The sequence below is a fragment of the Leguminivora glycinivorella genome, chromosome 9, assembly GCF_023078275.1.
Source record: "Leguminivora glycinivorella isolate SPB_JAAS2020 chromosome 9, LegGlyc_1.1, whole genome shotgun sequence".
NCBI classification, from domain to species: Eukaryota; Metazoa; Arthropoda; class Insecta; order Lepidoptera; family Tortricidae; genus Leguminivora; species Leguminivora glycinivorella.
Window position 1 is genome coordinate 16,456,545 of NC_062979.1, and position 61,026 is coordinate 16,517,570.

The 61,026-nt window shown below is 36.6% G+C and overlaps 1 protein-coding gene across 1 annotated transcript; it reads left to right on the forward strand.

Annotated features, from left to right (window-relative positions):
* The first annotated feature begins 13,948 nt into the window (after nucleotides 1–13,948).
* On the forward strand, nucleotides 13,949–43,415 carry LOC125229818. Its single transcript, XM_048134759.1, has 6 exons — nucleotides 13,949–14,166; nucleotides 20,604–20,721; nucleotides 32,575–32,710; nucleotides 39,095–39,158; nucleotides 39,969–40,123; nucleotides 43,230–43,415. The coding sequence occupies exons 1-6, from the start codon at nucleotides 14,083–14,085 to the stop codon at nucleotides 43,330–43,332; spliced, it is 660 nt and encodes a 219-aa protein (XP_047990716.1). The 5' UTR covers nucleotides 13,949–14,082; the 3' UTR covers nucleotides 43,333–43,415.
* Nucleotides 43,416–61,026: the final 17,611 nt, after the last annotated feature.

Sequence of the window (61,026 nt, forward strand, 5' to 3'; positions counted from 1 at the left end):
TTTTTTCTCCTCTGACCCTCCGTGTAGCTTTCAGACGAGCCATATGTCACCTTTACCTCCCCTTTTAAACTCGTTTAGGGTATCACACCTAAGGAAGCACTCAAATCGCATCCCCACTTTTTTATTTGTAACTACCGTAGATTGGCGATTATTGATTTTAAGAAAATGGTAGACATTGTTTCTTAAAGGACTTTAATTGTACTTTCAAATGATACCAATATTCATAGCTTACGATGAATAAGATTAGAGGTATATCTGCTTGAAACGAATTTTGCGCGAGGTGTAATTTGTTTGACGCCGAATGTATGGGGACGCGTGTCAAGCGGTACGCTCCGCCTACGGGTTGTTTGTTGTAGTTTGCTTATTTATTATCCGATCGAAGAAATTTAAAAAGTAACGGATAGCTTAATAATGTGGCTAAATGATTTATTTAACATATTTTTTATCTAAGAGGCCTTTTTATTGCCTTTTTTGGGTGACAAAAGTAAAAAAAGACAGTCAAAAAATAATATTTTTACATTATTATTAATAAAAAAATAACTACAAAACTATACTTTTAACGTAATACCAAATCTTAAAGGGCACTGTATAAGCTTTCAAATGACACCTCATTTGACAAAATCGGATCAGGGGTTTTAGTCAAATTGAAACCCGGGACCGCGATCTTTGTGACGTCATAGTTAACCCCCCCACAGTCTGAGAATGCGACAAGTCATTTTTTCGTACTCAATAAAGTCTACCGATCACAACGATACCACTTGTCAGCAGTATACTCTCCAGTCACATCAACTTTTTCCGAGACCCTCCGGCCGCTCTACTACTACGCAGAAAAGCTAGTGGTAAATATCAAATAATGAGCCAGGATTTGAAACCGTGACCTCCGCATTGAAAGTCCACAGTGGCAAATTGGCAATGACAGAGACACGCGCTTCTTGATATTTTTAACCGTCGCCTCATATCTCTCAAGAAGGACGGTTATCAAGTCGTCTGTATGTTTTTTTTTTTATGTTTGTTCCACGATATCTCCGTCGTTACTGGACCGATTTTGAAAAATTTTTTTTGATTGAATGTATATGCATACAGGTTGGTCCCATTTTTCTCAGAACCCAGTTCTGATGATGGGATCCTGGAGAAATCGAGGGAACTCCTCGAATCTGAAAGGCATACATATGGTGATTTTTGTGTTTTTAAAGGAACAGCATGCATTTAGGTACGGAACAGTGACATTTGGTGCAGTGGAACTGCTGATGATGGCCAGAACGGAACTCTTCAAATCTGAACGGCACGCTTATAGTGACTTTGGTATTTTTATAAGAACAGCATGCACTTTCGTCCAGAACAGTGACATTTGGTGCAGTGAAATTGCTGATGATGGTCAGAACCGAACTCCTCAAATCTGAACGGCACGCTTATAGTGACTTTGGTATTTTTATAAGAACAGCATACACTTTCGTCCAGAACAGTGACATTTGGTGCAGTGGAACTGCTGATGATGGCCAGAACCAAACTCCTCAAATCTGAACGGCACGCTTATAGTGACTTTGCCATTTTTATAAGAACAGCATGCGCTTACGTCTAGAACAGTGACATTTGGTACAGTGGAACTGCTGATGATGGTCAGAACCGAACTCCTCAAATCTGAACGGCACGCTTATAGTGACTTTGGTATTTTTATAAGAACAGCATGCACTTACGTCCAGAACAGTGACATTTGGTGCAGTGGAATTGCTGATGATGGTCAGAACCGAACTCCTCAAATCTGAACGGCACGCTTATAGTGACTTTGGTATTTTTATAAGAACAGCATGCACTTTCGTCCAGAACAGTGACATTTGGTACAGTGGAACTGCTGATGATAGTCAGAACCGAACTCCTCAAATCTGAACGGCACACTCATAGTGACTTTGGTATTTTTGTAAGAAAAGCATGCATTTAAGTTCAGAACAGTGACATTTATTTAGTTATGTTTGTTAAGCATATTGAGTTTTCAAGTCAAAGTTTGTCAAGCTTCGATTTCTTATAATATAATCGGATTCATGAGGAATTGAGGAAACTCCTCAAACCTTAACGTTTTACGTATATTCATTTGTGTTGCCATCTAATAATTAAAGCATTAAAAGCAGTTTTAAAAAATACTTACACATTTCTACATAATCCAACATTCGCAAGTAGCTTTCACCAGAACCCGAAAGGCGACGTTTTTTTTTCTTAAAAATTATGTTTTTAACTTCTTACTTATCTTGAAACATTAAATAGTATTTTATTGACTGTGTCTGTACCCCGCAAAAGGTTTATATCTTTTTGAAATTATTTATAAGACAAAGCCTATTTTTATATGAAGTATATTTATTATCTTTAGTTGTGATATCAAGAGTCTTTTACAACTCTATAAAGTTTTAGTTGTTCTTATTTTTTGCATCAGTTTGTATTTTTTTTCACCATGTTTAATTTTTAATTTAAAGTAGCTTTTAAATTTTGTTGAATCCGTATTATTTATTGTAATGTTGACATGTAAAAGTGCCCCTGTGGCCTTATAACTGAATTCCTCCGATTTGAGTAATTCCTTTTTTATATGAAATGAGATAACTTTAAGGTGTTCCTTTAATTTTTATGGTTTCTGCCTTGCTGATGGAATCCATAGTAATTGAGGGAACTCCTCAATTCTGAATGGCATAGAGAGATGTAGTGATCAAGAGTAATGTGCTGTGAGTAGATATACAACAATGTATTAAACTAAAAAGTGTAAAAAAAAAAACTTTTTACAAAAAAAATACAACCGACTTCAAAACGGAAGAAATAAAATATTATCAGTATTTTAAGACCGAGGGATATTTTTGAAGTCGGTCATGTACTAGGTACATGTATCAACATGGCTCCAGTAATTCAATTAACATACTCAGTGCAGATAATTTATATTTACCGTAATAGTTTCCCTAGGTAACCCGATATAAACGATTCTCTACAAACAATCCACACCAAAAAACAAGCCTATTCAGTCAATTCAGTTTGGAACTGAATAAGCTTGTTTTTTGGTGTCGGTGCGGATTATCTCACTGTGTAATGTTAACTTCGTTTTCATTCATTTAGAGCGAACGTATTGCTCCGTATCTGAGACTGTATGATATTTTCTGATATGTAATGTTTTTATCTGCGTATAGCGTGTGAGAGTGTTAATCTTTTCGAATAGGTATGTCGTTAATATCGTTATTTTTACTCTGTATTTCATGCTATAAATCCGCTTTGCACCGGTTTAATAGAAGCGTTGGAGATAGATACATACATTAATGGGTGCCCGATTGCTATTCCGAAATAAAATACGCCGATTTTCGGTACGCCGACAACGATTCGCTGACGTCTTTTTTGGCCGAATAAAAAAATAAAATAAAAAATAAAATAAATATTGGGGACACCTTACACAGATCAACTTAGCCCCAAACTAAGCATAGCTTGTACTATGGGTGCTAAGCGACGATATACATACTTAAATAGATAAATACATACTTATATGCAGAGAAAACATCCATAGCTCAGGAACAAATATCTGTGCTCATCACACAAATAAATGCCCTTACCGGGATTCGAACCTAGGACCTCGGCTCAGCAGGCAGGGTCACTACACTCACTACCGACTGAGCCAGACCGGTCGTTAACAAGTGGAAGATTCTCATTTCACACAATATTCTTAGTAAAGTTTGTAATGCTAATGGATAGCTTAGCGAAGAAAACAATGTTAATAATAATAAGCATTGTTATAGTGAATGTGATAAGTTTTTTTTTAATATAAAGTTATAACGAGTAAGCAAACTTGGGCCGTCAGCGCGCAGCGTGCCAGAATCCCGCAATTTGGCCGTAGTTCGTAACTAGTGTGGCTTGTTATTTACTACATAACAGCCTTAACACAGAATATATACCGTAGTAACATGTACAAGGCTTGTTAGTCATAAGTTTTTAGTTAGGATGATTTAGGGTGCATTAGGGTAATTCCGAATGACAGAAATGCTCTGGAAATTCCGAAAGGGGAATCTTGATATGATGGAAATAATGGTGATTTTTATGCAATTTTCGTAATTAGACGACTTTCGGAATTACCCCAATGCACTTTATATAGTATTGACAATCTTCATACTAAGGCCTGATTTAGACGGCGTGCGAATTCGCAAGCGATTTTAGTTACATTGCGGGCTGTTGAGGTTACTTACAATTTTGCACCGCCATGAAATACCGCAATCTAATAAAACTCGTAGGTATACGAGTTCTCGTACCGTCTAAATGGGCCCTACGAATCGTACCTACGTCAATTTTTAGTGCCACTTATTAAATACTATCATAACTACTCTGATGATGCCTACAATTTTTTTTTTTTCAAAATGTGTATTGACGTGATATCATGATATTAAAATAAAGAAATATGTCATTAGTTCTTATAAAAAATAAAAACACATAAAAACATTAGTGGAACATATGATTTTTGTTACTTCCAAGCTGCGAAACAGCGCCATCTAGTTTTATCCCTAAAAGGCCCATACATTTCAGGGGTACATTTTCTTTGTATGGGGTGGTATGGGCTTTGTCAGTACCGGTATATTATATTGTCCTTGGTTAGGGGTCATTTACGTATTAAGTGAATTACGTCACAGCTTAAGGGAGAGTCATAGGTACTAAATGTGACCATCCATGAAATAATGATGCCGATAAAATCTACGACTTTTGGTATACCTACCTAAAGTAAAAAATTGAATCAAAGCCTGACCAGGCAGACAAGCATGGTCGCGCCACATCTCGGTCACTGGCGATCAAATATATGAAAGAGGCGCGTTCCTAGCACACAGTCTAAGCTCGTGTAGGTGAACGCGTACCATGCTTGTATGAGTGAGATATTGACAGGTCGACTGTTCGCGTTTTTGACAGGCGGTAACTGTGAGGTAACCGAGCGGGGGTGGGCGCCCCTTTCAGCGGGGAGCGGGAGTGGCCATACTGTACGATAGTACTCTTTAGTATACTGTGGTCGCGCGATAAAATGATAAGTAAAAGTACATGAATAATATAATTACAATGTCAAAATGACATTCCGCTATCTTTGATCGTTTTTCTGAATTTGTTAATGGTTAGTTAGTTATAAAAGATAAAAGCCACAAAAAGTTACCAATCTCAATTTTCTTTTCATAAGAGACTAAGAGTCGGACAACTTTAGACATTTTTGATGACAGACAAATTGAACCAATCGTACTCAGATGGGGTTAGATTAATGTTCTCTCAGAGTTGGGTAAATAAGGCGTAAGATTTGGCACAGTACAATGGAAGGGATCAACTTTATACTTATATGATTTATGGAGTAGCACAATGAAAAGTTTAGTAGCATCTTGTTGTCATTATTTGAGACCGTTCAGTCCTGATGAACCAGTATAAGTTGATATTGATATCACTGACCATTCTAATAGAGTTCCAAAATAAGAGACTTGCCTCAGATGCAGTACCTAACTACATAATAATATAGTCATTCCATTGACTTAATTACATGGTGGAAAGTTTCACTGGGTAGGTCATGGACTATGGATAGAGCACTGGAGTATCGATCTAGAGGCCGTGAGTTCAAGTCTCAGCAAAAGCAGTAATTTTCTACTTTTACACTTATTTTAAGGTTCAATGAGTCATCGTCTGTTAATTGACCCATTTTTCTCAAATTGAATGATTGCCTTTATTTTCTATCAGCCACACAATGGCGCTACTCAAATTACTAAGTTAAGTTTTTAAAATTAAATGGCCTCAGTCCATTGGGACTATTTTGCCAGTGTCAAGGTGATATAAGCTAATTGTTATTGATTTTGGTACGGTAAGTACGACAGTGTACGGTGAGTTGGCACATTTTACAAGAGCACGTGGACTACCGGCCGTTGACGACAAAAAAGTGGCTAAACGCTTTTCGAGATTAATTCTTCATCAGCTTCTCACTGTAACATTAGTTTACTGCATAATAAGCTATCGATATTACACTTTAAACAACATTAATGAGCAAAAGAAAAAGAAAATATTCACGACACGATACCGCTAAGATGGCGTTCGAACCGGAAGTCCCTCAAATTACTAAAAGCAAAAGTTTGAACGTAATAAAACTGCGCAAATTATCAACTTGTTCGGTAAGTGACAGGAACGTGTGAGCCTTTCATGTTCTGTTTCCGCGAAGTTTCCTCATTTGTCAACGAGAGCGATGTAAGCAAAGTCGACGTTAAGAGCCCGTCACGATGGGTAAAAATTCAGTATCTGTCAAATTACCCCATTTACACACACTAACGCACGTCACACTCACCAACATACTTTTCGCACACTACCGCAATTTACTGGAAGAGGTCAGTGACCTAAGTGAGAGGAACTTAAGACAGGTCTATAGTTTCACTGAAGATCAGTTGTAACGTTAAAATCCCATCAAAACCAAAAAAGGGAAATATGAGCCAAGTTCAATATTATATATGCCTTGGTTGTTGGCGTCAACGACAAAAGCAGTGAGATCTAAACGGGTGCCAAGTTCAATGGCAGTCCTCAAAATGTTTTATGACAATTGATGACATAAAATATCATTTCTTATAACTTTTACAATAGAATAGAATAGAATATAATTAAGTTATTCGTTAACACACACACAAAATAAACGTTACAAATAATAAGACATAAACAAGAAGGAGATCCAACGAAATGGTCTAATCTTCCGATCAGACCATCCGGTGAAACAATCACGACAGGCACATAATATGTATGTCACAAATATCAATATAAGAGCCAAATTTAAGACGTTTATGCAACGAAGTAAGATAAACATGGAAGCCGCTTTTAAGAACATTACCGTTCAAATTCTTGGCACCGTTTAGCACACATACACAATTACGCCTACATTTACACAAGACAATACGTTTACAGGCCCTGTAATCAAAACTGGTAAACAAAACAATAGTCATCTCTTTTATACTAATGCACACAGATAAGTGTAGCTGAAATGCATATAATGTCACTAACCACCAATCAGCGATTTTATTCGGCTAATAACCTTCTTGCTGTACGTACTGGCAGCTAAGAATTCGCGGTTCATATTTGACTAAAATTTGACACGAAAAGGGATGGGTTTATGTCATACATTAAAAAACCAAACAGAAATAATTTTAATTTTATGCATATTAAAAAATAACTACATAATTAATTTGTTGTTATGAAGTAACAACCTACATATGAAAATAATAATTATGTCTTACACGTATGCCGCTATAATAAGTATTTTTATGGCTAGATAAATTCAATTTATATCTGTATATCAATGTACAGTCACGTTCAGGTTGTTGTCAGTTGCCATCTATTGTTAACAGGTGTTAAACGTAGGCTTTCATTTTATAAATTTTACCTTTTCAGGGCTGGTCAGGTTTTTCAATCGCCAGATAAATAATATCTGTCAGATAAATGTCAGCTGTCACTGTAATTTATACGTGTGATGAAAAGGATAGTGATAACTTTATCTGGTAGATATATTTATCTGGCGACTAAAAAACCGGCCCTTCGCCACCGAAAGATAATAACATAGAACACTACTTTCAAACAAAATGCCAGCCGAAAAGTGGTTCCAAGATCATAATACGCCGTACTGACACTGGACGTCACGTCTATTTCTATTCTACAACTTTCTAAATTAACACGTTTAGGGACGCTTAGTGACGTCATCTGTCATAGACCAAAGGAAACAAATGACTACGCGTATGCTATACCATACGTGTCCACGAATGTGTTCAGATTGGCCATTTAAGCCACTATGCCGGTGACACAAGGTCTGTGATCAAAATAATCGAACTCCTATGCCACTGACACGTACGTGTATTTAAACAAGTTTACTGGCCTATGTCGGCCGCACAGCAGGCAGGCAAACGTGGTCGCGCGATATTAATAAAATTATACAAAAATGAAAGTTTTAAAATATCAATGGCTCTTAAAAATATTGCATAACATCATCCCCATACAAAAGTAGCTCGTACAAAATAAATCGAAATAATTATGATCCTCGCCAAATTACACATGAAACTTAATCCCATATTTTTCTCCGTATTTGTTGGAACGACTAGCACATGATATTACAAAACAGTACGGCATATTCTTTTTGTAAACATATATTCTAAATATGCCGTACTACGACTGTTCCGACTGGCCGCCATTAGCGCACTGACAAGCTCCGTGGCACAATTTTTAGGCCTCGCCCACCGTGGCACAATATTCGTGGGGTCATTTTTGAGAGCTCTTTAGACATCTAGGTATATTAACAATCGCTGCGTTTATGTGAAATAGTTTTTGTTGTGAGGACGCCCATAGAGGCTCCAAATAGTTCGTGTAATATTACACACGATGTTGTCTGCCAGTTCGGTTACTTGAACTTGGCTTGACACGCTGCCGCGTGTTTAGATTGCGGACAGTGTCAATTTAGTGTTACCATCTCACACGAATTGACTCCGATTATTTTTCAAAATAAATTTGTGCAAACACCATATAAAATCAAAACTGGTGTAAAAAACAGTGCTTCGTTTATTATAATTATAAATGGTTAAACCCTTTTCCGAATGAATTAAAATAATTCACTGTTCCTGATCGGTTTAGCCATTATAACATCCGTTATAAATGCACTGAGACAAAGGTTGAGGTTATGTATGAACAGTGGTTGACAGTCAGTTAACATGTAAAATTGTTGCCATATATAGAATTCTTCATTAAAATAATAATTTTCAAAATTTAGTTAAAGTTGTCTGAATCTAAGGTTACGTGCCCCGTGTGCAAACACCATTTAAAAATTATATTGAACGTAAGAAGGTAAGTCATACAGAACAATTTTGTGATAAGATAATATATTATTACAATTAATAATTTCGCCATTTACGTAAATAATCGTTTATAGAATATAATTATAATGATTAGTTCTGTTAGTTTTTTCATACGCCACACTGAATGTCTCTTCGCGAAAAAGAATGTTACACACACCGACACACTAAATAATGTGACCAGTATAATGAAAATAAAGTCCAACGAGTTAAAATTAATTTTAAAACTCTTTCATTTTAATAAAGTTTAGAAGACAAAAGATACCTATATTTCTTATCATTGTATTAAAGTTACATATATTTTTTTATTTCTCAACAATAATACGTAGTAAACAACACAAAAAAAAACCGGCCAAGATCGTGTCGGGCCACGCTCAGTGTAGGGTTCCGTAGTTTTCCGTATTTTTCTCAAAAACTACTGAACCTATCAAGTTCAAAATAATTTTCCTAGAAAGTCTTTATAAAGTTCTACTTTTGTGATTTTTTTCATATTTTTTAAACTTATGGTTCAAAAGTTAGAGGGGGGGGGGGGACGCACTTTTTTTCCTTTAGGAGCGATTATTTCCGAAAATATTAATATTATCAAAAAAAGATCTTAGTAAACCCTTATTAATTTTTAAATACCTATCCAACAATATATCACACGTTGGGGTTGGAATGAAAAAAAATATCAGCCCCCACTTTACATGTAGGGGGGGTACCCTAATAAAACATTTTTTTCCATTTTTTATTTTTGCACTTTGTTGGCGTGATTGATATACATATTGGTATCAAATTTCAGCTTTCTAGTGCTAACGGTTACTGAGATTATCCGCGGACGGACGGACGGACGGACGGACAGACAGACATGGCGAAATTATAAGGGTTCCTAGTTGACTATGGAACCCTAAAAAACGATTTTAAACTGAGACTCTTTTAGACGTGACGATATTTATTTACCTTATTACTTTTGAATACATTCATAGCACTGGCAATCTTTTTGTATCCGTATATGATTTCCAGTGTCAAAAACAAATGTCATTGGAGCAAATTTGGCGACATGTCTGCTTCGAACGAGCCCGATCGGGCGTCTGACTCGATAGAATCTGTTCGCAGTTTTGACGTTTGTATGGAAAATTTACGAAAGTTTATATTCAACATTGATTTTATTCGTTCTCTTTGTAAGGAAAAATATGAAAAGGTAATAATTCTGTAGTCCAGTTATCTAGCTTATAAAATAACATTATTTTAAAACTAAAACACGGTCGTACATATTCAAATTTATGAAGATGCCGACAGGGGCCGACCGCATTTTAGTTACAACTTTAAGTAAGTATGTATCTAAAATTGGAAGTGTTTCCTGATTTGTATTACACACTATTTTGCATACACATACTTAAAGTTTATAATTATCAAGAAAGACTTTTGTTTGCCTAAAAGGTTTTCGAAGTAATTGCCATTTGATTCGAAGTATTTTTAGACAAATATTGATGTCGTTTAACTTCCATTTACTGTATTTTAGTAGCATGATAACACACATGTAAACTACTGAATTTTTAGGTTAGGATATAAGTAATGCGACAGCATCAATTTTAGCAGCCTAAAGTATACAAAATTGAGCTCAGCTCACTCAGACGTGAGCACTATTTGCGGGTTTTCTTAAACTAGCGTCAGGAAAAAAATCATAATTAATTCAGGGAGTAACTTTTCCTTGATGTTAACTACTGATTTTGTAGATAAGAATACGCGCTGTTTAAAACAAGTGCTTTTCTTATCAATAAGTATATACTGAAACTAAAACCGGACGTAGAAAACTACCAATTTTACGATTTTCTACTTTTTGATATTGACGGCCTCTAGAATCGAGGAAATAATACAGAACCCGGTAAAATAAAACAAAGTGGAAACGCTCGCTTGTAGTACGTGCAGATTTTAGGGGAAATTCAAAAGAGATTTGAATATCCCTGTGTTGCTACGGGGTCCAAAATCCGAGTTTGAAATTAGACATCATATCTGACTTCCAAGAAATGTCTATTACTTAATTCCTGTATTTTCGTTTGAATATCTCGTAAACAGTAGTAATTACAAGTATAATTGCAACATTCGGACCTCAGCCAACTGTTCCTCGCAGAGATATTAAACTGTTAGTCACAAAGCTCTAGGCCACTATAAATGTATTTTTCTATTTCTCATATTATTAATAGATCTCAAGCTCAACTTATATTGGTGATTGCTTTAATCTTTTGTGAATGCTGGAGGTAATAAATCTCAATATACGCGGTGTTGTTAACTTCGCAAAACAAGGGTTTGACCGTGGCCAAAATACTGACCTATTACTTAGCAAAAGGGAATCCAACGCTAAGAAAAACTATTGTAATGGTGACCGCAGAGCTCATTTAAAATCATAGCAGCTTGCAGTTTTAGTGAATGCCTAGTCATTCCAGCATTTTTAATATTATAGTACATTACTACCCATTTCCCGCCGAGGTATGTATAGTGCTTTTCTCAAACATGGTATGCAATAAATAAAGTCTACTGAAAATAGTAACTTTGGATGGCTGTATCTCCTAAACGGTGCGTCGTAGCGCAAAAATAATCGAATTTTCGTTCCTCTTTGATACCCCGTATACGCTTATAAAAAAACAAAAAGTTAAAAAAAAAATCAAAAAAAAAGAAAAAATTTTTTTTTGTATGAAAACGCACCCAAAATCAAATATTGTCTAGGGCCCGTACCAGTTGCAGTTGGCAACTTGGCACGTCTATAAAGCCCCTTATAGTTTTTTTTTAAGCTTGGCTAAATACCTGGATGTTATGTCACAATTATCTGTGTTTGGAAATTAAAAAAGAAGACTTTGCCGGCCTTGGCCTGCAAGGTTAAGGCAATAACATAACAATAAGGCACATAACATCAATATTTCATACCATGTTTGAGAAAAGTTCCTTTCCGTCAAGGTGCCTTAAACGTCGCAATGCTCGAAAAATCTGGAAATCTGCAATCGAGTAACGGAGGTCCACGGAGGTCTCGACTTAATAAAGAATCAAGGACTCCTACTTCCTTTAATCTTAACGAAAAAGTCAGTGAATGTACAGAATTTTATAATATAAGTACAGGTACTAAACTTACTGTCGTAGTTTCAATGTTAAGTGTAGGATAGGTATGCTAACTAGTTACTTACCAATAATGTATCTTTTATACAATAATTTGGTTAGTAGGCAGTGTTATGTTAGTACAAGACTGTCACATTTTAAACATGAACAGTGATAATACTGACTTTACCTTACGGTATTAGTGCTAATAGTGATAGAATATCACCCAAAATAAGACAACTCTTATAAACAAATAGTATTGTATCCGCCAGACTTCATAACCTGTCACACAAGAAAATGGCGCGAATATCTAAATGCCTTTTTTATTTATGACAGAAATGTCTTGACCTTGACAGACTATATAATTTATTGGGTACTTTAAAGTTCCGAATCCGATTGACTCTCTTGGGTTCCTCTCAGATATAGGAATAACAGCTCTAATGTAATTACAAGAGGCTTGCTGTAATATCCCAAATATTAGCAGCAAAGGGTCGAATTCGTGAGGTATTACACTGTTATGGGATTAACCTATTGTTTATTGACGGCTACATAACAGTTTTCAGCTTTATCTATTAACTTTGTTATTTATGTTTTGATGATTAAAAGTACCTATGAATAAAATTATTATATGTTAATAGAATTATTACTTTGTAATTGTAAAATAAAAGAAGTTTTTATTAGAGAAGAGTCGTGGAATGTATAGGAGCCCACACATTTCACGACTCTTCTCTTTTCAAACAGACTATACTTAAAGCATTTAAGCCCGCTCCAGACTATGCGCGTGAATCACGCGTCGTGATTATCAATCGTGAATTCAGAATCGGCATCTATAAACAACCTTTTTTATTTTTGAAGAACGTGATTAAAATCACTACTATAAATTACCTTAAGAACATGGTGCGCTGCGATTGGTTGAATGCCAACCAATCAGAGATCGGAAATTTAAAAAGTTTAAATACCATAGACAAAGAACAAAACTCTCAAAAAACTTTTTTATTTGTCTTAGAAAGTTTATGAAAAAATGTGACGGATAACGTTAATTTTTTTATCACAAAAAGCGAAAGCTGTAGGTACCTATTCCAATGTTTGATTCGATCATCCTCTAAATATAATTAAATTTTTCTTTTTTTGAATTCGGCTATTTCTGTATGTAGAGTGGCCTAGGTTCCAATTGGTTGACTATACATACCTACTTATAAGTGAATGTAGGATTTACGATTCTGATATGCGAAGCGCTTTAGAACAACGTGTAAAGAAATATGAGACCATTTCAATTTGGCAGGTAAGTTCACTGCGATTCGGGTGCGGCTTACGGGCAGATGCGGGACATATCGTTAACTCTGGAAATTCGCTGAAGAATGGTTTTAAGAAGTTTTAAGGGTCAGCTGCATGCTCCGCTCTCTATATAAACGTAGATAAGAGTTACTTATTGTACAATTATACTGTATATGTGGTTAGACTAACGCGTTTTTTCTATTGATAAACAAGTTTACCTACATGACTATTATTTTAAAATTTTCCGCGTATTTCTACTGACAGAAACGGCTTGACAGACTATATAATTATGTATACGGCCTGAAAAGTAGAGTAAAAATGAATAGGGGACCACCGTCTTTGTAAACCGTTTTGCATGTGGCAAATATTGAGCCACTTTTGTATGAGGACATCAGTTGCTATTATGATAAACAAAATGAGTTATATTTCTATACTTTTTTGCCAGGCTGTAAGTCTATTTCTACAACTTATCGTATGGAAAAAAATCAAAATTGGCATCAAAGCACTTGCCCACATGTGTATATGATGTTAGTTTTAGATTTCAAGTCATTTGCGGTAGACCCTATTTTATAGTACCTAACGTTTTTTTAAGGTCTCTTGCACATTTCGGTGCTGAAATATTAAGGGTAGAGCGAGATAGAGAGATGAATGATCTTTTTTTAGGGTTTTTCTCGTGTCTATGTTTTAAAATCTGGAGGGTTATGCAGGACAGTGTGAATGGGACTTAAAAGAAAAAAAAGTCGTTGGCGGGAAAAAAAAAACAAATTCATAAACACGGTGCATTTTGTTTATAGAAGCTAAGTGCACCGTCGTGGGCGTCGTGTCTGCTAATTATTTCAGTGTTCGCTATTAATTCAGAGCACAGTAAATTAAACAATTCATTCAGAGCACAGTAATTTTTAAGATGTTGTCACCTGAAGATCAACAAGTACAGATATGTCTATTGAAGTCCAATTTAGAAGAAATAGAAAGTAGCTTGGTTGTTCAGGTATTTCTCATTATGAATATTAATAGCTTTTCATTTGTAAACTATTCAAATTTTTGTGAAGAAAGACTCACTTCACTTATTATTTGACTTTTAACTAAGTTTCACAAGAATATATCAGTAATCTATGTACGTACATAATAGCGTGATAAGAGAGAAGTGTGGAGTGGATGTAGATGCGGTGACAAAGATTGAGATGGGTATGTTAAGGTGGTTCGGGCATGTAGAGAGGATGGATGAGAGGAGAGTAACGAAGAAAGTATATGAAAAAAGAGTGGAAGGGTCAGTTGGAAGTGGAAGGGTACCCAACAGGGTACATAATGCGATCTGTATATATATTTATATCCCACCTGTGTAACCATTATGTGCAATAAATGATTGAGTATTGAGTATTGAAGACCTAGGCGAACTTTTCTTGTTCAAATCGGGAAAATATTGCAAAAAGGCCAGGGTGGCTAGCCGAATGATGCCATTCGAATGGCATTTCTCCGACGCCAAACGAAAGCGATACGCCGCTGGCTCTGTCGCGCCAATACGCAAGCGCGATAGAGATAGATATCTACTAGCGCTTCGTTTCGTGAGCGTTTCGTGAGCGATTGTGCCATTCGGCTAGCCACCCTGGCCCCGTAGCCGAATGGCATTTCTCCGACGCCAAACGAAAGCGATACGCCGCTGGCTCTGTCGCGCCAATACGCAAGCGCGATAGAGATAGATATCTACTAGCGCTTCGTTTCGTGAGCGTTTCGTGAGCGATTGTGCCATTCGGCTAGCCACCCTGGTCAGAAGTACTCGTAACCGACGAGCGTGTATGAGAAACGTTATGAAAGTGTGTGAAGCGAGTGATTTGTCAGGATCGTAGTAAATGAAAATCCGTGATCTCTGCCTACCCCTCTGGGAAACAGGCGTGATTGTATGTATGTATGTATGTATGTATGTATGTACATAATATATTTATGTTTAATTACATACAAAATTTACATTTACGCAATGTATTCGTTGTAAGAGTTTCACGGTGACCATACGTATAGTCTAGAGCCAATTTGGCCACAAGTCGTCTCCTTCACGATTTTCGTCGACATCTCTTCTAAATACCTAAAACAGGTATGGATATGTTCCTCGTCCTCTCCAGATTACGAATTGACCTGTTTTAGTTTAAGGAGGGGGGGACGGGTCGAGAAAAAGGGGGGGAAAGATGGCGACCGACCATCATAGATATTTATTCACATCTCGAGTCCTATGGCACCAATCTGTTCGTGCGAGGTGTCATTTGAAAGCTTATTAAACCTACTTTAATTGTTGTCAAATAACTATGCTCATAAAAGTAACCGTTTAGGAAATATTTGAAAATATTTGTTTTTTTATCGCGCATGAATTGCACAAGTACTAGTAAAAAATGCGTCTAACTCAATAAACAATAACTTTACCGCAATTGATGTTATTATAAAATTTTTGCGTCTATTCATGCTCTTTCTAAAAATATAAGTTTCATTGGTATATGATAATATATAACCATGTAATTAAGAATTTTGTTTGGCAGGGGTTATCCTCCAGGTCGCATAAACGGGCGCTGACCGTAGTAAAGTATTCAATATTTTTGAGGTCTTATTTTACGGATCCATATAGGAGAGGTATCGTTTGAAAGATAATTAAACCTACTATAATTGTTTACACTTAACTATAATATTAAAGGTAGCTGTTTACATAATATTTGAAAATATGTGTTTTTTATCGAGCATGAATCACACAAGTACTGGTAAAAAATGCTTCTAAGTCAATAAACAATAACGTTACCGCAATTGATGTAATTATAAAATTTACGCCACTATTCATGAGCTTTCTAAAAATATAAGTTTTATTGGTAAGTGATAATATAACCATTAAATTACGAATTTTGTTTCGTAGTGGTCACTCCGCCGGTCGCATAAAAATGAGCGCTGACCGTAGTAAAGTATTCAATATTTTTAAGTTCTTATTTTACGGATCCATATGTAAGAGGTATCATTTGAAAGCAAATTAAACCTGCTATAATTATTTTTGAATAACTATAGTTATAAAGGTAGCTGGTTACAAAATATTTGAAAACATGACTTTTTTTTTCGAGCACGAGTTGCACATATACAGATAAAAAATGCTTCTAACTTAATAAACCATAACTTTACCGCAATTAATGTTATTATAAAATTTACGCGAAATTTCATGCGCTTTCTAAAAATATAAGTTTTATTGGTGTATGATAATATATGACCAAGTAATTACGAATTTGGTTTAGCAGGGGTCACTGCGCCCTGTCACGATATTGGGTGCTGACTGACCGTCGCCAAATTTTCTACGTTACTCAGATAATATTTTACTGATAAATTTGTGAGAGGTATCATTTGAAAGCATATTATGCGTACTATCTTTATTTCTAATATTTCAAGTCGAAACTGTAGAAGTTTACAAAATATTTGATTAGTAATATGTGTATTTTACTGTGCATGAATAGCATTGGCATTGATAAGACACGCTTCTAGCTCAATAAATTATAGTTTTCCGCAATTGAAATAATAACAAAATAAACGGAAAATGTATGACTTATACAAAAAATAAGTTTGGTTTGTATTGCATAAACAATTAATTTGAATTTGTTCAGCTCACCTACTGCGCACCATCATATAAATGGATGTCCACCGTCGTTGCCTTTTTCAGATTTTATTTCACTAATCGTATATTCATAATAAATATAATCTATCACGTATCGAATTTACTTATATACTTAATTGATCAGTAAAATAAAATCTGTAAAATGATGAAAAAATTAAGGCAACGGCGGTGGACATCCGTTTATATGACGATTGACCGTGCGCAGTGGGTATGGTGGACAAATTAACATTAATTGTTTAGGCAAAACTAACAAAACTAATTTTTTGTAAAGGCCATACATTTTGCGGTTCATTTCGTTATTATATCAATTGCAGAAAAATATAATTTATTGAGCTAGAAGCATGTTTCACTCGTATCAGTGCGAATGCTATTCATATACAGTAAAAATACACATATTGTCAAATATTTTGTTAACTTCTACAATTACGACTAAAATTATTAAAAGGTAACGATAGTACGCATAATATGCTTTCAAATGATACCTCTCACAAATTGATCGCTAAAATAGGATCTGAGAAAGGATCCGGTCACTTAGGGCCACTTTCATTTTTAGGCCAAGTTTTATGAAAGGCCACTTCCCCGATAGGCCATTTCCTCTAAGGGCCACTTAGTGACAACGTTCCCCGAAGGGCCACATTTATGTAAAGGCCACTTCTTCTTATGGCCAATTCCTATAACGGCCTGTTCCTCTTATGGCCACTTCCTCTCATGGCCTTTTCCTATGATGGCCACTTCCTCAATTGGCCTATTACTCTTATGGCCACTTTCTCTCATGGCCGTTTCCTCTGATGGCCACTTCCTCAAACGGCCTGTTCCTCTTATGCCCACTTTCTCTAATAGGAACTTTTGTATCTGACAACCTTCCTCGTAAACGCATTTTCAACAGGCTTTTTAATGACCACCACCACTAAAAACTCTTTTTTCTACTTCCGTGTTGTTATTCGTCATTTACAGTGTCGTGCATAGATTGTTAAAACCCTACATAAAAGATACCCGCCCCGCCCGGCGCCCCGCGCACCCACGCATACGATTAGGGTATGCAAACCGGTTAACCGAGACTTTTTGGCCTCGGTTAAAAACCGGTTTTCATGGTCTCTAACCGGTTAATAACCGAAATTATATTTATTTCCCAAAATTACCAAATTAGGCATAAAAAAGGGTCAAAAGTACGTAATTATTCAATGCTTTGTAACAATAAAGATTTATTTATTACTTTTCATTCGCTTCGCTCGCATTAGAAAGAGACAAAAAGTAGCCTATGTCACTTTCCATCCCTTCAACTAAATCCACTTAAAAAGTCACGTCAATTCGTCGCTCCGTTTTGCCGTGAAAGACGGACAAACAAACAGACACACACACTTTCCCATTTATAATATTAGTATGGATAAATTCCATGTAAAAAATATTGAAATATAGACCTAATAGCGACTCATTAGTTTTTGTTCCTTGACGGTCTGGTCGTAGGTGACCCGATCCGTCTAACTGGCTAGTTGGATATAATTTTAGCGATGGTCGTTCGGGGAATGGGCCAACAAACAATTTTCACAGTGGCCGTTCGGAGAACTGGACGTAGAAAGAATTCCAACAGTGGTCTATCGGGGAAATGGTCGGATAAGGAAACGGCCGAACTAAGAAATGGCTCATATAGGAATTTGCGTGGTGGTCGTTCGGGGAATGGGGCCAACAAAGAATTTTCAGTGGCCGTTCGGAGAACTGGACGTAGGAAGAATTCCAACAGTGGTCTATCGGGGAAATGGTCGGACGAGGAAACGGCCGAACCAAGAAATGGCCTATATAGGAATTTGCATGGTGGTCGTTTGGGGAAGTGGCCGTAGGTGACCGGATCCCTGAGAAATACGTAAAATTAGGCGACGGTTAGCACTTATTTACGTCACGGGGGTGCAGTGACACCTGCTAAACCAAATTCGTAATTACTTGGTTGTATAATATCATACATCAATAAAACTTATATTTTTAGAAAGCATATGAAATGTCCTGTAAATCTTATCATAACATTATTTGCGGTAAAGTTATTGTTTATTGGTCATGCACCAAGATACAATCTTAAAAATTATGAACACGGCAACGAATTTTCGCAACGATTTTTTGACCATTTGGTCATCCATGTATATGACGGTGCGCAGTGAGTATGATGGATAAATTAACATTAATTGTTTATGCAATACTGACAAAACTTATTATTTGAAAAGGTCATACATTTCGCCGTTTATTTTGTTATTATATCAATTGCGGAAAAAATATAATTCATTGAGCTAGAAGCATGTTTTACTCACATCGGTTCCAATGCATATTTTCAAATATTTTGTTAGCTACTACAGTTACAACTAAAATTATTGAGAACTAATGATAGTACGCATAATATGCTTTCAAAAGATTCCTGTTAAATAAAATAGGATCTGAAAAATATAGAAAATTTGGCGACGGTCAGCATCCATACGTGGCCGGGCGCTGTGGCCCCTACTTAACCATATTTGTAATTACTTGGTTATATAATATCATACACCAATAAAACTTATGTTATTAGAAAGCGCACGAAATTCCGCGTAAATCTTATACTAACATCAATTCCGGAAAAGTTGTTGTTTATTGATTAAGAAGCATTTTTTACCAGTAGGTACTTGTGCGACTCATGGTCTATAAAACACATATTTTCAAATATTTTCTAAACAGCTACTTTTATGATTATAGTTATTTATAAAAAAATATAGTAGGTTTAATTAGCTTTGAAACGATACCTCTCGCATATGGATCCGTAAAATAGGACCTCAAAAATATTGAATACTTTACTACGGTCAGCGCCCATTTCTGCGACCGGGCAGAGTGACTCCTGCTAAACCAAATTCGTAATTACATGGTTATATATTATCATATACCAATGAAACTTATATTTTTAAAAAGAGCATGAATAGACGCGAAAATTTTATAATAACATCAATTGCGGTAAAGTTATTGTTTATTGAGTTAGACGCATTTTTTCTAGTACTTGTGCAACTCATGCGCGATAAAAAAACACATATTTTCAAATATTTCGTAAACGGTTACTGTTATGAGTATAGTTATTTGAAAACAATTAAAGTAGGTTTAATAAGCTTTCAAACGACACCTTGCACGAACAGATTGGTGCCATAGGAGTCGAGATGTGAATAAATATCTATGATGGTCGGCCGCCATCTTTCTCCCCCTTTTTCTCAACCCGTCCCCCTCCTTAAACTAAAACAGGTCAATTCGTAATCTGGAGATAACGAGGAACACATCCATACCTGTTTTAGGTATTTAGAAGAGATGTCGACGACTTTTTGTAAAAGAGGTCGTTTGGTCCCTGACTAGTATTTAATAATTCCAAAAATCATCCAAAAAACATAATTATAGTTTAAAGTAAAAGTAGGGTTATTATACTTAAGTCGTTCGCACACGTCTATTGCTGTAAATATGAGTAAAATGCTACTTGCTAAAAATTATTGTTATGTAGATAGCTATATTGTTTAGATAAAGAAGTTTTTACATTAAAAACATTGTCAAATGGACGCTAGTTAGTACCATGCCGTAGATAGTACTCTTTATTATACTGTGACCATGCCCTATAGAATACATTATAAACTAATATCTTTCAGTTATTTATTATTATTATTATGAGCCTATTGTGTCCCACTGCTGGGCAAAGGCCTCCCCCTTCTTTCTCCATTCTTCTCGATCTTGAGCTAAATCTTTCAGTTGCTTAACTTATTTATATTACCTAACCTACAACGTGAGTTTCTTATCGATCTATAAATCCCCAGCGTTCGGCTCTGCCGGAGCTAGACGAGGAGAATGAGCGGCAGTACCGGGAGACGATGACCGCGCTGAAGGTGTCGCGCGCGCAGAACGAACAAATCGAGCGGCTCAAGCAGGAAAACGGTGAGTAAGACCACAAAATATATAATAGTACAAGTACAGAAGGCCCACTGCTTCGATGTTCACGAAATGCCGCCTTTTTAAATGTCTACAAAATTCTAACAAAGAAACGAGCCGCACGTCCGCGGCGTCGGACGATAGATTAAAACGAATTAATACTCAGATAAAATGTTATACTATTATATTCAAGTCTTGGGTACTATCTAGGTATATATGTGATATTGCTGGTGATCAATGGATGCATAAAGCAAACAATAGAGACGCTTAGAGATCACTAGAGTAGGCCTTCACCTTCGAGTAGCGAGGGGTTCTTACAAACCACAATAGTTAAAAGTATTAGTATGTAAAATATATTAGATTAGATTATGTAGAAATAAGTTTAAATTGTATTTTATCGTTCTATAAGTTGTAAGAAATATAAGGCTTTTTTATTTATTTTATTTATACTGTATTTATATATTTTTGTTTAAGTCCCAACATCACAAGCCTTATTAATTTTTTCCGTGGGACTTAATCAATAGTAGATCTGTGTAAGATTGTCCTATTTCATGACATCGCATATGAATCTTAAAAAAAATCAAGTAACAATAGAAAGTTCGAACGTGCGTTCCGTGAGAACGCGCGTCACCCCTGATTAGGCCGCGAGCCCGCGGCCGCCAGCATGTATTGTAGATTTGTAGCGGGGTGAGCCGCCCCTGGTAAGACCTAGATTTTTCTGACGTCGTGTTTTTAGAACTGTCTTTAAATTAAAGAGCGACTTCTCGGTGTTCAATTTTCATCTTCCACCCAGCGTTTACCCGGCTCACTTCTATTTCATTTTGTTAAGGAATATTATTTCCTAGCGATATTTCTTCGTTGAAATTCTACGCCACACGTGGGGATACGCCCGCGTGAATCGTTTGATAAATACTCTCTCTAGGGCATGTGTTATATAACAGATTGCAAGAAAAATATTTTTGAATATGTTCACGTAATAGAAAAGTTTTCATCTTACCCCTTATTAAAAACTCTTCAATCTTTCCCCCCTTACCATACTCATAAATAAAATAAATAATAAATATTGGGGGACACCTCTCTTGGGTTGATGTGTACATCAACCGAGCCCCAAGCAAAGCAAAGCTTGTACTATGCACCCTAGGCGACGATATAAATAATAATAATTAATAAATATTAATAAGGACATTCTTAAACAGATTGACTGAGTTCCACGGTAAGCTCAAGAAGGCTTGTGTAATGAGTACTCAGACAACGATATATCATCATCCTCCTTGCGTCATCCCGGCATTTGCCTCGGCTTATGGGTGTCAGGGGTCCGCTTTGACAACGAATCCCAAGATTTGGCGTAGACACTAGTTTAGTTGAAGATTAATTGCAGCTTCTTAACTTCACTTAATTATGTTGGTTCCTATGTGCTAACAATTTTGTTGTAAATAGGTATTTATTTTTTCTTTCACTGAAAACAAATTGACAAATTATTCTGATAGCTTATGTACAGTTAAAGTTTACGAGTAAGAATGTTTATGCTTTAGGCCAGCAACAGAGAGTCTTAAAATTCATAATCTGGAAACAACATAATCTTACAAAAATCAGATCGAGGACACGGAGTTCCATACAATTTCGCGACTTGCATTGATTTGCATAAAAGTCTTTTTTTAAGATTATGAATTTTAAGACTCTCTGTGGCGTGCCTAACTCTACCAAGTCATGTAAAAAAGTTATATGACCGGATTATTACTACTATTATTACGTGATTATTACTATTAACCTATCATTTAGTATTATAGAGTGATGTTGTCTTTGACAAGTTTTGTAAGAGCATTTTGTAAAGTAAAATATATTTATAAATTTTCTAATTTTTACAATAAAAAAATGAAAAAGTTGTGTAATCATATTTCCAATAATGTCAATAGGTATCCAGGAAGGAAAATTTATGAAAAACCGTTTCCAGGACGGTCGACCTTTTCGTTTTTCAAGCTTCTACTAAACTCTTTGTTTCCTTCAAGCTTCATTAGCCACAAACGATAGACAGTAAACTTTAAGGCACCTACAAAGCCCCCGGCAATTGAAATGTCAGTCCAGATAACGTTTGGAATGAAATGAATTGAAATATTTGAAATTAAAGTTTGAATCATGGTTAATGGCAATGACAGAACTTCAACTGTAATTATCATTCGGGAAGGTTACAGTTTTTGGCCATAGAGATATATTATAATAAATAATAATCCAGCTGCTAGTAGCATATTTATAATTAATTTTAATTTGACCTCGTAACGTAATGGAAAACATTAGCTATGATTTCATGATAGCATAATGACTGCGTGCTAGTATTGTCTGTGACTTGAAAAAACCCAAGGAAAATATTTGACCCAAAACTTACTTCTGCCTAGAGAGTTCCAAAGTGTTTGCATTCATAAATTATTCAAAGGAAATTGAGCGAAAACGCTTATGGAAAGTTGATATTAAAATTCAACTCAGAAACCCTTTTTCGCAATGAAACATATAAGTACGTAGATAAAAATTCAACCATTAAATTGCTTTGAACCTAAAGTGTAGTCTGAAAATATTTCTTTCGTACCTATCATCTAAAAATTATTGATACGAATTTCCCTTTGTCGGTACCTAGTTTTATTTTTGGTTTTGTTTTAGTTTACTTTACTCCCGTAGTTTTATTTGTAATTTACACATCGTGCACACACATCACAAATCTTTAAAACCATACCTTATAATAGAATAGATGTCAAGACAAGTCTATAGTCCATTCCCCAAAAACGCATTTGTGCTTACACGCAGTATGTTTTTGGCACCTAAAAACGCATTGCGTGCAAAAACACAGTGGTATTTACGCAGTGGGTAAATACCACTTTATAACACAGTAAACACAAGTTAATAACCTAGAAAAAAAAAACGGGACTACCTCTACATTCCTAATGACGTTTGTTCGAAAATCACTTGGCCTAACTCATTTGGCCGAATTATGAAATGCCTAACGCTCTTTTGGCCTAACGATCATTTGGCATAATTTAAATTTTGCCCCAAAAATGACATTACCCAGAACCGATTCGCTGTTAGAAAGGTAGGTTTAAGTTAGGTTAGAACCGTGACCTGACACAAATCCGAATCGCTTCTAAAAAAGTGGGTTTTAACGGCGTTAGGCGAAACAATATTAGGACATTTAAATTAGGCCAAATGATCATTATGCCAAAAAATATTAGGCGATCTAAAAATCGAAGAAAAAACTTTAGGAATCTAGATATACATCCAAAAAAAACATATGATTCTCAAACATATTTTTTCTAAATGTGGAACTTGTGTCAAACTCTATGAAACAGTAGGTATATAAATTCACGTAAAAACTAGTTACTAACACTACTAGGGCCCGCGCACACGGATGCAACAGTTGCACGGCGACATTTTTTGTCTCTGTCGTCACTCCTTGGACGCACGACAGAGACAAAAAATGTCGCCGTGCAACTGTTGCATCCGTGTGCGCGGAGCGTTACGCCTGAATTTGAAAACGTAATGACGTAGGTATTCACATACCAAGGATGATTTATTCATAACTACACTGATGATGCCTACAAATTTCTTTTCTTCAAAATATATACATACTGATGTGACATTATGATATTAAAATAAATATGTCATTTGTTCTTATAAAAAACAAAATAAATTAATAGTTTAAAAAACACTATAAAACACGCTTTTATAAATGCACGTAAAAGCCAAAAATAAGTTATGGATCGTTCAAGTTGTCTCTATTTGTGAGCTGAAGTTTAAAAACTATGTGCTTTTAATTATAATATTTGATTGTAAAAGCGTGGGGCGCTGGAACAGGAAAGACTTTCTGTATAACTTGCTGACAAATCAAATTATGCTATGTTACGGGAAGGAGGTTACACAGATTGACGCGCTAACTGGACTTGCAGCATGACTAGTATCTACATTAAACAGTCAAATCAATTAAAAGTCAGTGTTCAAAGTAGGTACCAGTTTGTCGAACTCAGACAAAATATGCGCTAGTAGCGAGGAGAGTCGACAGTCACCGACACGTAGAACGCCGCTTTTTTCCGGTAATCAAAGTACAAAAGGGGAAAGTGTCTACAGTGACAGGATGCAGAGTTCTTGTTCGTGGACGAGATATCTTTGGTTCTCTTTGGTAACCCTTAGGCGGCATATGTAAACGTTATGTTCTTATGCAACTTCATTCGCCAGGAAGTTCGGATTAGTATTTGTTTACAAGAAAGTCTTTCCTGTTCCAGCGCCCCACGCTTTTACAATCAAATATTATAATTAAAAGCACATAGTTTTTAAACTTCAGCTCACAAATAGAGACAACTTGAACGATCCATAACTTATATTTGGCTTTTACGTGCATTTATAAAAGCGTGTTTTATAGTGTTTTTTAAACTATTAATTTATTTTATACTTTTTAGTCATTAATAATGAAATACTTTTAACATTTATACATAAATTTATTTCAAGTAGGCGGATTTTACATGCCATTTGTGGCTTAACGTGTACTTATTGCTAATTGCTACTTAATAATAACTAGCGGCTACCTTCTTATTACGGTATTATCATAAAAATGTTTATACCTAGTAAGTTATCCGTAAAAGATAGACAATAGACATGTGCCATCGCGGACTTTTTGAAGACATTAGAGAGACATACTTTCGCCATAAATTGTTTTGAAGCTCTCAGCTAGTGGGATTTTGTTTGACTCGATTAGAAAATATTGTCACATTTCAACTAATTCAAACAAAATTTAAGTATTTCTTTTTTGCCGAGCCCCCCTTTATTTGCTCTTAAGGGTCACAGGAAAACCATTAACTTATTTTAAATACAACGTTGATCTTTCTTTCATGCGGGGGGCTTCGCCCCCCGAGCCCCCCTTTCTTTGCTCTTAAAGGTCACAAGAAAACGCTAACCCAACTTATTTTAAATACAACGTTGATCTTTCTTTTATGCGGGGGGCTTCGCCCCCCGAGCCCCCCTTTGTTTGCTCTGAAAGGTCACAAGAAAACGCTAACCCAACTTATTTTAAATACTACGTTGATCTTTCTTTCATGCTTCCCTCCTCGAGCCCCCCCCCCTTTTTTCTGTTCTTATCTTCCGGCACCATCATCAGGCCTTGAAACCTAATCGTAGTCAAAGTTCATTACAAGACTTTTCTAAGAAGCTCAAAAACAGCTATGATACGATGTTCCATCATGTAGTTCCAGCTCATATCTTCCGGCTCCATCATCAGACCTTGAAACCCAATTGTAGTCAAAGTTCATTACAAGACTTTTCTAAGAAGCCCAAAAACAGCTATGATACGATGTTCCATCATGTAGTTCCAGCTCATATCTTCCGGCTCCATCATCAGACCTTGAAATGAAAATGAAAATGAAAATGAAATATTTATTTTTCAAGTAGGCATATTACAATGCGCATATGAACGTCAAATAAAGCTACGCCGGCTCTAACCCTACGCCTCAGCCTCGAGAAGATTTCAGTCCCCCCTCAGTTGGGTGGGGGGTATCCACTATGGGACCGGCAAGAAACTCGGCGGGCAACTTCTTTTCAAAACATTACATCTTATAATTAACATGCATTAAATAACAAGATACAATTTAACATGCAAAAGTATTCATCAAAGAATATGAACAGACTAGGTACTCTATGGAAATTAATTTCAATAAATTATATTATTGCTTAATAATACGTCGTTCTTCTTCAGAGAAAACATATCAAATTGTCACAGAAGAAAAAGATAATATGAATCTCAATATCATTAAATATGTAATTTACCTACACAACATAAAATATAAAATATTTGATGTGCTTTCTTATCTGAACTGTGTCCTCTATACATAATACAATTATTTTAATTGCTAGTCGTTTTTTGTAGTTTCTGGTTCGGGCCATGCATGTTTGTCTGTCAAATAGTCCTCGACTCTGTAATAAGCCTTTAACATCAATGTTTTTTTTAAGTAGTTCTTAAGAGCTGGGAGGGGTAATCTCAAAGCAGTGTCAGGTAACTTATTATAAAAATGAATGCATTGCCCAACAAATGACTTCTGTACTTTACGGACACGAAACTTCTTTATGGCAAGCTTATTTTTGTTTCTAGTGTTATAATTATGGATATCAGAATTCTTAGTGAAACAGTCTAAATTCTTAACAACATAAATTATACTATCATAAATGTATTGGGAAGCTACAGTTACATACATACATACATACATACAATCACGCCTGTGTCCCATAAAGGGGTAGGCAGAACACATGAAACTACTAAAGCTTCAGTGCCACTCCTGGCAAATAAGGGGTTGAAAGAAAACGAAACTGTGACATTGCAGTGACAGGTTGCCAGCCTCTCGCCTACGCCACAATTTAACCCATATCCCACAGTCGCCTTCTACGACACCCACGGGAAGAAAGGGGGTGGTGAAATTCTTAACCCGTCACCACACAGGCAAGCTACAGTTAAGATATTAATTTCTTTGAAGAGTTCTCTTACTGATTCACGTGTTCCTAAGTTGTAAATAGAACGAATGGCTCTCTTTTGTAATACAAAGATAGTCTGTATGTCAGCTGCTTTGCCCCAAACCAGACCAGCGCTGTTCCAGCGCCCCACGCTTTTACAATCAAATATTATAATTAAAAGCACATAGTTTTTAAACTTCAGCTCACAAATAGAGACAACTTGAACGATCCATAATTTATTTTTGGCTTTTACGTGCATTTATAAAAGCGTGTTTTATAGTGTTTTTTAAACTATTAATTTATTTTATACTTTTTAGTCATTAATAATTAAATACTTTTAACATTTATACATAAATTTATTTCAAGTAGGCGGATTTTACATGCCATTTGTGGTTTAACGTGTACATATTGCTAATTGCTACTTAATAATAACTAGCGGCTACCTTCTTATTACGGTATTATCATAAAAATGTTTATACCTAGTAAGTTATCCGTAAAAGATAGACAATATAGACATGTGCCATCGCGGACTTTTTGAAGACATTAGAGAGACATACTTTCGCCATACATTGTTTTGAAGCTCTCAGCTAGTGGGATTTTGTTTGACTCGATTAGAAAATATTGTCACATTTCAACGAATTCAAACAAAATTTAAATATTTCTTTTTTGCCGAGCCCCCCTTTATTTGCTCTTAAGGGTCACAGGAAAACCATTACCCAACTTATTTTAAATACAACGTTGATCTTTCTTTCATGCGGGGGCTTCGCCCCCGAGCCCCCTTTCTTTTTGCTCTTAAAGGTCACAAGAAAACGCTAACCCAACTTATTTTAAATACAACGTTGATCTTTCTTTTATGCGGGGGGCTTCGCCCCCCGAGCCCCCCTTTGTTTGCTCTGAAAGGTCACAAGAAAACGCTAACCCAACTTATTTTAAATACTACGTTGATCTTTCTTTCATGCTTCCCTCCTCGAGCCCCCCCCCTTTTTCTGTTCTTATCTTCCGGCACCATCATCAGGCCTTGAAACCTAATCGTAGTCAAAGTTCATTACAAGACTTTTCTAAGAAGCTCAAAAACAGCTATGATACGATGTTCCATCATGTAGTTCCAGCTCATATCTTCCGGCTCCATCATCAGACCTTGAAACCCAATTGTAGTCAAAGTTCATTACAAGACTTTTCTAAGAAGCCCAAAAACAGCTATGATACGATGTTCCATCATGTAGTTCCAGCTCATATCTTCCGGCTCCATCATCAGACCTTGAAATGAAAATGAAAATGAAAATGAAATATTTATTTTTCAAGTAGGCATATTACAATGCGCATATGAACGTCAAATAAAGCTACGCCGGCTCTAACCCTACGCCTCAGCCTCGAGAAGATTTCAGTCCCCCCTCAGTTGGGTGGGGGGTATCCACTATGGGACCGGCAAGAAACTCGGCGGGCAACTTCTTTTCAAAACATTACATCTTATAATTAACATGCATTAAATAACAAGATACAATTTAACATGCAAAAGTATTCATCAAAGAATATGAACAGACTAGGTACTCTATGGAAATTAATTTCAATAAATTATATTATTGCTTAATAATACGTCGTTCTTCTTCAGAGAAAACATATCAAATTGTCACAGAAGAAAAAGATAATATGAATCTCAATATCATTAAATATGTAATTTACCTACACAACATAAAATATAAAATATTTGATGTGCTTTCTTATCTGAACTGTGTCCTCTATACATAATACAATTATTTTAATTGCTAGTCGTTTTTTGTAGTTTCTGGTTCGGGCCATGCATGTTTGTCTGTCAAATAGTCCTCGACTCTGTAATAAGCCTTTAACATCAATGTTTTTTTTAAGTAGTTCTTAAGAGCTGGGAGGGGTAATCTCAAAGCAGTGTCAGGTAACTTATTATAAAAATGAATGCATTGCCCAACAAATGACTTCTGTACTTTACGGACACGAAACTTCTTTATGGCAAGCTTATTTTTGTTTCTAGTGTTATAATTATGGATATCAGAATTCTTAGTGAAACAGTCTAAATTCTTAACAACATAAATTATACTATCATAAATGTATTGGGAAGCTACAGTTACATACATACATACATACATACAATCACGCCTGTGTCCCATAAAGGGGTAGGCAGAACACATGAAACTACTAAAGCTTCAGTGCCACTCCTGGCAAATAAGGGGTTGAAAGAAAACGAAACTGTGACATTGCAGTGACAGGTTGCCAGCCTCTCGCCTACGCCACAATTTAACCCATATCCCACAGTCGCCTTCTACGACACCCACGGGAAGAAAGGGGGTGGTGAAATTCTTAACCCGTCACCACACATTAAGATATAATTTCTTTGAAGAGTTCTCTTACTGATTCACGTGTTCCTAAGTTGTAAATAGAACGAATGGCTCTCTTTTGTAATACAAAGATAGTCTGTATGTCAGCTGCTTTGCCCCAAACCAGACCAGCGCTGTTCCAGCGCCCCACGCTTTTACAATCAAATATTATAATTAAAAGCACATAGTTTTTAAACTTCAGCTCACAAATAGAGACAACTTGAACGATCCATAATTTATTTTTGGCTTTTACGTGCATTTATAAAAGCGTGTTTTATAGTGTTTTTTAAACTATTAATTTATTTTATACTTTTTAGTCATTAATAATTAAATACTTTTAACATTTATACATAAATTTATTTCAAGTAGGCGGATTTTACATGCCATTTGTGGTTTAACGTGTACATATTGCTAATTGCTACTTAATAATAACTAGCGGCTACCTTCTTATTACGGTATTATCATAAAAATGTTTATACCTAGTAAGTTATCCGTAAAAGATAGACAATATAGACATGTGCCATCGCGGACTTTTTGAAGACATTAGAGAGACATACTTTCGCCATACATTGTTTTGAAGCTCTCAGCTAGTGGGATTTTGTTTGACTCGATTAGAAAATATTGTCACATTTCAACGAATTCAAACAAAATTTAAATATTTCTTTTTTGCCGAGCCCCCCTTTATTTGCTCTTAAGGGTCACAGGAAAACCATTACCCAACTTATTTTAAATACAACGTTGATCTTTCTTTCATGCGGGGGGCTTCGCCCCCCGAGCCCCCCTTTGTTTGCTCTTAAAGGTCACAAGAAAACGCTAACCCAACTTATCATAAATACTACGTTGATCTTTCTTTCATGCGGGGGGCTTCGCCCCCCGAGCCCCCCTTTATTTGCTCTTAAAGGTCACAAGAAAACGCTAACCCAACTTATTTTAAATACAACGTTGATCTTTCTTTTATGCGGGGGGCTTCGCCCCCCGAGCCCCCCTTTGTTTGCTCTTAAAGGTCACAAGAAAACGCTAACCCAACTTATTTCAAATACAACGTTGATCTTTCTGTTATGCGGGGGGCTTCGCCCCCCGAGCCCCCCTTTGTTTGCTCTAAAAGGTCACAAGAAAACGCTAACCCAACTTATCTTAAATACTACGTAGATCTTTCTTTCATGCGGGGGGCTTCGCCCCCGAGCCTCCCTTTGTTTGCTCTTAAAGGTCACAAGAAAACGCTAACCCAACTTATTCTAAATACTACGTTGATCTTTCTTTCATGCGGGGGCTTCGCCCCCGAGCCCCTTTTCTTTACTCTTAAGGATCACAAGAAAACCTTAACCCAACTTATTTTAAATACAACGTTGATCTTTCTTTTATGCGGGGGCTTCGCCCCCGAGCCCCCTTTGTTTGCTCTGAAAGGTCACAAGAAAACGCTAACCCAACTTATTTTAAATACTACGTTAATCTTTCTTTTATGCGGGGGTTTCGCCCCCCAGCCCCCTTTTCGTTACTCTTAAGGGTAACAAGAAAACCCTAACCCAACTTATTTTAAATACAACGTTTATCTTTCTTTTGTGCGGGGGCTTCGCCCCCGAGCCCCTTTGTTTGCTCTTAAAGGTCACAAGAAAACGCTAACCCAACTTATTCTAAATACTACGTTGATCTTTCTTTCATGCGGGGGGCTTCGCCACCCGAGCCCCCCTTTTCTTTACTCTTAAGGATCACAAGAAAACCTTAACCCAACTTATTTTAAATACAACGTTTATCTTTCTTTCTTGCGGGGGCTTCGCCCCCCGAGCCCCCCTTTGTTTGCTCTGAAAGGTCACAAGAAAACGCGAACCCAACTTATTTTAAATACTACGTTGATCTTTCTTTCATGCTTCCCCCTCGAGCCCCCCCCCCCCCCCCCCCCCCCCCCCCTTTTTCTGTTCTTATCTTCCGGCACCATCATCAGGCCTTGAAACCTAATCGTAGTCATAGTTCATTACAAGACTTTTCTAAGAAGCCCAAAAACAGCTATGATACGATGTTCCATCATGTAGTTCCAGTTCATATCTTCCGGCTCCATCATCAGACCTTGAAACCTAATCGTAGTCAAAGTTCATTACAAGACTTTTCTAAGAAGCCCAAAATCAGCTATTATACGATGTTCCATCATGTAGTTCTAGTTCATATCTTCCGGCTCCATCATCAGACCTTGAAACCTAATCGTAGTCAAAGTTCATTACAAGACTTTCCTAAGAAGCCCAAAAACAGCTATGATACGATGTTCCATCATGTAGTTCCAGTTCATATCTTCCGGCTCCATCATCAGACCTTGAAACCTAATCGTAGTCAAAGTTCATTACAAGACTTTTCTAAGAAACCCAAAAACAACTATGATACGATGTTCCATTATGTAGTTCCAGTTCATATCTTTCGGCTTCATCATCAGACCTTGAAACCTAATTGTAGTCAAAGTTCATTACAAGACTTTTCTAAGAAACCCAAAAACGGCTATGATACGATGTTCCATCATGTAGTTCCAGTTCATATCTTCCGACTCCATCATCAGATCAGCTCAACAGTACCATATTATTGTATTGTCATCGGAACTACATATAGCTGCCAATTTTCATTACGCTACGACTCCTGGAAGATGGTTAAATTAGCTTCCTTAGATTCCATTACATACATAGTTACATACACGACGACCTAATAAAAGCGTGTTAATAATAAAAAGGAGAAATATCTGTAGAAAATATGATTGTTGCCACTTCCAGGCTGCGAAAGCGCCATCTAGTTTAATCCTTAAAATCCCCATACATTTTAGGGGCACACTTTTTTCGTATGGGCTTTATTAGACCCGGTATAATATCGTCCTTGCTACATACAAAAAAAAACATCAAATGGCCAATATAGTAATTACACTCTGCATGTATAATTCACTAATGCTTTAAAATTCTGTGATCATCGTCGCATTCAAGACATTTTTATTACTAAGCAGCTTTAAAAAGCTTGATAAAAATCAATGAAATAAATTTGACTGTAAATAACCTAAAACCTTGTTTCCAAGTTCGACTGACAGCGAAGCGTACGCAGCTGAAACACCAGTGCGAGGGCTTGGCGGAGGCCCTGCAGGCGGCGCGCGACACCCGCGCCCGGGTCACCGGCCTCATCAAGGATGAGGAGCGAGCAGAAGAGAGTTACATGTACGTGTACATATTTGTAATAATAACCTAACCACAAAATAAAAAAATTGAAAAAACCTCCGACATAGTGGATTTTCATGAAACATGGCTAAGAACACTCCCGACTAATTCAGATTTCAAACAAAAAATACTAAATCTAAATCGGTTCATCCGTTCGGGAGCTACGATGCCACAGACAGACACACACACACAAACAGACAGACAAACACACACGTCAAACTTATAACACCCCGTCGTTTTTGCGTCGAGGGTTCAAAAACGCAGCTATAAAGCAAATAATAGACGTACGAGCAAGTACGCGTACCTACTTATGGCTCGACGACCTTTTTCGATTGTGTATCACCGTAAGTACGCGTAGGTACAGTCAGCCAAGAAAGTGGTTTACCACTTTTCGACTCTATTTCAGACACATAAGGTCGAAAAGTGGTAAACCACTTTTTTGGTTGACTGTACTTACTTTAAAACCGCCGCGCATAGTCGTCGACTCGACAATCCAACCGGTTTGAAATAATAATACTACTTGCTCGTACGTCTATCACCCACTTAAGATGATACAGGAGGGGTCAAATTGTCCATACAAACGCTCTCGACTATTTCCTCCCTGGTTTTTTTTTAAATTTATTATTTTATTATTTATTTAGGTTTGCCAACAGGTGTAATACAAAGATACTTATACATTAAAATTACTTTAAGATAAACTTGCTCGAGTATTCACCCAATTACAGGCAAACACGGCAAGCATGTTTCAAAATTTTTCTTAATCCTAAGTAGGAACTAAGTTGAAATGGAAGTATACATCTAAATTAACTAAGTAGGTAGGTACAACTTTAAATACTGATACAATAAGTAATCTAGTTAGCAAGGAGGTAGAAATAGTTATATACGTAATTAATTTCAAAAAGTTTTAATATGTATTTTACGTATATATATGTATGTTACGCCTTACGGTTTAGTCTTAAGTGTATGTAAATATGTTTTTAACTGATTATGTGTCATTTTCAACATGTCAGTATTATTTTGTTTGTACAATATGTTATGCTCTCTACAAATTCTAGGTATTAAACTGTGACAACCAACATTTGTTTTGAAGATAGAGCAATGATTTTTTCAACACAGATTTTTTTTTTTATCTGTATCGGACCGTTTTGATTTTTTTGATATTAATCGTAAACTAGAACTTTCCTTTGCTAATCCGCGAATAGATAACGTGCAAGTCAATCAGTGCTAACCTGTTATAATTACTTGCGTATTTTTTACATGCAATTAATTTTCCCACCCTCCCACCGCAAAAATAAAAATAAATACGCAAATAAATATAACAACCCACCACCAAATATACAAAACTCGACACGTGTTTCGCCTCTCTACGAGGCATCCTCAGGAGCTGATGTTGACGGTCCGAAGTCCCGCAACTGACTGATCGTCCCCAGAATGGTCGGCCATATTTATACTTTGTCCACCCCCCTACCAAGCAAGTTAGATGGAAAAATTCGTAATAACGGCGATGACGCAACATTCAACTGCTCATTAAGGATTAACCCCTATTGTTGTACCTAATTATCTCCAACTGTTCTAGAACCCCCAAACGCAGCCCTTTCTCACATACATGTAAAACATCAAAAGAATGATTCTCTGATACAGTATGGTCACTCTCTATCAAATGCTTTGCAAAATTGGATCTCTCTGGATGGTTGTGCCTGTATGATGCCATATGCTCCTTATACCTAGTAGTGAAATTGCGGCCCGTTTGGCCCACGTACACTTTGTTACAAACATCACAGCTCAACTTATAAACCCCAGATTTTTTTCCCTTTCTCGATCCTATCTTTTCCGTTACAAAGCTTGGAGTGCAAAGTGTTATTTGTCCTAAAGGCCACAGGAATGCCGTTTGACTTCAAAATCTTATAAATGTCCTCTGACACTTTGCCAACATAAGTAATGCTCGCTTGACACCTCTTAACCGGTTCAGAAGGACGTGCCGCATACAACATATTGTTAACCATAACCATTCGCTTCTTTCTGATGATGCCATCAACGATTGATTTATCATAACCGTTCGAAACTGCCAAGTGGTAAATATTGTCCAATTCGGCTCGATAGTGTTCTTCAGAAAGAGGCACAGACAACATCCTATGCACATAACAGTGAAAAGCGGCCAACCTATGCTGCCAAGGGTGTGTAGAAGAAGCTGGTATAACTGTATCAGTATGTGTAGGCTTGCGGTAAATTTGAAATTGATGGCTATTATTAACTCTAGTAATGGTCAAATCTAGAAAATTCAATGACTTTTCTTGCTCTAGTTCCTTCTTAAACTTGATCTTTGGATGTTTACTATTAAGCCCAGTAACAAATTCATCCAGCAGGTCCATACTCCCCGTCCAACAAATAATCAAATCATCTACGTATCTGAAGTAATACAATATATTATCATTCCCTGCAATATGCTGGTTCTCAAAGTGGTCCATAAAGATATCCGCCATTAAAGGACTCAGTGGAGAACCCATGGCTAAACCATCACTTTGCAAATAATACTGTCCCCCGAATCTAAAATAATTATGTTTCATACATATAGCAGTTAGATCTATCAACTCATCTACCTCCCCTGGATGTAAACGTTGCTTTTCAAAAAGGTCCCTTAGAATATCCAAAGTCTCCCCATACGGCACATTCGTAAACAAACTATCTACATCCAACGAAAGCAAGACAGCATTATCTGGAATAATAATATCTTTGATCTTTTCTATTAAATTATTATTATTAAATTATTATTATTAAATTATTATTATTAAATTATTATTTTTTATTTATTATTTATGTAGGGGGGGTGGACAAAGTATAAATATGGCCGACCATTCTGGGGACGATCAGTCAGTTGCGGGACTTCGGACCGTCAACATCAGCTCCTGAGGATGCCTCGTAGAGAGGCGAAACACGTGTCGAGTTTTGTATATTTGGTGGTGGGTTGTTATATTTATTTGCGTATTTATTTTTATTTTTGCGGTGGGAGGGTGGGGAAATTAATTGCATGTAAAAAATACGCAAGTAATTATAACAGGTTAGCACTGATTGACTTGCACGTTATCTATTCGCGGATTAGCAAAGGAAAGTTCTAGTTTACGATTAACATGGATTTCCGCAAAGTAACGCCTGATTCCATCGATTATTTGAAAACGGCTAGCGTGGCCGAACAGGCACGACTTTATGTCAAACTAACCAAACAACATCGTGCAGCTGTCCAGAATGTGTGGTTTAATCAACAGTGCAAGCGTTTGAACGTTGTGCCTAATTACATCCAGTTGCGTTGTAGTAGCAATTCGAGGGCTGCTAAGTTGGCTGTTAGTAGGGCTCAGAGAATTTGGTTGAACGAAGAATCTCGCCATTGGTTTTCGGTTAGAGATAATTTGAAACTGCATCTTAAAGTGTTGTATTCTGAACTCTCATTTAAGTTGCATAATCTCGAGTTTGATATCCTAGACCAAAAGGCGAGATACTTTGCTTCTGAACTTGCACATGAGATGTATACTACTCAGCTAAACAAATTGCGTAGGTTAACGGAGTCGAGTTCGAGTTCGTTTTTGAGGGGAGGGAAACGGAACCAACACCTCACCATGACTTCCATCCTCGTGTGAAAAATTTAACTGATGTGGAGTTTTCGGAGAATGAAGTAGAGCTTTTAGGAAAAGGGTTGAAATATAATTTCCAGCCAAAAATAACTCAGGGGACGTTAGAGAATTTGGCTGTGGATTCAGAGGTAGCGATAGTGCGGGGCCGTGGTGATTTAGATACCAAGACCATGGTGGCCAATGTTATTAAGAGTACTGTTCCGGCACAGGGTGGTGGATTTAGTTCTGATGGTTTGGCACTGAGAACTATTCAACAGAAAGTGCGAGAAAATGATTTGGTAGTTTCGAAAGCAGACAAAGGAAATTGCATTGTTATTATGGAGAAAGGAAGTTATAATCAGAAAGTTCTTGATCTGATTCAAGGTGATGGCTTTTCGAGTTTGCAGAGAGACCCAACTCCAGGATTCCAGAAAGATCTGAGACAGGCAATTAAAAACTCTATGTTTGTTTTTGAAACTGAACATCAGAAGAGCATGGTTGTGCCAATGAATCCACGAGCTCCTATTCTTTATGGGCTACCTAAGATTCATAAGGATAACATTCCAGTTCGTCCAGTGGTCTCATATTTGGGTGCACCAACTTATAATCTAGCTAAGAGGTTGAATCACATTATTAGAGAAAAGTCTCAGTTCCGGCCGAAGTTTTGTTTGAGGAATAGTTTGCAGTTAATAGAAAAGATCAAAGATATTATTATTCCAGATAATGCTGTCTTGCTTTCGTTGGATGTAGATAGTTTGTTTACGAATGTGCCGTATGGGGAGACTTTGGATATTCTAAGGGACCTTTTTGAAAAGCAACGTTTACATCCAGGGGAGGTAGATGAGTTGATAGATCTAACTGCTATATGTATGAAACATAATTATTTTAGATTCGGGGGACAGTATTATTTGCAAAGTGATGGTTTAGCCATGGGTTCTCCACTGAGTCCTTTAATGGCGGATATCTTTATGGACCACTTTGAGAACCAGCATATTGCAGGGAATGATAATATATTGTATTACTTCAGATACGTAGATGATTTGATTATTTGTTGGACGGGGAGTATGGACCTGCTGGATGAATTTGTTACTGGGCTTAATAGTAAACATCCAAAGATCAAGTTTAAGAAGGAACTAGAGCAAGAAAAGTCATTGAATTTTCTAGATTTGACCATTACTAGAGTTAATAATAGCCATCAATTTCAAATTTACCGCAAGCCTACACATACTGATACAGTTATACCAGCTTCTTCTACACACCCTTGGCAGCATAGGTTGGCCGCTTTTCACTGTTATGTGCATAGGATGTTGTCTGTGCCTCTTTCTGAAGAACACTATCGAGCCGAATTGGACAATATTTACCACTTGGCAGTTTCGAACGGTTATGATAAATCAATCGTTGATGGCATCATCAGAAAGAAGCGAATGGTTATGGTTAACAATATGTTGTATGCGGCACGTCCTTCTGAACCGGTTAAGAGGTGTCAAGCGAGCATTACTTATGTTGGCAAAGTGTCAGAGGACATTTATAAGATTTTGAAGTCAAACGGCATTCCTGTGGCCTTTAGGACAAATAACACTTTGCACTCCAAGCTTTGTAACGGAAAAGATAGGATCGAGAAAGGGAAAAAATCTGGGGTTTATAAGTTGAGCTGTGATGTTTGTAACAAAGTGTACGTGGGCCAAACGGGCCGCAATTTCACTACTAGGTATAAGGAGCATATGGCATCATACAGGCACAACCATCCAGAGAGATCCAATTTTGCAAAGCATTTGATAGAGAGTGACCATACTGTATCAGAGAATCATTCTTTTGATGTTTTACATGTATGTGAGAAAGGGCTGCGTTTGGGGGTTCTAGAACAGTTGGAGATAATTAGGTACAACAATAGGGGTTAATCCTTAATGAGCAGTTGAATGTTGCGTCATCGCCGTTATTACGAATTTTTCCATCTAACTTGCTTGGTAGGGGGGGTGGACAAAGTATAAATATGGCCGACCATTCTGGGGACGATCAGTCAGTTGCGGGACTTCGGACCGTCAACATCAGCTCCTGAGGATGCCTCGTAGAGAGGCGAAACACGTGTCGAGTTTTGTATATTTGGTGGTGGGTTGTTATATTTATTTGCGTATTTATTTTTATTTTTGCGGTGGGAGGGTGGGAAAATTAATTGCATGTAAAAAATACGCAAGTAATTATAACAGGTTAGCACTGATTGACTTGCACGTTATCTATTCGCGGATTAGCAAAGGAAAGTTCTAGTTTACGATTAACATGGATTTCCGCAAAGTAACGCCTGATTCCATCGATTTTTTGATATTCTTATTTTTAAGTCCATCAAAAATATCCAAAAACGGCCTTATTGCTTATGGCGCAATAAAAGGTGTGGTATTCAAGATTGGTAACAATAAGCCAAAAAAACTAAACGGTCCGACACAGATTATTTCATTGTTATTCTGATTCTCAAATTTCGTTACGATTGATTAAGCTTTGCAAGAGGAAACAGTCGAGAGCGGAACCTCGATTTTAAAGATTTTTTTCGCAATATTTTTTAACTGAGTTGTTTTGAATGGACAATTTTTTTTCGATAAATCTAGTTAATAACCCTAGTATATATAACTAAAATTCCCAAAGTGAAAGGGGGGCTCCTTTCCATTTCAGCATTTTCGCTCCTGTAGCGTCTTAACACCGGTTGAGATAATCTGGTGCAGGAGAGCTGAAATTTGCTAATTTCCTCTTTGTAAAGTACAATTACTCTAAATAAGAATTTTATATGTTATAGACGGACCTACGAGGACTCGTTGCAAAATAAGGCGGAGCGATTTAGGCAGACTCGGAGTTTCTATGTAAGTCTTAAGTATGGTCATATGTAGCAATTAGAAAACCCGAATCATTGAACGTTTTGACATTAGGTAATAAATTAGTGGGCAAGTATAAAAGTAGCAAATATATTGGAGTAGATATGAAAAATGAAATCTTAAATGATCGCTTGTGTAAAACTTATAAAACAAAGAAATTATATGTCACAAAACGACGTAACGTAAACCACACAAAAACATTTCTCAATTCGATACACGTGTGCTATATAAAGAGTTATTTACATAATTATAATAAATTGGTGATTTTATTCACACATATTGTGAGAAAAATCATCATATTCCAGTTTCCTTATTTCTAGACGTGGGATGTAAATAATGTAAATATCATTTTATTTCTCTTACTTCATAAGTGCCTGACACGTTCCGGGCATGAATATCCCGACCACTAACTTCATTTTAACTATGTACGTATATCTGTTACTAAATCAAATCACGTCAATGCACGTATTAACATAGTATTGATATGTAGGCACGTAACATTATGTACATAGACCAGGTATTATGTTTACATGAGCCGGTTAGTATCATTCGAAAACATAGGAACACAGTCAACATAGTTCAAAATTCAAACGCATGTAAATCAGCTTCTGTTTCTTATATATACTTATATAATTAAATTTTATGAGCGAATAAATGTTCTGTATATCAGCCAGTCTCGTTCCTTTACCAATCCAATTGCTTATATAGTGGGTTTTCAGGACTTCCAGAAATAGCTTGCTAGCATTATTGGCGGCAACCATTTTGTCTAATCAAATTAATTTATTTAATGTCTACCAGGACGAGACGCAGATGACTCGGGATTTCGAAGAGGTTAATAAAACGATCTCCGAGTTTGAGAGTGAAGTCGCACGGCGTCAACAAATTGTTGGAGAGTTGAAAAATAAACTTGGAACCATGACACCGGGGATTCCTGAAGACTTGCCTGTCATCATGTGAGATTAATAATGCATTTTAAAATATGTATGATACACAGAAACTAGTTTGCGATTATTTGTCTAGACAAATAAACGCTTTACAACAGCATAATAATTTTTTCTCCTCACTAGCTCGGAAACACGTGTTTTGTCCTTTAATACCAGCGGGTAAAAACGCATTTTATCCACTAGTGGGTAAAGTAATTTGACCTTGAATAAAGTCAAATTAACTGCTTTAAAATTGATAAAAGTAGGTGAAACTAGTAATAATTAGTTTCCCAGGAAGGTATCTAGTGTAACTACTTAACTAATGGGTACCTACTTATCGAGCTAACTACTTTCGTTCTACCAACCCTAGGGTTGGTAGAATTAGCTCGATAAGTAGGTACCTAACCCATTCGTGTCTAGACACATGTATATTTTATTATCTTCTTTTTTTATTTTCCTTACTTTGTTTTGCCACCGAACACATCGGAGCTGCCAGGGTTTTCAACAATACCGGAACACCTGTGTATTGGCGTACCTATTTAGGAACGTACAAAAAGTAGGAAGGTACGAAAAGTTGAAAAACAAAAACAAGCTACTGATAAAATATGGGAATATTTTTTTTTACCAACAACAGACTACTTTTTTTATATACAAAAATAAAACATAATACACACACATTTTGCTGATAAAAGGTTTTGAACTAATTAACTAGTATGGCTCTGTCATCCAAAGAGGATCTTGGCCTCCAAAACGAGGGCACGCCACTTATCCCGATCCTGCGCATTATCGGCTTGTAGCTGACACAGATCCGCCATCACACTGTCTCCCCAGCGGTATCTGGGCCGACCCGCCGGGCGGCCACCAGTTGGTTTTCCCAGATACGCCCTCTTGGCAGCCCGATCCTCTCCCATTCTTAGTAGGTGGCCGAGCCAGCGCAGTTTGTGGGATTATTAGGTTTTTGAGATCAATAAATTTTCATAATAATGTACACTTACACAGGATAATATGTTGAGCAAGTTTTTAAATTACTCAAAAGAGTAGGTCTTTGATTTGACGTCAATTGTATAAAAGACATGGTTGAATGTTTCCTCATTTGGAGGGCCCTGCATTAAGAAGTAAAATTTATTGTTTAGATTTAGATGATATGCTTATAGGTACTTGTAATATCTATAAATAAATCATGAATACAACAAATAAACATACAAATTTCCATCGAGTCATTTTCTCAAGATCTCTGATCTCGTTTGAATTCGGATCTGGGGCAAACAATGGCCGTCGTCGATCACGTTCAGCATTTTGGCCTAGTTTCGATTCAGACGCATACAGGTGAAACACATGCCAAAGTAGTGTTAACTGAAAAACGAAATAAAACGGGATTATTGAGAAATCTGACAATTAAAACATGAAAACCCAGAAAGAATAACCTGTAATAGTATTTTATGCAACAGGCGTTTAAAGGAGGTCAAAAAAGACGAGTGGCGTGGGTAACAATTTGAGGCGAAGCCGAAAATTGTTATTAAGACGCCACGAGTATTTTTTGACTCAGTTAAACACCGTTGCATACAATACTTTTTCTACGACCATGCACATACTTTTGAATAGTTTTCTAGAATAACTTTCGTGAAATTCGCACTGTTTCCTACAAGTATTTTGACTTGTCCTCTGCAATGTTCCTGCTTCACCCTGTCGCTCGCGCTCCCCCGCGCCGCCGCCCGCCCCCGGCCGGCGCCCCGCGGCCCGTTATATCCCTTAACGGCTACCTAACAATGCTGTAAGAGCTATATCGTATGCGTGGGTACGCGGGGCGCCGGCCGGGGGCGGGCATCTTTTATGTAGGGTTTTAACGATCTATGCACGACCCGGTAAATGACGAATAACAACACGGGAGTAGAAAAAAGCATATATGCATATACTGTTCCGACTATTTCGTAAACTATTGTAGCCTTTCTAAGAAAAAAATACACGCGTTAATAAAACTGGCGTGTTAATAAAACTGGAATCAGATTTTTATAAAATATCCTGATATCAGTATACGCTCTAATTCACCTGAGAGTACCTTTATTAAATTGTTTTAAAAACGGAATTGTCTGTGAACTCCCACATCGAAATTGATTGCTCTTCAAAGGTCTGTATTTGAGTTTGATGATGAATCAATTCGCCTTTATTATTTTGATTCACTGAGCCATCAAAGACCTTTATTGGCGTTTGTCAATTATTTGTAAAAATATATAATATTTGTTTACTTTATGAGCTTGTATTTCACTTAAAAAGTAAGTCTATTTTAAACATGTTTGTTTGGCTCAAATCTTCCAAGCTAAATTAGACCCTTCAGCTAATAGCGAATAATAGTAGGTATTGTAAGGTCTAATAACCATCTGTTCGGGCGCTACGATACCACAGACAGACACACACAGACAGACAGACACGTCAAACTTATAACACCCCGTCGTTGTTGCGTCGAGGGTTAAAAATGACGCATGACGTGAACAAAAGATTTCCTTCCAATGCGATTGGCTGATGAGTCCTATCAAAGAGAATCGAGTATTATAGAGAGTTACTGTCGAAGTAAAATGTGTAATCACAGTGCGTAGACTGCCATCTCTTGACACAGGCTTAAAACTTTTGAACCTCAGTTTTGACAATTTGGCCCATATTCTTAGCTTGATATGTGTTAAAATGTCAAATATTAATATTAGCGCCATCTAGCTGAGCGTACAGTCAGCCAAGAAAGTGGTTTACCACTTTTCGACTCTATTTCAAAGGCATAAATAAGGTCGAAAAGTGGTAAACCGCTTGTTTGGCTGACTGTACCCCAAAGGTGTAATGCCATCTAGGCCACCGTACCTTTTTCTGTATGGTACTGAGGTACGTTTTTTTCTTAGACTGTGTAGATAGATACGGAGTTATATATGTCTTTGGTCCTATTCATAACGCGCATGATTGGTCGCTTTGACTCCAAGCTTTTGGCTGTACCAGTGGTACCATTTCTTGTGCCCGTAAGGCCCGTATATATTACGATCATAGGAACTCATATTCATATGCCAATGATTTTCTGAAATATTTTATAGACCCATGAGGTTTTACCAATATGAAGGTTATTGAGTTAAAGAAAATTTATTCAGTTCTATTATTACAGGGGTAAAATGGAGCTAGCTGAGAAATTGAAATTGCTGATGAAAAATACTGAAGATCTTCGACTGAAAGTGAATAATCTGAAGAAACAGGATAATAAACTTTAAAAAGATTTTCGACGTGAGACTTTGCTATACCTTCTATGCATATTAGGTATAAGTAATACAATTGTCTAGATGCGTTTCCTTAGTAATAAATAATTACTTACTATTTCCTTAGTAACATTCGTCAATTATTTTTTTTTAATAATTATTTCGTTAATCATAACACGATCATATGTACACTAAGGCCTGATTTGGACGGCGGCGGCGTGCGAACTCGCATGCGATTTTAGTTACACTGCGGGCAGTTGAGAATACATATAATTTTGCACAACCACCAAATACCGCAATGTAATCAAACTCGTATGCGATTTCTCGTACCGTCTAAATGGACCCTTATAATAGGTAATTATTAAAATACCATTTTGGGCAAAGATTGTCGATGACGCTACTGGATGAGGCTGTTAGTATCAGTAACTATGGCCTAAGCTAGAAGAAGCGCTAGAGATGGTCAAACAATACGTGTTATATCTTTTGACAAAACACTCTAAGAAAAGAAGATCTCCAGGAGAATCCAGCTCGGTTGGGCGGCATTCAATAAACTTGCGGACATCCTCAAACCCGCTGACATTCCACAGTGCTTGAAAACTCGCCTCTTTAATCAACGTGTCCTGCCCACCATGACCTACGGTGCCGAGACATGAACGCTCACTAAGAAGGCTGTGCATATGATACGAGTAGCACAGACAGAGAGCCATGGAGAGCGCCATGCTCGGTATTAAGATGCAAGATCGAATAAGGAATACCGAAATCCGTCGTCGCACTAAGGTGCAAGACGTAGGTTTCGTTATTACTAGACTAAAATGGAGTTGACTAAAATGGACATGTTGCTAGGTAGAGTGATGGCAGGTGGACCAAAATGTTAACGGAATGGTGGCCGCTTACAAATGTAAGAAGTGCCTGGCATCCGTTGGCTCGTTGGGTCGACGACATCCGAAAAACTGCGGGTCACAACTGGATGAGATTACCCCAGGACCGGGAGAAGTGGCGTACTGGAAGAGAGGCCTTGCTCAGCAGTGGGCGATAAAGGGCTGATATGATGATGATGATGATGAAGCTAGAAAATTACCTATTAAAATTGCGTCAAACGGCCAGCACCAACACCTACTTTGAAAAACGTTAAATGTACCTATAGACGACCGTTACAGCGATTTAATAGTTATTTGTTATACAAGGGGGCAAAGTTGTATTTTAACGCCGAGTGTGGAATGGAAAAACGAGCAAGTGAAAGAATTCTATAGTTGAACCACCAGCGAAGCAAGTGGTTCGAGAATAGAATCCTGAACTTGCGAGATTTTTAACACACGAGAAGTAAAATACATTTGCACCCGAGTGTAACACAAAACTTTTCCCCTCACTATAGCGAGGAAACTACAGCGCAAAAAATGCGTTTATCACTGCTTCCAGTAGTTTCACAGGTGGTAAATCATCTTTATTACTAGATTCACTTACTTTTGTCAATTTTAAAGCAGTTAATTTGATTTTATTCGAGGTCAAATTACTGTGGGTAAAATGCGTTTTTACCCGCTGGTATTAAAGGACAAAACAAGTGTTTCCGAGCTAGTGAGGGGAAAATAATTATACTCTCTTTTGCAATATTTAACTTACGCCCCATGTTTCACCAAGTACTATTGTTGTGTCGCGAGCGTTGCATGATTTATGTATTGATGCCAAATTTCACCGTTCTGTAATAGCAATCGCGGAGTTAACCCACGGGCGGACGGACAGACAACGTACCATCAGCTGCAAAAGTTCATGGCGAATTAATCAATGAATTCATTCGTAATTTTTCCATGCACTTTTGCAGCCGATAGTACATTGCGAAACTATAAGGGTTTCTAGTCGATCTATTTCATCTACGAAATAATCAATGGCATCATTTCCATGTAGATACTCGTAATAGAGTTGTCACCATTGCCACAGTATATTTGCATACCTACTCGAGTGTTAATACAGAAGCAAAACAACACAGCAGCGGCAAAAGATTGACAACAGGCGGTCTTATCGCTAAAGGCCATCTTTTTCAAACAATAGCGGAAATTAATTAATATTTTCTTTTCAGTAGATGTTATAAGATGCAGAGTTAGAAGAAGATTACTATAAAATATCCCCCAGATGCATAGTATCGTCTATCGTGGGTACCTATTATGTTTGCAAAATTACTTAACAATTCAAATCCATGTCAACTTGATATAATGAAAAAGTCTCATATTGACTATCTATGTAGTATTGTACAGTCAAGTGTAAAAATATGGGTGCGTACAACTTATCAAAAATATGTCCCATAGCACTTTATGTCGGCGGAATAAGGTCTCGGTACATATTTTTGAGCGGATAAAATCGAAACGTATTTTTGCACTTGACTGTACATAACTGTCATTTCGATAGTATCGTATCAAAAACGATATGGGATACAAATTATACGCAAAAAAAACTTTTGTACCTTACGAAAATGTATATGACATGAATCACGAATTTGAATGTTTAATAAAAACTTATTTTATTTTCATTCATGATTTATAAGAATAAATCTAATTGAAAATCATGCCTCACCATTGACAAGTCCAATTATGAGACGCCTTATATTTAATACTTTTACGTACAAATACCTACCTAATTTATGAATAGCTAGCATATTTTTGAAAATCTGTACACCCACATTGCTCGTGTGGACTGCCCCCATAGGGCTTAAGATTGTTTTATCTAATTAAAGCCAAATACTTTCTTTGAAAATCGTAAGCTTGTCGTAAGTATTCAGTTCTCACATCTCACAAGAAAAACAGAGTTGGACAGATAAACTGTCCTAGTTTAAAGGTGGTGTAAAATTTTAAACACACGATAATTCGACGAGTAGTGCTATGAATTATATTCATAACATTCTATATTTTAATGCTTTTCTTTAACTTGAATAATTTTATGCATTTTGTTGTAGAAGGAGTTTGACCCGGCACGCTCGACCTCATCTGCTATGTCATGTCATTAATGATTACCCGACCCAGAATATACCACATTTTTAGCGTTTTGCCATCTCAATAAAACTCTGCATTTATTTGTATACCTATGAATAAATATTAATAGTTATCGGTTGCGTGAAGATGCGTAGCGTACTTTTCAAGGTAAAATATCAGCCTAAAAATTTCGACGAAAATGGCACTTTTCCTCGTGAAGATATATTATGCTCTGACCAAGTTTATATTTTGAATACGTTTGTGGCTAAAATATCTTCGATTATATTCCTTAATATAACACCATACTCAACATCAGTCTGACATTTGTTGAACTCCTGAAATTGAAATGCATTTTCTTAGGAAAATGGCCCTCGTGCCGCGTAAATAGCATTTTGTATCTAGCCCTTATATTTTCTAAAGAAACAGCGTACATACATAAATTATCCTTTCTATTAAGGTCCTTTAGTTCATGGTTATTTTTCAGTGTGCAAAACGTTGTCCCCTCTTCATTTATATTATGTTATTGAATATTTTATGATTTTAGGCACAATTTTGTATAAATCGTCCATGATTATTTGTAGTTACTTTACTGACACGAACCATCCAATTCCTATAAAATGGTTACTTGATTTCAGAAGTGGAAGACTCCTATAAACGATTTTTGGTATGCAGTATCAAAGCATTACTGGATATTTACTTTTTACAGTTAGTTGAATATCTCGCCCAATCCGGAATGTTCGCTGTTAAATTTTCCAAATGCAATACTTCTTAAAATGTTATAAAAAAAATAATAAAACAAACTGTAACCGAAACGTCTTTTAGAATCCGTGAAGGATATTAAATTGATGATTTAAAATGATAGACATGGAATAAAAACAGTTATATTTAAATAGATATCGACATGTATTACAATAAGACGCTTATTGTGCCCAACCCTGTAATTTCGGAAAACCTCAGCAATCTATTTTCAATTTTCCTCGTAGAAGATTAGGCTGGCAGAAGAAAGTTCCAACGAACTCCTTAATCCCTTTCATCGTTCGTCTTAGGTACGTGTATATACACGAGAAATCCAATATAGGGTACAGTCGGCATTGAATATACACACATACCTAATATAATTATAAACTCACGCCAGCGTACGTAGCCGAACGCATAAACGCTCATGAAACGCTCACGAAACGAAACGCTCGTAGATCTCTATCACTCTTGCGTATTGGCGCGACAGAGCCAAACTACCTTTCGCGGCGTTTCGTTTTCGTTTCGCGTCGTAGAAATACCATTCGGCTACGGGGCCTGTATTCCGTAAGGCAGTATAGGCAGAGCACATATTTCGAACGTTTCAGTTGCCACTCTTATAAAAGGGGTTGAAAGAGAACAAATTGTAATATTGCTGTGACACAGGTTGCTAACCCATCGCTGAAACTACAACCATGTCACACAGTACTCTACGAGTATGTAAGTATATTTAGAGATGGGCCGAATATGGACTTTGCCGAATACGAATATTCGACCGAACATTCGTTTCAGCTCATACCGAACCGAACATTCGGCCGAATATTCGGTTACGCCATGTTTTTAAAGCGGATATTAAGAATAAAACTATTAAACGATTGATAATGGTTACATATGTTACTACAACTATGTTCTTATGATTTAGTGGATAAGTTAAAACAACTCTGAACTGTTCTCAACTCTTAAATTACGGTTTTTTTTAACTTTTTTACAAAACAATTATATTTATACATATTTTGACGCATAGGTAATTTATACTAATTATCTCTTTTTAGTAGGTCCTTAGAAAGCTACTGAAATAGGAGCTTATTATCCAGTGGAATACGTAATATCTTCATTAGTTATTTACTTTGTTTATTCGGTAAATATTCGGCAATGCAACCGAATTATTTGGCCGAATACGAACATTGAAAAACTTGTCGAATACCGAATATTTACTGAATATTCGGCCCGTCTCTAGATATATTATTTGATGCTGACAGTACTTACCTACTATTCGTGGGCAAAGGGGAAAAAATACCAATTAAAAGCAACGACGTTAAGGTGACTTACGAAAACGTTGTTATTAAGAAGGTCACATGAGATTTTTATGACAGTTAAAACACTAATTCTTCACCACAAAAATTGTCCACATATCAAACAAGATACAAACGAATTCATCGATGTAGGGAACAAATCAAATTATTTTTCACCACACCAACTGTTAAAGGCTTACTTTGCTATTCGAAAACAGATAGCAAAATTGCATTTTATCCACAAGAGTGCAAAGTAATTTTAATACAAATTTTAACTTGATGTCTTAAGCTGGCTGGTAGAATTTACATATAAATGATGGTTTTGAATCATAAATATTGAATAAATTGATGGATTTGATTTAATTTGATGTTTTATAAGTAGTATTTTGTTTGTGTTGGTGTGGTGAAAAATTTTGTGTTTCACTCGGTAGCAAAGTTTGTATAACCTTCGTGCCTTGATACCCTCGCAAAGCTCAAGATTCCACTTTTTGAACCACTCGCTACGCTCGCGGTTCAATATTGGAATCTATATTGGCACGTGCGGTTAAACAACTACTTTGCCCCCTTGTAAAACAAATAACTATTATTAAATATGACATACTTACCTATTCTTCGCGGGCAAGGGGGCAAAACTACCAATTTAAAGCAACGACGTTGTTAATGTGACTTACGAAAAAGTCACACGAGACACGGTCACACGAGATTTTTATGACAGATAAAATTTCCAATTCAGTGTACACTAATTCTTCACCACTAATAATTGTTCACGTATGAAACAAGATACAAACGAAATCATGTTTATTTATGTATTTGCAGGTTTTATTGGGTACTTATTTTTCAGGATAATTTTTTTTTTTCAGGTTAATAAAAAGTTACTGAGCCGAGAAGCCAAACATGTGATTTGATTTCGTTTATATCCGCGCTCATGTGGTGATACGAAAACTCGCATGGGAGTTTCATTCATTAGTTTGTGGCATTTGATCGGCAATGTGACTAAAAGTGGACAAAATATCACAAAATGTACCTACTATATTACAAAACGTATGTAATAATAATAATGCCTAAAGTGCGACGTTTGGCTTAAAATACTATAGGAAGAGTCGTGCTCAGTTAAACTTTAGATCGATTAGTTGATAGTAGGCTATGTTTTGTTTTATTTCAACCCCTTAATTACCAAGAGCAACACTGAAACTTGAGCAGTATGCTGTATGTATATAAGTAGCCCGTCTGGTAATACAGGCATATGTTGTATATGTATGATTGTATGTAGGTAATTAATAAAGGAGTTTTTATACAGGAAGCTAATTATTTTAATTTTTCTATTATTTGAGTCGTAATATAAGTTTTTACTGTGAAACACGCAGAAGAAATATTAAAGAAGAAGAACTTAAGCTTTTTTTTTAATAACAAATACCTATCTATTTTTTATTATCATCATATTTTTGCCGAATATTCACAAAATCATCCAAATAGGGTTTTACTTTTTATGTTACGATACATTTTTTTGTGTGTAGAAAAATTAATATTTAAATCGCTACCTGAAATCCGCTCTCTAGTAATTACATTTCTATAACATATTGGTGGAATCAACTAAACGTGCCCTTAACCATTTAAATTAGAGTAACATTCAATACATGAATTCGTGAACGTGAAACTGATGATGCTTACATAACTGATGCAAATTTACATACTATCCCCCTTATTCATAAACGTTTTTATAAGCCGATAAAGTTCGTTTGTCCCTTTCCGACTTATCGGTGTGATAGAAAGGGACAAACGAACTTTATCGGCTTGATAACTTTAGTGAACGTTTATGAATAAGGGGGTAAATGTACACGAACTAATAGGGAGGGCGTTATTCAGCCACGTTTCCATCGCTTACAATATCCAATTTATGCCTGAGCTGTTACACAGACTCTTTTATACAACTTGAGATCTTTTTATATTGGTTAGCTTGAGTCTGAATCTGTGAAAATCTGATGTTTAATCACCATAACATGGCTATGAAATGTAGCACTTAATAGATATTTGTTTTACAAGGGGGCAAATTTGTTGTTTAACCGCACGTGACAATATCCCATAATCCATAATAATATTATAAATGTGAAAGTGTGTGTGCCTGTTTGTTTGTCCGTATTTCACGGCAAAACGGAGCGACAAATTGATGTGATTTTTTAAGTGGAGATAGTTGAAGGGATAGAGAGTGACATAGGCTACTTTTTGTCTCTTTCTAACGCGAGCGAAGCCGCGAACAAAATCTGGTAAAAAAAAATAGAGTAAAATAGAATAAAACCGGCCAAGAGCGTGTCGGGCCACGCTCAGTGTAGGGTTCCGTAGTTTTCCGTATTTTTCTCAAAAACTACTGAACCTATCAAGTTCAAAACAATTTTCTTAGAAAGTCTTTATAAAGTTCTACTTTTGTGATTTTTTTCATATTTTTTAAACATATGGTTCAAAAGTTAGAGGGGGGGGGGGACGCACTTTTTTTTCCTTTAGGAGCGATTATTTCCGAAAATATACATATTATCAAAAAACTATCTTAGCAAACCCTTATTCATTTTTAAATACCTATCCAACAATATATCACACGTTAGGGTTGAAATGAAAAAAAAATTCATCTCCCACTTTACATGTAGGGGGGGTACCCTAATAAAACATTTTTTTCCATTTTTAGGGTTCCGTACCAAAAAGGTACAACAGGAACCCTTATGGTGCGACTCTGTCAGTCTGTCTGTCCGTCTGTCACATTCCTAAATATCTCGAGAACTACTAATGCTATCAACTTGAAATTTGGAATAGTTGTGAACATTGTAAACCTCTACAAATAGAAAGTGTAATTTTTTTAAATATATTAATTTTAATTGTAGAAAATGGCCAAAATGAAAGGGGGGCAAACTGTAAATTTCAAGTTACTTGGTCAAGTGGGGTATCGTTGTAAAGAGCTCAAATTGAACGTAAATAAGTTTTTTTTTATAATTTTTTTGTTGTGGAAAAAAAATGAATTTTGAAGGAAAATGTAAAAAAAATACCGTTCCCCCCCCCTTATCTCCGAAGTTTACCAACGAAAAATTATGAAAATTTTAGTAAACATTGTTTTTATGCTAAATATTACAGGAAAAATATAATCGTGTTTGTATTTTGAATACTTTTTTTTTAATTCACAAAAAACTTTTCAGATTTTTACTTTCAATTTACCCACCCTTGCGGATGTATATCGTACTTCAAATTAATACGAGATGTTACGTAAACCATCTTCTGTCCAATAAAGTAAAAACTGTTTAAATCGGTTAACATTATAAAGAATTATCCCTGAAAAACCAGGTCGCGCAAATTAGTTAGCAAATTGACCGGGAGATGGCGCTATACACAATAATACTCATTAGTGCCTATACTTTTGTCTTCTAGTCAAGTCATAGAGTTATATGAAAATATGAGATTATTTTTACTAGGTAGTTTGAAAGAAAGTTTGTACGGAACCCTCGGTGGGCGAGTCCGACTCGCACTTGGCCGGTTTTTTTATTTTTGCACTTTGTCGGCGTGATTCATCTACATATTGGTACCAAATTTCAGCTTTCTAGTGCTAACGGTTACTGAGATTATCCGCGGACGGACGGACGGACGGACGGACGGACGGACGGACGGACGGACGGACGGACGGACAGACAGACATGGCGAAACTATAAGGGTTCCTAGTTGACTACGGAACCGCGGATAATCTCAGTGACCGTTAGCACTAGAAAGCTGAAATTTGGTACCAATATGTATATCAATCACGCCGACAAAGTGGTAAAATAAAAAGTGAAAAAAAATCTTTTGTTAGGGTACCCCCCCCCCTACATGTAAAGTGGGGACTGTTTTATTTTTTCATTCCAACCCCAACTTGTGATATATTGTTGGATATGTATTTAAAAATGAATAAGGGTTTACAAAAATCGTGTTTTGATAATATTAATATTTTCGGAAATAATCGCTCCTTAAGGAAAAAAAAGTGTGGGGGGGGACACACCTCTAACTTTTGAACCATATGTTTAAAAAATATGAAAAAAATCACATAAGTAGAACTTTATAAATACTTTCTAGGATAGTTATTTTCCACTTGATAGGTTTAGTAGTTTTTGAGAAAAATACGGAAAACTCCGGAACCCTACACTGAGCGTGGCCCCACACGCTCTTGGCCGGTTTTTTTTATATCGTTATCGTAGCTAGCTCTCTATCGCGTCAATACGGAGAGCGATGGATACCACTAGCTCTGATAACGATATTAGCGTTTAAGCGATTGAGTCACTGGCTAGGCAAGTAAGGTACCCAGTTGTCGATAAAATCAATTTACTCCCTAATATTAAAGCTAATATAAATAGCGTGTTATTGACAACCGACAATATATAAGTGCCGTTTTGATTGAAAAATGGTCCATATTTTCCTCAGCCAAAGCTCAAGCAATTGGAACGAAATTACGGGAACGGAATGAGATAGAAATTGAATGATGTTTTGATTTTTTTGGTTTCGTTCTTTATGCCCAGCGTCTGTTTAATTACACTTTTATAATTATGACCAGACCGTTTTTAGAGTTTGGAGAAATCTAGTCAGTTAAAACAAGAATATTATTGAGCTACCTTCTGAGGTGTTTCCCTTGCGCTATGACATGGGGTTCTTCAAGAAGCAGGTATTTAGGGTTCTCAAAGGTCGGAAACGCATAAGTGGCTCCCATGATGCTGCTTATGTCCATGGGCGGCGATGACTGCTTACCATCAGGCGGCTCGTCTGCTCGTTTGCTGCCTATTTCATAAAAAAAAAATTGAATATGCAAATTTTACTGCCACAGGGTCGCGCAGTGAAGTGCTATCCCGTTATACGAGGGCTGATTGAAAAGTTCGCGGCTTAAGTATGAAATCAAAACCAAAGTTTTTTTATAATATTTTTATTTCTCTACGTAGTCCCCGTTAAGGTCTTTGCACTTATTCCATCTGGATTCCAAAGCCATTATACCACTTTTAAAAAAAAATTCCTCCAGGCTTTCAAAATAGGTATCCACTTCAGCTTGGACCTCGTCGTTGGTCAAAAATTTCTTACCACCCATGTGTTTTTTTAAGTTTGGAAATAAATTGAAGTCCGATGGTGCCAAATCGGGTGAATAAGGCAGATGCGGCAATAATTCAAACCCGCAATTATGAATTTCTGCCATTGACTTTAGTGACGTATGCACGCGTGCATTGTCCTGGTGGAAAAGAACTTTCTTTGTCAGCACTCCAGGTCTTTTTACTTTCAAAGTCGACGTAAAAGTCGACGTAATCGACGTAAAAGTTCGCAATAATAGTCCGAGTTTATAGTCGTACCTTTTTGGAGATAGTCAACCATTATTCCACCCTTTGAGTCCCAGAACACTGATGCCATAACTTTATTTGCCGACAAAATGGCCTTTGCCTTTTTGGGTGGCGGAGATCCAGCACGAACCCACTGTTTTGATTGCTGTTTAGTCTCGGGCGTATAGTGGTAGACCCATGTCTCATCCATAGTAACATATCTGTCCAAAAAGTCTTGAGGGTCAGCTTCATACAGGTCTAGACAGTCGCGTGAAATTGTTAGACGAGTGATTTTTTGTTCCACTGAAAGGAGCTTTGGAACCCATCTCGTCGACACCTTGGAAAACCCTAATTCGTTGACTATAATGTTTTGAGTTTTTTCATAGGAGATGCCTACGATGTCGGCTATTTCTCTCACTTTTAACCGTCGGTCTTGGATTATCATTTTGCATACAGTTGCCACATTATTTGGATTGGTCGCAGTAGTTGGCCTCCCGGAGCGAGGGTCATCTGCGATACTGACTCGTCTCCGCTTGAATTCAGCTGCCCACTTTTTTACCATCGTATATGATGGATCGGATTGCCCTAATGTACACTACATATCTTCATAAATTTGTTTCGCAGTCAATCCTTTTTTATGAAGATATTTAATTACATCACGTTGCTCCAAATTGTCCATTGTGAAAAAACTGCTTACACGTATTTTTAAATGAGAGGAAAAACTTATTTTAAAATATTGCATTTAATTAAAATTTCGCGGGATGACAACTAAATAATGACAGTTCAAAATGACGGCAGAAAAAAGAAACTAAGTTTTTTTTTTAATGGTCAGGCCGCGAACTTTCCAATCAGCCCTCGTACTTACTTGCGTATTTTTACATTTAATTAATTTATCCACGCTCAATATTACAAACCACCACCAAAAATACAGAACTCAACATGTGTCTCTCGTCTCTGTAAGGCATCCTCAGATGCTGACGGTTCCAGTTGCCGGACTGCAGACGACGGTGCTATACAGAAGACCGAAGAGTATAACCTGCCCCTCTGTTTAGCGTTTGTGGACTACGAGAAAGCCTTCGATTCGATCGAAACCTGGGCTGTACTACAGTCTCTCTAACGGTGCCAAGTAGACTACCGCTATATCGAAGTGCTGAAGTGCTTGTACGAGAGCGCCACTATGTCAGTCCGACTCCAAGACCAGAACTCGAAGCCCATTCCGTTGCAGCGGGGAGTCAGGCAAGGAGATGTCATATCTCCTAAACTGTTTACCGCTGTACTGGAGGATGTCTTTAAGACTCTGGATTGGAGAAGGCTAGGTATCAACATAAACGGCGAGTACCTCACTCACCTTCGATTCGCGGACGATATAGTAGTCTTGGCTGAGACCATGGAGGACTTGAGTACGATGCTCGATGACCTCAATAGAGCCTCCATGCGAGTTGGTCTTAAGATGAACATGGATAAGACGAAAATCATCTCCAATGCCCATGTAGCACCAATTCCCGTTACAATTGGAGGCTTTACACTCGAAGTTGTAGACGATTATATATACCTAGGACAAGTTATCCAATTAGGTAGGTCCAACTTCGAGAAAGAGGTTAATCGTTGAATCCGACTCGGTTGGGCAGCGTTCGGGAAGCTACGATACGTCTTTTCGTCCAATATTCCGCAGTGTCTGAAGACGAAAGTGTTTGATCAGTGTGTGTTGCCATACGGTGTGTGATGACATACGGTACTGAAACGTGGTCGCTTACAATGGACCTCATAAGAAAGCTCAAGGTCACCCAAAGGGCAATGGAGAGGGCTATGCTAGGAGTCTCTTTGCGAGATCGTATCAGAAATGAGACCATCCGCAACACAACCAAAGTACATCATTATCGTGAAAGTTTAAATCAGTGTTTTACAACCAAAGTAACCGATATAGCCCTCCGAATCGCTAAACTTAGTGGCAGTGGGCGGGGCACATTGCACGTAGAACCGATGGCCGTTGGGGCGGAAAGGTTCTCGAGTGGCGACCGCGTACCGGAAGGCGAAGCGTGGGTAGGCCCCCAACAAGGTGGACTGATGACCTGGTGAAGGTCGCAGGAGTCCGCTGGATGCGGGTGGCGCAGGACAGGTCATTGTGGCAATCTTTGGGGGAGGCCTATGTCCAGCAGTGGACGTCTTTCGGCTGATATGATGATGATGAAGATGATGATCCGTCTTTGCGGTGGGGGTGAGAAAATTAATTGCATGTACGAAACACGTAGTACTAAATATCATAGTACTGATGACTAAATGGTTCTTTCTTCGCGGATTAGTAAAGTAATCTTTTTGATTTTGATCAAATATCAACGTTTTTTTTTAAATGTCCACTATAAAGGTATTATCTAAATTTTAGAAGTTTAAACGAACGATAACGCCGTTAAATAAATATAATAGGGTAATCATATTAGGGTATTATATTGGGGGTTTATTATTCTCCACTATCTAGGCTGTCTGGAAGAGATCGCTCTTTAGCGATAAGACCGCCTCTTGTTTTACCTCTTAAGTTGTTGTGTATACTTAGGTACTATATTGTTTCCTGTATTGAGGTGTGCAATAAAGTATTTGTATTGTATTGTAATCTTACACAAATACACAGATTGACTAAGCCCCACGGTAAGCTCAAGAAGGTTCCACTGTGCTCTTCATACAAAATAAATACCCTTACAGGGATTCGAACCAAGGACCATCGGCTTAGCAGGCAGGGTATCTATCCACTAGGCCAGACCGACCGTTGACAATCGGTTTAGTGCATTCGGAAGTCAATTATCCAGTAGGTAATTGATATGAACTCTGACTATCTCATTAATTAATTATTCCATGTTTGCGCCTCCCAAAAACGTTGATAATTATTGTCTACACAAATGCTTCATAAGTAATGATTAGAATTGACTGGATTGGGGTTAAATCAAATGTTAAAAGTAAATGAATTCTGTAGTTAGCGAAGTGGATAATTACAGCAGAAGGTTACGAGACGAAACGTGAGTAACTGAACGGCACATAATAGGTATATGTACACACCTCGATTTTTTGCTTTTACTATTGAACTAGGCATACATTAAAATATACTTTTTTTTTTTAATAAATACGATCTATATCCATATTGTATCTAGAGCAAACTACAATATTGACGTCTCTTAAGGAAACGTCTGACGACCTGTCAGTTCTTCGGTGCCATCTCATTTTTACTTCTAACTGTATTTCTGTTTAACAAATATATTGTAAAAGTTGCTCAGTATAACCTATACAATTATTCACATATATATTTAAACCGTATTATTTCAGGTCACTAAATGAACATTACCTGTAGGTATTTTTATCAAAACACTTCGGCGAATCTCACGCCGCACAAGTCGCACACTTATACAGTTGAATATCCCGAAAGACGTATAATAATAAAATTACATATTTTACACAATCCAGAATGTTTCCCACAAAAGCGTAAGAGCATTTTCACATTAATGTAAAATACCCTATAATGGACGGTAATGCCATTACGGACAAAATAAACACAAATCCTTAAAAATAAGTATCTAAAATTAGTATCTAAAAACTGACGGCATTGTATCATAAACAAGAGCTTCTTAATTTTGAAGTTTCATTTAATTCGGTTATTTTTGAAGGATTTGGCGGCTAGATAAAAGTCATCTGTTTTCTGAAAAAAATATCACGACGAATTCTTAGTCATGTTGCTAAGGGAGTTGAGTTCATGTATATAATAATAAAAAAAATAATAGTCGGTGTAAACTTGAATGAGTTTTAGTTACTGCATTAACAAGAAATTTACAAGAAACAATCCTATGTTATAATAATGTAACGGACCCAATCATGGACAGTTTAAGATAAAAATTCGCCTGTTTTTGATATTTCACAGATAAATGTAAAAATTCTACCGCTAAGCGTGTTAAATCTTGAATGTCCTATCCTTCTTTTACATTTCAAGCGTATTGCAGAAAAGATACTCCTACTCGTATTGGTTTCTTCATAGTTAACAAATTAAAACTAGGTGTTTTTTTTTCAATCATGGACGGCAGTTCTCCAGTAATGGATCCCCCATTATGGACAGTGAAATATGTTTAAAATTTTACTTTTAAAGCCAACTGATACTCAATGAGTCAATGTTACATACCATAAATAAAATTAGTTTGGGTTATTTTAACATAAGATTGTTTCTTGTAAATTTTGGTTTTGTAAATTGTTCCTTGTCCATAATAGGAGGTACGCAGTTTTCCGGCTCCAGTAATGGACACTCGCAAAATAACGCCATTTCTTTATATCTTTGGAGCAACAAACTAGTATGTTTTATACCTTATCTACTCATGCTTAATGCAGTAAGTAAAATTCATTCAAGTTTACACCGAGTATTATTTTTTTATTATTTTATACATGAACTCAACTCTCTTATCAACATTGCTAAGAATTCGTCTTGATATTTTTTTCAATAAACTGGTGAATTTTACCTTGCCGCCAAATCCTTCAGAAATAACCGAATTAATTGAAACTTCAAAATTAAACAGCTCTACAACTCTAGTTTATGGTATATATGGTATATCCTAAACGTAAACAAATAGGTATACACAGTATCACCGATTTTAATTAAGAACAACGTCGCAAAACTCCCGTATTTGTTTATTTCGTTTGCGAAGTCTCTCCCGGGAGACGTTCCAATGGTTTGAATTTGCTCAGCAAATTTAAACGCTGCTAAGTAACTAAGTTTTCATTTAACTGCTTTTTATGATGGCAATAAAATCGAAGTCTTGGAGGGCGCGAATGATGATGAATTAGTTACTCGAGTTCTCTTATGAGACGTGGGACCAACTTTGTTTCGAGTTTGAGTACTTAGTTGAGTTGTGAATGGCGAAGCTTCGATACAGATTAGTAAGAATGAAACCAACTTAGTGATTTCGTAATCAATCATTCGTAAATTTCTGAATTGTGGTCTTCAATGAATTTGTTTATTAAATAAGGACCTTCTGCAAACAATACGAGTATAGTACCACATTCTTCAGAGAAAGGAACAATATGAAAATTAATTGGGTGAGACTCAAACTTGGAATTCTGGGTAACCATAACCAGCCTATAGCTCTGTTGGGCATTATCATGATGAGGATATGGAAATATTTTCTAACTACGGGTAAAGGAGCTTTTAAATTTTCTAATATGGAAGAATGTGATTCTAGCTCCCAATTTCATTATTTATCGTAAGACTTATCGTATGCCTTTTTAGCACCGCCTAGGTACCTATAAGCTAGCGGTAGGAAATTCCTACACACAGGGTGCTTGCAACTATTCTAAAGACTCCATTTATTTATTTAGTCCGTCAGTTTTTTTAAACTAATTTTAGATACTTATTTTTAAGGATTTGTGTTTTTTTTGTCTATAATGGCATCCCCGTCCATTATAGGGTATTTTACGTTAACCCAAACTAATTTTATTTGGAGTATATCAAATTTACTAATTAAGTATCAGTTGGCTATAAAAGTAAAATTTTAAACTTATTTCACTGTCCATAATCCATTACTGGAGAACTGCCGTCCATGATTGGAGAAAAAACAACTCATTTTAATTTGTTAACAATGAAGAAACCAATAGAAGTATCTATTCTGCAATATGCTTAAAATGTAAAAGTAGGATAAGACATTCAAGTTTTAACACGCTTAGCTGTAAAATTTATACATGTATCAGTGAAATATCAAAAATAGGCAAAATTTTCTCTTGACCTGTCCATGATTGGGTCCGTTACTTTATCCGATCCGATATCGGATGCAGGAAGAATGTCACACACGAAAATAATCAAACATGGCGCCATAGCGCGCGCTAAAGGATCCTACATTCGGTATCGTATCACATGATGTGAAAACTTAACAATCGGTCCGCTAAGATGGTATAGTCTCGATATCTCTTATTTGCCAAGCTAAAAAGTTTCGATTGCTTATCTTTGTTCTTAAATTAATGACCGTGATTATACATAGGTATGGCTTTTGAAATCGATGAGATGATGTGATGAGAATATTTTGTCACAAAACCAATTCAGAACAATTCAAATTCAGATTCGTTTAGTTTTTAACCGCCGCCCCAAATCTCTAGCAAGGTGGTTCTCAATTCGTCTGTTTGTTTTTTTGTTTGTTTGTTCCACGATATCTCCGTTGTTACTGGACCGATTATGAAAATTTTTTTTGATTGAATGTATATGCAATATATGCATACAGATTGGTCCCATTTTTATCAGAACCCAGGTCTGATGATGGGATCCTGGAGAAATCGAGGGAACTCCTCAAATCTGAAAGGCATACCTACATATAGTGATTTTTGTGTTTTTATGTTTTTATAACAATGTAACGAAACAAATAAATGTTAGAATTGTTCGAATTAAAATGTTCTATCCTTGTTTATTTTAATCAAAACAAGAAGTATGGCAACGTTGCTTTTGAAACGGAGCCTGTATAGGCGTTAAAATTGATTGTACAATAAAAATATACGGGGTAGCCACACGGACGTCAATATGAAAAGGAGCTCAAATTGGTATAAGAAAATATGAAAAATGAATATAATGAATAACAGCATTTTCGAAATAAAAAACACATCGCAGTTTTAATTATCGACTGGTATATCTGTATTTGTCATAATGGCGTCTTCCCATTTCGCATCATTGTGGCGTCCACCTTTCGTGCTCGTGTATACACTGTTATTATGACAAATACAGATATACCAGTCGATAATTAAAACTAGGGCTCCCGGTCGTGACCGTGTATCGTGAACACGTAGCCGTACGCACGTTGCCGTGATACACGGCAACGGATTTCTGGTTCGTTCGTCACGTGAAAATAAATCACGTGAAATTAGGGTACGTACGTTCGTAGATCCGTCCGTACGTACGTACGAATTCACGTGACACGCCCGTTCGGTCCGCCAGCGGCGTTTCATGAGAGAAGATAAGATCGGATGCAGTCTCTATAAGTTATGAATAAAAATGTAGGTATCGTGAGGTTATATCTTAATTACTTTTGAATTAAAATTTATATTCAATACTGCGGTTTTTCAAATATTAATATGTAAGTAATAAATAAATATAACTAAATAAACGATCCGGGGTTTCCGATAGGCTTAATTTAGAAGTGGTTATAAAAATACCAACGATATGGGTAGGTAACCTTTTGTAAGGGTAACTGCTAGATTTGGTAACCGTTTCAGATAAAGTTTCCTTCCAGTCATTTGAGTTTTTTACTCTATCTAAAGGTTTTCAACAGTTATAATTCTAAATTCGACTTATTATTAAATAACCACTGTTAGCATTGTCTCTACGCTACAACCGACGCTTCGAGTACAAATTCAAAAAATGCTTATACTTTCACTAAAATATTACTTTTATGTTTATTAAAATGGCACTATACCATGACTATA

Excerpts from the sequence above, each read along its gene's own strand:
- LOC125229818 (XM_048134759.1), top strand. The coding sequence starts at position 14,083 with ATGTTGTCACCTGAAGATCAACAAGTACAGATATGTCTATTGAAGTCC. Across the intron at positions 20,722-32,574 it reads GCGGCTCAAGCAGGAAAACG|TTCGACTGACAGCGAAGCGT; the intron begins GTGAGTAAGACC and ends CTTGTTTCCAAG. Across the intron at positions 40,124-43,229 it reads GAAGACTTGCCTGTCATCAT|GGGTAAAATGGAGCTAGCTG; the intron begins GTGAGATTAATA and ends CTATTATTACAG.